This window comes from Perca fluviatilis, chromosome 1, assembly GCF_010015445.1.
Source record: "Perca fluviatilis chromosome 1, GENO_Pfluv_1.0, whole genome shotgun sequence".
Taxonomy (NCBI): domain Eukaryota; kingdom Metazoa; phylum Chordata; class Actinopteri; order Perciformes; family Percidae; genus Perca; species Perca fluviatilis.
This window is the reverse complement of record NC_053112.1, coordinates 29,001,348-29,066,192: the sequence shown is the minus strand read 5'-3', so window position 1 is coordinate 29,066,192 and position 64,845 is coordinate 29,001,348. Positions and strand designations below refer to the sequence as shown.

The following is a 64,845-nucleotide window of genomic DNA, read 5'->3' as shown; positions in this document are numbered from 1 at the left end:
AGAGTGGCCCGTTTTAGAATAATGTATATTCATGTTGTTGGATTATTATTATTATTGATACATTAATGTTGCAGCTGGTTAGGGTGGAGCTAATTTTAATTAGGCCTACTTTAGGCCTATTAGTGCTGGGTGGCATCTAAGGCTACATCATACATTTTGTTGATTTTATTTTGATAATCTGAATCTGGAAAGTATAGCCTACCAAACGTTACCAAATAATGTTAAAAGTAGTTATTAGGTTTCAAAATGTAGTGGAAGTATAAAGTAGCATAAAATGGAAATACTCAAGTAAAGTAGTAGCCTAACTCAAAGTTGTACTTACCTACACAATAATTTTTTATACAGCACTTATCACAGACAGTCACACAGTGCTTCACAGGCAAAATAAATAAATTAAAACCCACCGATACCAATAAAGATCACAATAAATCAAAAGTAAATCAAAAAGGCAAGGAACATAAAACACAGTAAAGTCAACAATGTGGCTATTGTTGAAGTTAAAAAAGTTAAAACCATGCTTTCGTTTTTGAAAACAATGTTTAATGTAGCCTGCAGCTAAATCTAATCAAGTAACTACACTAATTAGTATTTGTCTGGCTCACACCCCCTCTAGCTTCCAAAGAATCATCAGGTCATATCAGTCATTTAGCATACAGGAGAAAGCTCCTTGTTTCCACACATGGAGATCTATTGTTTCTGCTTTTGGGGAGCCACTCCCTGCTAGGCCAGACGTGATTAGAACAAAGAATGTGTATTCCTATAGTTTAGAAACAATTGACATCGCCTCGGTAAGATCCTGTGACCGGGTGTGGTCTCAAGACACATTGATTGGGAACGTACACCTTTTCTTTTGAGAGACATCTGACCAATAAGGGAAGATTTCATTTGAGGAACCACCCAGGTGTAGGGAATATATGTGTGATCCTGAGAATGTTTTAGGGCTGTTTTTATGTGACTCCACAAGGAGAAGCATGGATTCAGTCCGCTGTCAGTAACATTTGTTTTGTCATGTCGTTTTCATCGTGTTAATTTGTTTTATTAAACCTTTTGCTTAATCTTTCAATTCGACCCCAGCCTCTCCTTCCTCCTCAGAAATCAAACGATCACATCTTTTAGATTTTTCTTAACAATTGGTGACCCCGACGTGATTTTTGGAGGACGAAAGGAAAAAGGCAAATTGAAAGACGGATCATGGTGACTTACTAAATTTTCACATGGGCCCAGACAACTGAGAGGTGAGCAGAAAACCAGTTTTTATCAAAACGCTGCAGAGCTTATATAGGAAACGTTTTAGATGTGAAAATTCAGCAGCATCAACTGGTAAGTCTATTAAAATCTGTAAAAGTAATGATAAAGTAATGCAAGTAAAGATGATACGTTCAGGAGTAATTGTAAATCATAAAATGTCACAGAAAAAAAAATACTTGTAACCGTAATACTGCTTTTTTTTGCCATACAGCATCATTTTGTGATTAATTACATCCCACTTTTTATCACAGTAATACAACAGAGACCTTATCTATTTTGTTAATTCAATATCGATACCAGCTTAACGTTACTACAATGTGCTAACGTTGATGCTAATGCTTTGTGGGTAACATTATGAGGTTACAACATCGTTCAACACGCTAATAGTTATTTTTAGTATGACTGTTTCGACCACAGCTAACAGGACTGAGCTAACCCACAAATAACTTCACTAGTAACGTTAACGTTAGCTGTATAGATAGACGATTAATCTAATGCTAATATAGCCAGCTAGCACACCCCGGTCTGTCTGCCTCACTCCCCCGGCGCAGAGAGACTCAGTCGGGATGACAGCTGACAACAGCCCCGAGACATATAGCTAGCTAGTTACCGTTAGCCCCCAGTCAGCTATCAGCCAGCTACTTTCATTACAGCAACCCCCCCCCCCGGACAGAACTTATCTCCAGTGCCTGGTGCTTACGACGCTAACGGCAGTTTAATTAAACGTCAGGAAACAGACTATATCAGACCCAGCACCGAGTCACAACAGCGGCCATCCATAGCGGTAGCTACATGTCCGTAGCGCTACCGGTGTATGTGCCGATAATCTCCTCCCTGCCGAATTTCTCCCACCTTCGCGTTTAGCTGTCTTTACGGTTAGCTAAATTAGCACCAAAACGAAAAGTTAAGATTACTGAAAAGTGAAGGGGAGATAATTCCGGGCAGCTGGGAGATGTTCAGCTGCTGCACAACAGGCATCGAACGTCCTGGCTCGCTGTCGCGGATATTTCGGATATTTAGCATTACAACAAACCACGTCCACCCCGGTGTTGAAACCATCCATAAGGTGACATTGATATGTGAAATATTTTGTGTTTTAGCTGCTGGCTACTGTTAGCTTGCTGGCTCACTAGCTAACTGGTCAGCTACAAATAAAAATCTAATCAAGAAAAACATAATTATGTTGGGGAAACTGCAGCTATTTTATTACAATAACATGAATAAACGTAACGTGATTAAACTTGAATGGGTAAACTCGTCCGTGAACTGATGCATTCTAACCGGCAGCGAAGGTGTTTTAACACCTTGACGCAACTTCACAACGTCATCAAAAGTCCAGTTTTACCGTCCATTGTTTTGGTTGAGAGACCCCTAGCGGCAGAAAGTTACATATTGTATGTTTAAGTTGAAAACGTTTGAGTCGTGTGTACAATTAGAAAGACCATTTGAATTGGCCGGGTGTAGAACCAAAGAATACATTTTAAATAGAAAGACCGGGGGACGAGAGAACGAGAGAATTAGTCTCTGTGGGGCACTGAGGAAAGATTAAGACTTTTAAAAACCAGTTTAACAACTGTGAGATGGAGGGCCTGGTAAAGCTGACATTGAGTGACGACAGGGGTAAAGCGCCATGGGAAGACATCTCAGTTTTTTCTCGTGACCATAGCATGGAAATAGGAAAAATCAATTAAATAGGTATAGTAGAATTGTGTAAAAACACTTAAGAAATTGTACAGAGGCCTACTGTAAATATTTTTGAAATAGAATTGTGTTTGAATTTGAGTCCGCGGCAGCGACTCGCGCGGTGTTTTGTGAAACTGTAAATAACGTGTTGAAATTGAAAGCGCAGTGTGGTTGTGGATTAATTGTGGACAAAGAAGCCTGCTAAAACGTTGAATATTTAAAATGCTTGGTTTTGTTTGATTACATTTTTTGTTCATGTTTAGTGTTGTTCTATAGGTACAGAAATGGAGAATACCTTACAGTTTTAGTGTTGTTTAACTTTAAATCCATTTTTTCTGTCCAAATACATTACGTTTCAATTATTCTTCCAACAAACTTTTACTGTCTCCTGTGTTAATGAAGAACTGTCTAGGAGAAAATGGGGGTTTTCACACCTCATTTTAAAGGGGTGATAGAATGATTATATAAGGTATTTCACACTGTTCCTTATGGTCTCCTAATGGGGTATGTAACATTAGTTGGGCTGAAAATGGCCTGGTTGATATTTTATTGGCCCTTATGCATCCCTGTGTTTTGGCCCTATTTGTAACAAGAGCTTTTCTTTCAAATATGGTATGGTCATGAATATTTAGATGAGCTGCGCGCTGCTTGGTTGAGCGAATTGCCAACACACACACATTAGAAACGCGACAGAATCTCAGACACTGCAATGTTTCCTTACCAAATTCACTTCTGAGACTTTTTTATGCGAGAAATCAACTATATAAAGCTCAAATATGGGCCGTTTTACGAAAATGGATGGCTAATTGCAAATTTGGTAAAACTGTGTGTCGGAGTTCAGCTGCCTGTGTTGCTGCCTCGCCGCCCGGCCTGCCTTCCTCCACAGATCCGGCCTGCTGTGAGCTCGATTGAGCTCTGGCACGGCTGCTGCAGCCCACAGCACCTCATACCCGCGCAAAGTCACCGTTTGGACTAATGGACAAGCTACCAAACACCGCTGCCCTGACAGATCTCCAGGGCCTGCATCTCCTCTCTTCCTGGTAGCTAAATGGCCCGTGTGTGAGAGTGAGAGCGCGGTCAGCGAGCTTGTTACACCAGCAATCTCTTACCACATGTTACACACATGTCATGCCACTTAGCTATACAACATACCTAAAGGTCTTATAAAGCTAACAACGGTGTCCGATTTCAAGTTAATGAATATTTGTGAACTTTAAGGGTTTCGTTAGCTGCGACTGTCCCTTCAATCCTATGTGTACACATTGAGGCTAGTTAGCTTCATTTTGGTCGTAATTCGAGTATATTTACAGTTTGAATTTCGTCACGCCACTTATACAACATCTAACTAAATGTTTTATTAAGCTAACAACGGTGTCCGATTTCAAGTTAATGAATATTTGTGAGCTGTAAGGTTTTCGTTAGCTGCGACTGTCCCTTCAATCCTAGCTGTACGTAGCTACAAATCACGGATAGTTAGCTTCATTTTTGGTCGTAATTCGAGTATATTTACAGTTTGAATTTCGTCATGCCACTTATACAACATCTAACTAAATGTTTTATTAAGCTAACAACGATGTCCGATTTCAAGTTAATGAATATTTGTGAGCTGTAAGGGTTTCGTTAGCTGCGACTGTCCCATCAATCCTATGTGTACAGATTGCGGCTAGTTAGCTTTATTTTTGGTCGTAATTCGAGTATATTTACAGTTTGAATTTCGTCACGCCACTTATACAACATCTAACTAAATGTTTTATTAAGCTAACAACGGTGTCCGATTTCAAGTTAATGAATATTTGTGAAGACAAAGTGTTTCGTTAGCTGTGACTGTCCCTTCAATCCTAGCTACAAATCACGGATAGTTAGCTTCCTTTTCGCCTTAATTCGAGTATATTTACAGTTTGAATTTCATCACGCCAGTTACACAACATCTAACTAAATGTCTTATAAACCTAACAACGGTGTCCGATTTCAAGTTAATATTTGTGAAGACTAGCTAGCTATGTGTTTCGTTAGCTGTGACTCTCACTTCAATCCTAGCTACAAATCACGGATAGTTAGCTTCCTTTTTGCCTTAATTTGAGTATATTTACAGTTTGAATTTCGTCACGCCAGTTACACAACATCTAACTAAATGTCTTATAAAGCTAACAACAGTGACCGATTTCAAGTTGATGAATATTTGTGAATTCCAGAGGAACTCTAAGAGGAGGCTAGCTAGCTAGCTCTCATTGATAGAGCTACATCCAGTCACAGGCTCTATCAATGAGACTCGCGGACAAGCGGCGTTTATTTCCCCAATCGTTTGTTTAAATAACTCAACACATTATAATTACACACATTAAAAGAGTAACTGGAACCTGTGGTAACAGATTGCTGGTGTAACAAGCTCGCTGACCACGCTCTCACTCACACACACTGGGCATTTAGCTAGCAGGAAGAGGGGAGTTGCAGGCCCTGGAGCTCTGTCAGAGCAGCGGCGTTTAGTAGTCCATTAGCGGTGTTACCGGTGACTCTGCGCGGGTATGGAGTGCTGTGGGCTGCCAGTCGTAACGGAGCTCACAGCAGACCAGGATCTGTGAAGGAAGGCAGGCCGGGCGGCGAGGCAGCAACACAGGCAGCACTGGCGTTGAACTGAAAAACTGAAAAACGGCCCGTATTTGACCTCTACATAGTTGATTTCTCGCATAAAAAAGTCTCAGAATTGAATTTAATGCTAAAATAGCATATGAACAATGTATACAATTTCTGAGATCTGCATGACCTAGATTCAGAAGACTAACTGATCTCAGGTCAGTTGTGTAGCCTATGCAAATGTTGGGGCGTGACAAACACAGACTAGAGCCAAATGAGGAGGAGCCGCAATAGTTGACGTCAACTATTGCGGCTCGTTGAGATTCGCCCGTTTTCAGAGGCAGTTTCAAATAGTGAGATTTGCAGAAAAAAGAGGTGTCAATGGGATTTAGAGGTTCTATGCATGTCCTAGTTACCCCCTAAACTGTCATTATTCAACTATGACAAGGTAAAATCAGTTTTGCATTCTATCACCCCTTTAACACAAGCAGACAGATTGCATGTAAATTTACTCAGAGTCTGTGAATTAATTTTTGTTGCTCAATGTTTCAGGTAGTCGAGATAAGTGCATTTATTTTTGAAGATAAGTGCATTTTATTTTGAATCATCTCATCTGTTATTTTTTATTTGATTTTTGATTTTTATTCCCTAGGTTGTAAATATTTTGTTTTAAAAAAAAAAAAAAAAAAAAAGAGGGGGAGAGTTGAGGATTTGTAGAAGTTTCTGTGCTGGCCACACAGAATACTACACAGATCTTCTTCTCAGGGTATTAAATGTGGCACAAAATAATGACACGTGACTGACATTTATTTGCTATTGGACTAAAGCTTTTTGCCCATTGTTTTAAGGACTTTGGAAAACACAGATGACAAAGGAAACATTTCTCCTCCATGAGAAATGAATGGACAAATCAAGGACAAACTATCACATTTTTTCTTCTTCCTTGTTTTCACACCTAGACATTGCCCAACAATGAAAACAATAATATGACTTTTCGCAAGGCAGTGTGTTGGCTTGTCACAGCCATTTTATTCACAGGTGAAAGCAGCCCAGACTCTGATGGAGATTGTCGTCCAGCCTGCTGACTACATCTGATCAAAGAGATCAAGGAATCCAGGACAGATTCAGACAAGGTGCTGCTGGACACCAACACTGCAGTGGAGTGAGAAGGACGCATCACAAAGATCCAGGTTCGCATTCCAACAACAGCCCAGCAGAGTGCCTACAGGAACCCAGTTCGTCTGACCAGACGCTGACGGAGAGCATGGAGTATCACTGCTGCTGAATTCCTGCGGTGGTTTCCTGACAGAGCAGGGACACTGGAGTCCCTGCTGACACACCAAAAAAGCTAAGGATGGCTTTTTCCTACAGGTGCTGGAGCGAGCAGCACACCCAGCTGGTCCATCTTGATGTTTCAGAAAACAGGCGCTTTTTTTTTTTTAAAAGGGGGGGAAAGGGGTGGTGGCATCCACAGGTGTAAAGAGAAAAACGCTTTCGCAACAAGGGGAGCGAGGAGAATTGGGTCAGCGGTAAATCCACAAGGAGACCCTGGGCTCCCCTCTGATCTGTCACTTTCCATTCAACTGTTAAAGAACCAGAATTCTCAGCCAATTCTTCAAACAGAAAGGATTAGGGCATTTTTTTCAGCAGCTGCAGCCGAGCTGGCGCGCATGTGACGTCATGGAAGCACCACAGCCTGCTAGGGTTTTTGGTGACACTGGCGCTGGGTGCATGAGAATGAACCAGCAGCGATCTAAGATTTTGACCCAAATTTTCAGATTGGACAATATTGAACAAGGAACTTTCAAAATCTGGGTTTCAGACTTTTTTCACAAGTCTGCATCTTTCACTACAGAATGGACATTGATGAAGACTGTTTCTTTTTGTTCACTCCATCTGAACTGACATTATATATTGAAGTGTGTGTGTGTATCAGTTTTTAGCTCTTTTGTGATTAAGATCACAAAGATCAAACCTAATGCATTTTTTCCTTGAGCCAGATAAAAGATATTTTCTGCCATTGAATAGATTTCAGCCCACCTGATTGCATTACAGATTTGAGACCAGTTTTTACTTGTGCAGTATTTGAAGAGCAGTGTGGAATGTAGAATTTGGTTTTATCCGTTTTCTTTGATTTCTACGATTTTTAAGATTGTTTTTACCTGGTCAACAACTTTTAACAGCTTCTGATTTAAGTAAGTGTATCTGCTTTTTGTTTCAAATGGAATGATAGTCACTAATCTCTGTGAGTAAAACCAGCTAAACATTTTTTGTTAGAGAAATAACCTTCTTGATACAAGATGAGGAGTCAGATAAGATGAGGTCAGAAGGAAGATAATTTCTTGTATAAATCAACTTCATTTTGCTAATATCTATGTTATATTTTTATGTTTATATAATGACATTGTTTTCAGTAACATTCATAGTGTTTTCACACCAAAGGTGTGAAAAATGGGGGATTGTTGAAGTTAAAAAAGTTAAAACCATGCTTACGTTTTTGAAAACAATGTTTAATGTAGCCTGCAGCTAAATCTAATCAAGTAACTACACTAATTAGTATTTGTCTGGCTCACACCCCCTCTAGCTTCTAAAAAATCATCAGGTCATATCAGTCATTTAGCATACAGGAGAAAGCTCCTTGTCTCCACACATGGAGATCTATTGTTTCTGCTTTTGGGGAGCCACTCCCTGCTAGGCCAGACGTGATTAGAACAAAGAATGTGTATTCCTATAGTTTAGAAACAATTGACATCGCCTCGGTAAGATCCTGTGACCGGGTGTGGTCTCAAGACACATTGATTGGGAACATACACCTTTTCTTTTGAGAGACATCTGACCAATAGGGGAAGATTTCATTTGAGGAACCACCCAGGTGTAGGGAATATATGTGTGATCCTGAGAATGATTAAGGGCTGTTTTTATGTGACTCCACAAGGAGAAGCATGGATTCAGTCCGCTGTCAGCTGCAGTGTAACATTTGTTTTGTCATGTCGTTTTCATCGTGTTGTTTTATTAAACCTTTTGCTTAATCTTTCAATTCGACCCCAGCCTCTCCTTCCTCCTCAGAAATCAAACGATCACATCTTTTAGATTTTTCTTAACACTAGCTAATCAAACACCTGAATTTAAAGAGATGTCTTGTGTACTTTGTGACATTCCACTACTGCATGGTCTAATAAACCATTAGCATACCAGTATTCGGGTCAAAGAAGTAACGTTTACCTAGCCTGATAAGCCAGATAGGCTAGTGACAAATGGTCAAAAAGGGCTTTAGTTTTTGAGATACCCCTACCGGAGGTAGAACTAATGATGCTTGCTATGTAAGCCATCATGATATGCATACCTCCCAGTCTCATTGTGATCTTTCCTTGTAAGGGCGATGGTTTGCTCTACAAGATCTGTTGTGCTGTACTATAAATGGTATGGTCTGCTGTCACAAGAATATATGGTGCTGTCCCAGTTCTGCAGCAAGCTGTACAAGTCGTATCATAGTCGTTATAGTTTGTGCACAGGGTGCACAGGGTTTTGCTCTTGCCCTTTTACAGACTGTCCAAATATTTCAGTGATGACAATGCAGATGAGTGACAGTGGTGTGTTGCAGTTGTAACATCATGGGGGGCTGACCTCCCCAAAGTGGCCACTGGAGATGGCCTAACCCCCAGAATGGCTAACAAAAGGAGTTCATGTTCCAAATGGTTGCTGCTAGAAAAAAAACAGCTTGAGAAGAGCTGGAGATTCAGTGAGGAGTGGGCTCATTCCCCCTCACAGTGTTTGTTTTGTTAGATTGCCATTTGTTTGATCTAAGACAGTCATTTCATTTATATTGTGTTAAGTTATAGTTTTATTAAAAGGCTCATTAAGGTCAAACTGCAATCCTGACTCCTGGTCTCCTGTTTGTGCTATGGTAAGGTGTTATCTTTTGATTTCAATCTTTGTTTCCATGCTATATTTACATATTTGGTATTGCTGCCCGCCCACCGACTCTATAACACGATGTGATTGGCCTGACCAGATTTTGGTTTTTCCAGCTCGCAAGTCCACGGAGAGTGCCTAGACCCCCGTGGCTGCAAATTAAATTTGCTGCCGCTAGGGTGCGTCTAGATTTCTAGGCTAACGTTTACCAGACAATTAATGACGTTTAAAAAAAAAAGCCACAGAAAAAACGCTTACCATTGTTCTGAGGGTATTTTCAGCATCTGCAAAGACTCTTCTCACCATCTGGATAAAATGATGTTCCGTCCGCTGAATGTTGAAAAAGATTTTTAACCTGCTTCTCAAGTTGTGCCTCCAAATCAAACAACGATGGCAGGCCCTTTTCTGTTTATTATTAGAGATGCACAAACTGACGCTAGCTGAGGCTAAGGGTAAAGTAAGAAAGTGGCTGAGGAAGAAATTTGAACTTCTAGCAGCAAAAGACCAAAATGTCTTTTGTCAGGAGTTAGTGAGACAACCCGTCAGGATGAATGAATGTTTTTGTGTGCTGGATGGGTAAGTTAAATAGGGCTAATTGTTTGCAAGTTAGCCAGAACAACAATGGATACAGGCCTTTGTCACTGCAGGCAGTTTGGCGTGTCATACTAGGAAACCCAGGGGCATATCACAAAACTCTGGGCCCTTTAGAAAGGCATTTTCTATGGACCCCTCCCGCATCCACAGCTATTCTAGCATCTTTTGGGGCCCTCCTCACATGAGGGCCCTGGGTACTCAGTCCCCTTTTCCCCCCCAGTCCAACGCTCCTGAGGAAACCCTGGGTGCAAGCCTGCAGCCCATTTAGTAATGTCATTAAATACACTGTGCGTTTTCTACCATGATGAGTGACAAGAATCAGCTGTGAATAAGGCCTTTGTGGTGTTAGCTACACACGAGCGTATTGTCTGTTTTGAGGTATTCTTCGATTCCCCCCCCCCCTAAAGGCTCATAAAGCAATGCTGCAAAATCGTGTAATGTTGCAGAGCGGTAATAAACTACACTGTATTATAAGTTTTCTCTTTTTCAGAAAGGCCCTAGCTGTTCATACTCAGAGAGTTGAAGCAGGTTTTTGTTTGAGGACCTCAGGCTGGTCACAAGTCACTAAATAGAAAATAATTCTGAAATGTAACCAGGAGCCTAGCCAAGAAGAGCTGTAGTACTCAAAACAATCTTAAAAAATAACCCTAAAACAAATGGGTAGTGTAGTTATTGTTCTCAATTCAACCGCAATCTGATCTAATGGCCACAGAGCATCTTGGAGCAGTTAGCGGTTATTGCCTTACTCAAGAGCTTCTAACCTTGTTTTACCCCAAAACCCTATGCTTGGATCGATGCTACGAAGAAACCTTCACAGTTTGTAAAATGTTGGAATCCACAGAGTGCAACATCTTTTACAGCGTTGTTTAAAACAGAGTTTGAGTCACTGCAGTGTGTTATCTCCATTTATAGACCATGTTATTATGTAGCTGATACAACAAGGATAACACTTTGTGGGATATAATTATGTTAAAGATTAGCTTAATCAAGTATGTCTCAAGCTTGCCTGTCAATTTCATCACAGCAGTCATAGTAGAAAGGTCTTTTGTGTGATAAGAGGCAGATTCATTGAGGTGGAAGTGAAGGTCAGGCAAAGATCTCTTGAGCCACTTATAGTAAGATGAGAGGAAACTGAGATAAGAAAGATAATTGACATGTTGTACATGTTTTAAGACTTGGTAGGGATGTTATAAAAGAAAACCTTTTAATTTGCATTTTTGCTGCCTTATCTCTCTGCCCATTTAAGAGAAATACTTTATTGACATTTTTTGACTCTCCAGTTAGTTTGCAGTCAGATTGTGTTCACATCATTCTGTTGTCCCAAATGGAACTTAACTACGATAAACAGAATACTCCCAAACTCAAAACACACACACACACACACACACACACACACACACACACACACACACTACACAGATAATTTTGACATTTGCATAAGCTTTATGTTTACCTAGAAAAATTATAAAATACATCATATTCAATTTAGTGTTACATGCAATGAGTGTGCTAGGTTAATATTAACTTATATCAGAGGTCTCTTTTATCAACAATGGTCAGATTAAGGTCAAAGGTATCATTGAATACGCATTATCAACCATAATGATCACAGCTGTATTTGTACTAGTGATAAGAGCAAAATTACATCAGAGACGGTCAAATTCAAAGTAGTGGAAAAACTGTGTTCACATATGCTTCAACAGGTTTGTTTAGTTATTTTTCTTTTGGTCTTAGCTCAACATACAGTGACCAAAACATAAGACATTAAAAACATATTTGTGTTTAAAGTTACATTTATATTTTAGTTAACAGTTAGTAGCTGCCTGCTTAGTTACTGCAGTTCTGCACTGAATCCATTTTAAAGTTATGACCAACACCCTTTGCAAACAGAGATACAAGTTAAACAGGATGTCAACTATTGTTAACGACTGTTATTCAAAAAGTATACAGTATCATATGGTATGGTTTATTGGGCATGCACGGTTCGGTTCAGGACAATGGCATTGCCCAATCAGTTGCAGCTGTGGATATTGCCTTAAGAACATATGAGCTTTAAACGGCCACATCAGCATTGAGATTAGACAATGAGATAAGAGGGTGCGTGGTTTAAAAGGAGGGGCAGACTTTGAGTAAGACACTCCTCGCTGCACAATCATCCAGCTCACCCTCACAGCCACCATGACCTTCGACGGCAACTGGAAAATTGATCGCAATGATAACTATGAGAAATTCATGGAACAAATGGGTGAGTGATGTCAAACTGAGCTAAATAAAATGCTGAGTAGCATATTGGTAGAAAAATCACAGTGCATTACCATGTCTACTCTCTGTGTAATGAGATGACCACAATATAATCAACTCTGATAACGCAGTTGATAAAGCACTGATACGGTTTTAATTCAACCAAGATAGTTCTTTCTAAGTCAAAATGTCAGTTATGCAGCAAACTGATAATTCATGCGAATGTTTTGTTTTATTTATGAGATTTATAAAAATATGTGCAGTAACAAGTTATTAGTTAATAGTTCTGAAACGCTTACATAGAATACTGAAACAAATACTGGAGTCTCACGTGAAAACACTTGGAGGCACCATGGCCTACTGAACATATTTGTGATTTGACTTTTGTACCTACTTACCCTCTATAAATATCGAAAGTGAAGGAACTGCATGTGCTTAAAAAGTGATTCAATCCTGACAAACTTCCTCTGATTGTTCAGAGCCTATTGAACACATTTCAATGTGTCTGTTAATAGGAATTAACATGGTGAAGAGAAAGCTGGCTGCTCACGACAATCTCAAGATAACCATCCAACAGACTGGAGACAAGTTTCATGTCAAGGAGAGCAGCAGTTTCCGCACTCTGGAAATAGACTTCACCCTGGGGGTCACCTTTGAGTACAGCCTTGCAGATGGGACAGAACTATCAGTAAGCACCTTTTCTATCATTACACTTTTTAATTACTCAGAAACTGACCTTTTCGAGAAAAGACTCAAGTTTGTCTCCAATTATCAGAATTGTAGTCATTTAGTGTAATCATTTGTTTATTTCTAAATACTTAGAGATGTGCTGGGTATTTCAATCACAAGACTTTGAACCTTTGAGCTGCAAAGAAGAAATTTGTTAGTTCACGGCTGGACTTTAGACTTTTATTGTGGTAACCCTTGTGCCCAGTTGATTTTAACTCACTACCACGAACAGTACCAGCCATCAAAAAGCCAAACCTTTCCCACCTAGCATTCATGTTATGAAATAAGTTTCATGTTCAAACCCGCAGGGCTCATGGAACATGGAGGGAGACATGTTGAAGGGGATCTTCAACAGAAAGGACAATGGAAAGCAACTGACAACAACCAGAATAGTCCAAGGAGATGAACTTATACAGGTGGGGTGAATTTATATACATACAAATTAGCCCACCAAAAATCCACATTTTATATCAAACACTTGGGTAGCTGTTATAGAAGGTGGTGGTAGTTGGTATACAGGATATTCTTTATTGTTACAAAATACTGTAATGTGATTTAAATACACATATACTAGTCAAAATATGATGTATATATCTTATACCGATTTCCATAGGTTAGAATTCCATTATTAGTCAGAGTAAACCCTCTTGATAATTCAGCCAGATGCAGAAACTGTGAAGTTATATAATAATTGTATCTGACATAATCTTTCGTCAACAGAGCTACAACTATGAAGGTGTGGACGCAAAGAGGATTTTCAAGAGGGGTTAGAACAAACTCAACACAACTTTAAAGTGAGATGTTAGACTTCAGGATTACATACAGTATTGTGTCTAATTATACCAACATAACCTGTAAAAAGTGCACTATTTGTAACGCCCATAAAGTATATGAAAAAGATTAGAATTGCACAGGATTTTGATACTTGCACTAATAAAGCCATACTCTAACTGCCTGTTTTCTGTGTTTTGCTTTCCTGTATATATTTAAAAATGATAATCTTCAGTGAGAATCTGTGTGGGTTTGAAGTAAAAACAAAAACACACATACTGAAGTGACTTATTTGAGTGATACAATAATTTAAACTTTATTTAACAATGAATAAAAATAAATATATATTATCTACAAAAATATAAAGTGTAGACAGATTTTTTTTTTTTAAATTGATCTGTACTAACACAAGTCATGAATTATTCACTAAAGCACCAAGAACTCAATTCAACAGTAATGTCAGGCCAAATCCTAACCACACAGAGGTATGACAATAGGATTCAGTGAGGCATACAGTTCCAACACATCAGGCTACATCAGCTAGTAACTTTTCAGATAAAACCAGTGACGTAATAGGGAAAGTTCTCCTTTGTTCTTGAGTGTTGATGCAATATAGTCTAAATAGGTTATGTCCCTGTATATTTAGCAAAAGATAAAAGATATGGATTGATGCAATGCCAACTGTGACATTAAGTGACACAGGAGACTATGGATCATGAGTGCATGAGGAAAACCAATTATCAGCTTCTTTTTCCAAGCTTACACACAAGCAGACACACAGGCATGCATGCACATTTGATAACCTAAGTAATTCTTTCAGTTTTTATACATTAAGGCTTTTTCAAACTGGGAAGGTGAGATGCACTTGCCACCTACATCCAACAGATTTTCCTATTTTCTGCCCCTTACATTTGAAGAAGTTAAACCGGTGCCAATTGCAGCTGGATGCAGAGAGAGCAGTGAGTTTTGCCACTGTGGTTGTAGCTTCTAAGTCTGAAAGGGCTTTTACAAATATTGTAGCTGGCACAAATCCCTCCCCCTGTCACTCCACTCCATTACCCCCACCCCCCATAACATGGCCATAAAAGACACACACACACACACACACACACACACACACACACACACACACACACACACACACACACACACACACACACACACACACACACACACACACACACACACACACACACACACACACACACACACACACACGTCATCAAATATGTCACTATTAGCATTGCATATGTAACAAGTTTTGCATGACGTCCTCCATCCCTTTCATTCCACCTTCATTCCCAATTGTGGTTTCCCTCACAAATAACATGTTCAACTGAAAAATGTCAAGGCACTCTTGATATAACTGAAGACACAACAATCAGAATGTAAAATACAACTGTGTGGAAAAACAGGAAAAATACTGTTAATAAATAATCATATAAGAAACCACACAAAAACACTTTGCAGGTGAGACAACATTAAGATAATCTGGTTAATATACTCCAAATGAGCTTCATCTAATCAAATAGTTTAGTGATTTCTATATCCAGTGAATACATTAGATATCTTATAATAACAGTAAAATAAGGGATTTATAATTACTACAGCACAATCTTGTGTGAAGGCATCCTTATGTTATTTGAACGATCAGACTGCTCGATTAAAGAAATTCTTAATAGCTCAGTTACACTGAATGCCTTCTTTTTCTTGAATTTAAAACAGTTTCAATAAAGAAACCATGACATGCTCAAATTACATGTTTAGACACACACACACACACACACACACACACACACACACACACACACACACACACACACACACACACACACACACACACACACACACACACACACACACACACACACACACACACACACACACACACACACACACACACACACACACACAAACACACACAGCTAATTTAGTGACTAAATGTGTGCGGTTAGAATAGTTGAGAAATACCTGAACAAAGGTTATCGTGGATAGACAAAAATGCAAAGTCAAAAAATATGCATGAATGGCAGGACGTTTAGGAAAGGACTTGGCAATCTAGTGAGCACAAAAGAAAATTTACATTTTAAAATTGATCAACACTCAGATTTTTATGTGTTCTCGGGAATGTCGGATATACAGAATACAAAGCTTTAAAAAATGCCAAAATCATGTTAACATCAGTTTTAGTGAATGCATAGCATGTCTTGAAGTTGTTTTCCAGCGTATTGTTTGAATCATAGATTTATATTTACAGTGGATGCCTAACCAAAAGTATGTCATTGCATGAGCAAGAGAAGGGAACAACATTCAAGTGTTTCAAAAGTTTTCAAATCATCAAATAGTTACAATTTGCTATTTAATTAGTTGATTTTATTACAATTGAGTAAGATCCAATAGAATTTGTTTGTTATTATCATGCTCATGCTTATGCTGTACACACAGCTAGTAAGACTTTGTAAAGGCCACATGCAGGTTTCAGAACATTAGTCTTATGGACAAGAATAACTGTTGTGTTTATGGTCAATATCAGATATGCATATTAATTATATTGGCATCATTATGAAAATACCTGCAAATACACACCTGTTTAAATTTGTCTACTTTAAAAGGAAGACTGAAAAAATACAATTTGACATCACTGTGAATTACAAAAAAGGATTACAAGAACCAGCACAATCGAAGGCAGAATACACAAGGTGATATGGTCGTACAGTGTACAGTGACCTACTGATCAACATGAGGGCTGCCCCCTCTATAAAACGTCAGTCAACAAATTGTAGGATTTGTAGACTGCCAGAAACTGAACACAGTCTTGCAAAAACACATTTTAAAAAGATCTTTACATATTAATAAATAATGACAGAAGAATCTATGCCAACAGATATTTTACAGTCAAAGAACATGACTGGTACGGGGCAGCCCTCAGTCATTCATTAACACATACATGTTGTAAAATAACTGATAAATGATAAGTTTAAAGAAATCAGTAACTGTTTCAATGTCTGTTCCCTGGTGACCTAGAGCCCTCAATGTGCATAAAGTCGGTAAGCTGCCCAGATATTATCCTCTGACAGGTGTAAATTAGTGAACTACCTTAAACCTGTGGCTGATGACGCAAACTTTCAACCTGTAGTTTTTATTTTGTTGTGTAAAATGACATCGTATTCTGATAAAAATATCTTTAACATATCTTTTCACGACAACATGGTGTGATCTGTTATCACACTTCCTTCTTTCATCTCTATATGATTACTGTACAGACCACAGTATAATTCTAATTCTCTAATTCTGGCTCACCATAATCTCTCATGTCTTTAAATATATGGTATATCTTTTATTCTGCAGCACTTTTGCAGGACTACTGCACACATAAAAAAATAAACATTTTAAACTTAACAACTTAACAAGGTGATTAAAAAGAACAATAAAGACTCAAGAACCATTTGTGCAAACTGAAAACAGTCCAGATTTTGGTCAAAACTAAATCTTCTTGCAGCAATACAGTGGGACAATGGAAGACGGTACAGTATACGTGATAGTTGATAATCCGTCAAACGACATGCGACAGCATTTAGAAAAAGGTTTTACTTTTCTGACAAGCTTGCATAAATAAATTCCACTTAATTTGGAGTAGTCGCGCTTCAGGACATATTTCCATTCTGTAAACTCTTTGGCATCCAGTTAGTACTCTACTGACCACTCTCCATCCATGTAAACAAACCTTACCAAGTAACACTCATAAAAAACCACGTTCATCCAGTCCTTTGGCTGTCACTGGGTTCCATTTTGCAGTGGGTTTATTGCTATTATGGCCTGTAAAGAAAACAAAAAAGAATAATCTTGTTTAAATTATTTTTTTTGCCAAACAAAGAAAACAACTGAATACTGTCATTTTTGTCTGTCTGTCCTTTGATTTTTTTTTCTCAACCGTTCTACTTCACACTTGGCAGGTGCATTGCTGAGGACCCGAGGAAGGGCAGTGTTGAGTGCAAGCTCTTGAGATCTACGGGACTATTTATTAGTAGTGCGTTATGTACACACTGTGTAGTGTATTGAGAGGGGACCCCTATTAACTGTTACACTGCCAAACGGCATGCTGGGTACAGCTCGCTCTCCATCGCTCGCTACAGTACATTCAAAAACAGATGAAGAAAGAGAATTTGGAGATGTTACATTGTAGCAAACTCAAACATTCCAAGCATCAGATGTAACTTTTGTAATAGACGCTTTTGTTCACGGAAATAGCCTGGTCCCAAATAGCTAGCGGTTAGCAAAATGACGCGTATACTCTAGCATTGGTATATATCATTATATTGTGATTTTGATATATATGGTAAAACAGTAAATTGTCTTGAAGATGAATTGAGAAACTGTTGAATTCAAAATAACCAGACAGGAATCAAATCAAGGTACTTCATAACATTGATGCATAAATCATCAATCATCTAATGTTGCCATACAACAGTCCTGTTGATTGATATTAGAGAGTCTTACTTGTTTCAGGTCTGGCTTTTGGCACATCTTGTGAGGGTGTGTCAGTGACGAGTGTGTGGCTGGTATCTCTGCGCTCAGTCACAACCACTGTCCGCGGCACCGTGGCAGAGAGGACAAGAGGCCTCTGGTTGTGGTACTTGAGACGGTATGTTTCCGTCATACAGTTATCCACAGTGAAGTATGTTGTCAGAGAAACCTCTTGAGCTGGCGCGGCCTGTTCCACTCTGCATCCAGTCGGTCTCTCCTCACTTTCACATGATGATGGGGTACTCCTCTCTGGGTCAGAGCCCGACTTGGAGCTTGCATCGGAGAAAGTTCTGAGGCCTGAAATGTCAGGCTTCCTGTGAGGACTAACATAGGATGTGGAGGAAAGACGAGGACTCGATGGCAAGGGGTCTTGAAGCATCCTCGGACGAAACACTGCGTGGCTCGTTTCACCCTGGTGAGGAGAGGTCCGCTGGGTCGGTCGAAGGTGAGGCGACCCTGTCGTTCCGAGCTGATGCTGATTGTTCAGTTGGAGAGGTTCCGCAGTCACATTGCTGGGAGGGTGGTATGGCAGGGTCATGCGTGAACACTGGGATTCTGAGGAGACAGCCTCGCTGTTGCTGGAGCGGTATGTGTTTTCTCTGTCCTCGGACTCAGAGAGAGCGAGATCGTCGGAGCTGTTCCATTCTGAGCTGCTGGTTTTTGAAATGTGCCTCAGGGCTGTACTTTCTCCAGTGTGCACCCTACAGTTTATCAGCTCCTGCTGCTCACTCTGCCTGTTATCTGAACCGGTGGAGTCCCTCTCTGAGGACACTGCTTTTCTGGAGGAATTAGAGGTGTACTTTGATTTCCGTCTACAAAAGAGAATGACGGAAATTAAAATTTGATTTATTGGAAATCCAATTTATGAGTCCATATATGTACATACTACAACAAGTTATATATAGTTTATAATAAAGGGCACCTCGAACTTGGACTGCACTTTAGATGTGAATGTGAAACTTGGTCATGGTTCTTTCCCTGAGGTTTGGGTTGATGTTTACCTATAAAATATAAAACAAAAAGGGATCAAAACATAGTAACAGAAAAAGAAAAAAAAGAAACTACAAAGCTGTATTGCCATCCTCCTTTGGAAAGGTTTATCTATTGTGGAGAGTAACTAGTTACATGCTGTAATTGCAAAAGTTCAAAAGGTAATGTATTTTTATCTTCTGACACTACTCTTTAGAGTTAAATTTACCACGACAAAAATTAGAACATAGAAATCTTCAAAACTATGTCAGAAGATAAAAATCTCAAGGATATAACAAATGAGAAGACATTCGGCATAAAACAAAATAGGCAGACGATAAGAGCCTTTGGGGGGGAAAAAAACAGGATTTGAGTGTGATTAATGACTTGTTTTCTCAGAATGTAGAGATTGATTTCAGCATCCTGTGAATTGATTCAGAATGATGCTAAATCACAGATTTTAGAATTTATTTATTTTCCTAAGTATTCCGAGATTTCTTTCACTTACTCCTAATCTTCTTTCCAAATTATGAACCAGACATACATGCACACACTTACAATGAGGCAAAATGAATCAAAAGTGGAGACCAAGCAGAGACAAAATCATCTACACATCTGCCTATGAAACCGATGTCCTCTCAGGACACAAGGTGGCAGTATGTATCACACTACACTTTCTTACAGCTGGATGAACCAGCCAGCACGAGCAGCGAGAGGCAGCGTGGTGCTGAATTCCTTCCCTTTAAAAATAGATGTGTCATTTTTTTTTTCTTTGCCGTTGCCCTGGAGAGGCCCATGCAAGGATAAAAGCTTTAGCTGTCTGTTGGAAACACTGGCTCTAGATGCACACGGCCTCGATAAAGTATCAAGTGCAGCACACTCAAAGTACTGCATGAGACAGAAAGATAGTTATGACAATGCCAGCAGCCCTGTCCAGCTGTGCTATCTGAATGAGCTTTGTGGGATTATCATCAGATTAATGCCTGTGCAGGGCTGACTGGGTGAAGAGGTTTAAGAAGCCAGTCCAAGCTCAGAAATCAATCTTCAATTACTCTCACATTATCAACTCACACTTCATCTGTTATACTAACAGAAATACAGAGCAAAAAAAAGAAAGTAATAACCTTTCTTACTCTTTGAAATTAATGTATGCAGGGTGTGCATTAAGGCAAAAAAAGAAAGAAAAAAAAACACATTTGCACAGACAGAAAACTGGTATATCTTATATTTACAAATCTGATCTGATTAAAAAGACTAAATTATTCTTCTTCCTTGTAAGTCTTTTTCTGGTAGTATTGCAGATAACATGTGAGATATAACCAACCCTGACATCTTCTTTTATCCTTAATCGTGTTTTAATTTTCACATCATGCTATTTTGTTTGGTGGTCTCATTCTATACTTTTGTATATTTTTTTTGTCAAGGGTTAATTATTCATTTCCCATTTTTCCATAAATAAACTTATTACAGTACAAAGTACTCAAAAAGGAAGCCCTTACAATCTTGGAACTTACCGTTGTGAGAAGGTGAGGATGTTCTACTTGATTTGGCATCGCCACCTTGTTGGTGCAGCTGACTGAAAATAAAAGACTAAAATTATTATTCATGTTTTTATGAATAGTTAAATAGTATTTAGAAAAACACAGTCAGTAGAGCAATAATCAAACAAACCATTTTTCATGGTATTCTGAGGCACCAAATAAAGCAAAGCACTTTGGTAAAAAAAGAAATACTGGCAGAATGACAGAAACTATATATTCACTGTCTGCTGGGGTCCAAATGGATTAAAAAAAATGCCTTGTGTAGAGTCCTATGTATTGGTTGATACTGATTCAGTTTTTTATTTGGTGACAGTAAGCCTTTAAACACTTCCATTAAATTTGAACTTTAATTTAGATATGTAATTATGTAATTCCTCCTACAGTCACCTTAAGTGCATTTTCTCCAGATAAGTGCAGATGAGGGAAACACATTACCAAGTATAAACAGTTGCAACTAAGTAATCACTTATAAATCCAAACTTGATGAAACCTCTGACATTTAGCATCAATTTATTATTACTACATCCTTCATTTAAAGGAAAATTATACCATGGATACCGTTATAGCTTGCATTAGGGCTGCAACTATCGATTATTTTCATTGTCGATTAATCTGGCGATTTGTTTTCTTCGATTATTCGATTAGTTGTTTGATTTACACAATGTCAGAAAAAAGTAAAAACTGCCGATCAATGTTTTCCAAAGCCCAACATGACGTCCTCAAATGTCTTGTTTGGTCCACAACTCAAAGATATTCGGTTTAGAGTCATAGAGGAGTGAAGAAACTAGAACACATTCACATTAAAGAAGCTTGAATCAGATAATGTTTTACTTTTCTTTCTTAAAAAATGTACTCAATATTAATCGATTATTAAAATAGTTGGCAATTAATTTCATAGTTGACAACTAATCGATCAATAGTTGTGGCTATATAGTGACATTCAGTTCATTTCCGGAACACATTTGTAATAAGATATTGCAATTTACATGCCATGTTTAATAACAATCTGTGTAGATCATATAAACTTGAAGTTTGCTTCAATAGTGCAGTTTTAGCTTTCTTCTTGATGCATTGGGATTATATATAGCACAAGTTATCTGAAAGGTAATGTCTTGGGAACAACTGGCGTGTTCCTTCCAGTTTTAGCCTAGTTTCCAAGGAAATCAAAAGTATTTTCCGAGTGATGATGCATGTACACAGTAGCGTCATCAACCATAAAAAAAACAAAAAAAAAAACTGGTGGAGGAATGTAGTGAAGGAAGTGTACAGAGAAATGGTTGAGAAGCATGAGGTCTGTCTATGTTCATTGTTTATTAGATAAAAACAGTTTCATTATTTTCACGTGGTTGAGCCAATAACTAATTACTTAATGAGAATCAAACGAGAGAATGAGGTAATTTGTGGGACACAATTAAACTCTAAACTATTGCTAATATACATCTTACAAACCAATAAGATTTTCTTCCATGAATTAAAGGGTGTTTTCTCAATTCTCAAGGAAATAGGGTGTTAAAAGGATAGGTTTAGTTTTTCTTAAAACAATAGTCAGGTGCCCATTTGTACACTGAAACAGGTTGAGCTTCCTTAAATCACCAGCCATTAAAAGATCCCTTTCTATTGTTCTTTCTAAGAGAACAAATTCCACAGTCTTTGTTCTGTACAAAAATGTATTGCATATGGATAATGAAGTTCATCTGAAGCTAATATGAGGCTTCAGTCATCCAAATTAGTCAAATCAAGTTGTTATCCTTAAAAGTTACAGTTTTTTTAGTACAAAATTCCCTTTATTTGTTACTATGCCTCCACTGAAATTCGACAGGGAATTTTGTACTAAAACACTTGATTGTTAACAGTTGATAATTAAAACTGTTGATTTGTCCAGCTCAGCCTGCTGAAGCCTTATCTTCAGATGAATTAGAATGCATTCTAACACAAAACATTTTGTTTCTCATCACTTCCACTGAAAGTGCATCAAAAATGTATATTTGAATGGCCAGATTGAATAATTACAGCAAGCAAACCCAGGTTTAATGTTATTTGTTTGCAACCATTTGGATAATCGATTCATCGTTAAAGTAATTGTTCAAGCAAAAATGGCAGAAAATGCTTTTTTTTAGCCTTTTAAATATGGAGATTTCTTGCTTTTCTCAGTTTAAAATCATATGAAACTGGGTTTTGGACTCACAAAACACAACATTTAAAGACATCACCTGACATTTTATAGACTGAACGATTGATTAATCTAGAAAATAATCTGTAGATAAACAGATAATGAAAATAATCGTTTGTTGCAGCTCCATTACCGATCATATTTCATGGCTCACCTGATCTCTTTCATTTGCTTTTCGTTGAAACAGCTATCAAAACTGAACTTGTTTAAACACTCGGAGCAATAAAAAACAACACATCTTTGTAGCATCCATGTTGCTTCCACATTATGACTTAAAGCTCATGAACACACCAAAGTTGGAAGAACGACTTCCCAACTTGGGAAATGGGACCATCCGAGGAGCACGTGAATTCGCCTTTGCAGAGTTCTGCGCTCTCCAAATGCCATTCTAGTTGTTTATTGTTTAAAAGGCAAACTTGAAAAATCGTGAATCAATTATACTTACCACACTTGTAGTTCATTAAGGCCCTCCAGTACTCATTTAGTTACAGCCGTACTAACTTGGTGATTTATTTAACGTGTAATGTTCCCACTTCTTGAATCTAAAACCTCAATTTGTCCTTAATAAAAAATGCTCACACAATGAACAACACACAGTTGTTTCTTACCTTTGCAACTGTGCCTCCGGTGTTAAGCTCTGGTCTTTAACAACAAAGCCATCAACGCCAGGCGAGTCGGGATTGGTGGAGCCACTGCTGAGTCTATCGCTGCTCTCGTAGCCAGACTCTGTCCTTTGGATGGTCCAGGTATCACTACGCAGCAGTGTCTTGGGACCACCCTTAAGTCTGCTGCCCCTCTGTTGGCTGGCCCTGCTCTCTGACTCCACAGAGCTGTGGCTCTCAGTCTCATGCCGCTGCTCATCCTCATAAATTGTCATTAAACACTTCTGCTTCCGATCTTCTCTGGTTCGTACGTATTCCCGGTCTCGGCTTTGTTCAGTGTGCACTCTTTCCTGGGATGAAGGCTTACTGTGCCGCGGGCTGTCGTGTTGCTGTTGACGGCGCTGCTCCAGTTCATTCAGCACAGTGTCCACATTTAACACCTCCCGAATGGGTCTCCAAGTGGACTTAGATTTATTGCGGCTGCCTTCACTTCCACCTTTTTCCCACTGCTCCTGGCAGCTATCCTGATCATAGCCACTTGGGGAAGTGTTGTTCCTCCGGCTGTGCCCACCACCCTGCATACCGAAGGATTGTCCACGTGGCTCCTGAGATCCTCTGCTTGAATGGTTTGATGACTTCTCAGTGCGTGGAAAGCTTTTTAATTTTTGGTCCACAGGAGGCCTCGGTGCATTCTTTGGAGGCGATGACGATCTTGCATGTGCCATCTCTAGAGAAAGTGGACACGGATTATTGATCAACATGCTCTGATGTACAGCAGTTATTTAAACTAGCTTGCCCCTGTATTATATTAGATTCAACTTTATTGTCAACTTTAAAGTACAAAGACAACAAAATGCAGTTCGCGTCTAACCAGAAGTGGAAAAAAAAGCAGAAAAGTGCAACGTGATATACAAAGTATAGACAGGTGGTGCATAGGCAGGACAAGAAATATATTGCAATGTTATAAGAGCAGAATAAATATGGCTATGTAATATGAACAATGTATAAACAATATAACAACAAAATAATAGTAGTAAGAATAATATAGATATATGCAGTGTATTAGCAGAATATATATATATATGTGTGTGTGTGTGTCTTTGTCTTTGCCTCTCTATTATTAGTGTATCCTATAATGCAGACACAACGCTCTACCTTTGTGTTGTGATGGGTCCGTTTTCCGATGACCTCGATCCTTTTTTGAGGTTTCACTTGGCCTCTGCAAATTCTCCATGACAGGTTCCTGGATTTTTTTAGGACTGCCAAGGTGATGTTTCACTAAAAAAAAAAAAAAAAAGAAAAGAATATTGAAATGACAGATGAGTGGCTGCTGGATGTTTTTTAACTTGTGATTTATTTTTTTTGGCTCTTACTGTAAGTAACCATTTCTGAATGTTGATGTCAATGAAGCAAATAGTAAACAACTGTTATTTGGCCCTGAATTCCTTTTGCCTTCATAAATCATCATGGGGTATGAACGACCAATTAGGGTATGACATGACAGCTTGCTATACTTTCACACATTTACCAGAGGTGTTAGAGCATATCTAATATCAGACACAATCACACTGTGTTGTGCCCTGAAGGTATTAGCTTAAGCTAACAGGGTGGGCTACCCAGCCAGGTCATTTTTGATCATGTTTTGATCATTCATTACAAATTTGAATGCTTTTGCAATGTGGCTTTTTCACCTTGTACATTTGCTGCAAACAGGGCAAGAGCCAAAACAAAAAAATATCTTACCAAAGAACAGATGCTAGTGCATAATTAACAATGTTAAAATACACAACTGCTGCCACATTTGCCAACATGTGGTGTTCTTTCTTTGCCTCTGTAGCATGCAGGTCACTGTGAGAAACAAGATGTGAATTGCGAACATCTGCCTTCAAATCAGCACATTCACCCAACAGCTGCACTGTTTCACATTTATCTCTAAACCCCTCCTTTCTGCATGATAGCAACTGTTTCCTCCTTTATCTTTGGGTTTCTATTTAATCAATCCTGCACTTGAAGAAGATGCTTCATATTTTTGTGAAGACCTAGAGTAAAACACAATATAACATACAGTAACAGTCTAATAAATAGCCTCTCTGAAACATGGATATTACAATAGCAGTGAGTTGCAGCAGTGAGTAAGCTGCTGTAGTATTATGGACGTCCAGATTTGTTAATGTAGCCTAATGCTGACATTTAAGTAGTTCCTCTGAAAATGGATACTAGATTTAAATGCACTACACCTTCCACAACTGCCAAGTAATTTACCAGTACACACTTCATCGTGTAGATTGAAGTTATACATGAAGTTATAAAGAGACTCTCAGGCTTAGTAATGCAAGTACACACTGCAGGGCAGTTGTCTTTGTTAATTGAAGTTGTAAGAGTGGATAAGACAAACTACCACCATATTGTACTGCAGGGCAAAACACAATACTTCAATAACCTCAATATAAACTAATTTAATAAAAGAGATAACAGTAAATAACGCATACAATACGTATAATAATAAAACACTGAGCCATATCTCACTCTAACAAACAAAAACAAAAAAATCAATCACTTACTCTTATTTTCATAAAAACAATAATCAGGTCCCATGCCAGTGTGAAAGTGTCTGGGCACCACACTAAAGAACAACAATCCATCTAAATGGGCAAGGCGCCATTGCCAAAAAAACAAGCAGATAAATTAATGGAGGCAAACCTCGGAAATGTCTAGGGGAGGAGTGAGGACCGTAGAGTAGGAGTGTGCTTGGCAACAAAAGCAGGGATTAGGGAGGGAGGCGTGGGTGGTAATCTGCGTGCAACAGAGGCATCATCCTCATGTCAAGTTCAAGCCAGCACACAGGGCAGGACAATCTTTCTGCCTGCGGTTTAACAGCACTCTCTCAACCCCAATGCAAACCATAACTGTAATTTGCGGAGGGATATTAATATTCTCATAGGTGCTGACATTTGATGTTTAATTTTACTTAGTGATACCTTCATACAAATTGTTCAGATGCTCTAATAAATTGGGATTTATGGAAATGAAAGTATTAGAGAAATTGTAATTAATCATATATATATATATATATATATATATATATATATATATATATATATATATATATATATATATATATATATATATATATCATACATACATACACATACATACATACATACATACAACATACATACATACATATATATACACACATACATACACACATACATACATATACACATACATATATATACACACATATATATACACATATACATACATATATATATACATACACATACATACTATACATAATATATATATATATATATATATATATACACATACATACACACATATATACACACATACATATATATATATATATATATACACACATACATATATATATATACATATATATACATACACATATATATACAACATATACATATACATACATATACACACATATGTGTGTGTATATATATATATATATATATATATATATATATGTGTATATTATGTATATATATATATATATATATATATATGTGTATATATATACTATATATATATATATATATATATATACATATACATATATATATATATATACATATACATATATATATACACACACACACACACACACACACACACACACACATATATATATACACATTATATACATACATACATACATACATACATACATACATACATACATACACAAAATAGATTCTCACTGAAGGCATCAAAACTATGAATGAACACATGTGGAATTATGTACTTAAAAAAAAAAGTGTGAAATAACTGAAAACATGTTTTATATTCTAGTTTCTTCAAAGTAGCCACCCTTTGCTCTGATTACTGCTTTACACACTCTTGGCATTCTATTGATGAGCTTCAAAAAGGTAGTCACCTGAAATGGTTTTCCAACAGTCTTGAAAGAGTTCCCAGAGATGCTTAGCACTTGTTGGCCCTTTTGCCTTCACTCTGCGGTCCAGCTCACCCCCAAACCATCTCGATTGGGTTCAGGTCTGGTGACTGTGGAGACCAGGTCATCTGGCGCAGCACTCCATCACTCTCCTTCTTGGTCAAATAGCCCTTACACAGCCTGGAGGTGTGTTTGGGGTAATTGTCCTGTTGAAAAATAAATGATGGTCCAACTAAACGCAAACCGGATGGGATGGCATGTCGCTGCAGGATGCGGTTGTACCCATGCTGGTTCAGTATAAGCCTTCAATTTTGAATAAATCCCCAACAGTGTCACCAGCAAAGCACCCCCACACCATCACACCTCCTCCCCCATGCTTCATGGTGGGAACCAGGCATGTAGAATCCATCCGTTCACCTTTTCTACGTTGCATAAAGACATGGCGGTTGGAACCAAAGATCTCAAATTTGGACTCATCAGACCAAAGCACAGATTTCCACTGGTCTAATGTCCATTTCTTGTGTTTCTTGGCCCAAACAAATCTCTTCTGCTTGTTGCCTCTCCTTAGCAGTGGTTTCCTAGCAGCTATTTGACCATGAAGGCCTGATTCACGCAGTCTCCTCTTAACAGTTGTTGTAGAGATGTGTCTGCTGCTAGAACTCTGTGTGGCATTCATCTGGTCTCTAATCTGAGCTGCTGTTAACTTGCGATTTCTGAGGCTGGTGACTCAGATGAACTTATCCTCAGCAGCACAGGTGACCCTTGGTCTTCCTTTCCTGGGGCGGTCATCATGTGAGCCAGTTTCGTTGTAGCGCTTGATGGTTTTTGCGACTGCACTTGGGGACACATTCAAAGTTTTCGCAATTTTCCGGACTGACTGACCTTCATTTGTTAAAGTAATGATGGCCACTCGTTTCTCTTTACTAGCGGATTGGTTGCCATAATATGAATTCTAACAGTTGTCCAATAGGGCTGTCGGCTGTGTATCAACCTGTCTTCTGCACTAGAGTCCGGATCGGGCCGAATTTTTCTGTCCGAGGCCGGCCCGCGTCCGACAGAGCCGTGACCGAACCCGGCCCAAGCCCGACAGGTATTAAGAAATTTGTGTCTGAGCCCGACCCGAGCCCGACACAGTGAAAATCTCATTTTTTTCCTCATACTAATGACACATGTAGGCTACGTTTGTTTGTGTGGAAAGCCCGCTTTTGTTAAGCAACTGTAGGAAGGCATTCGGAAATGTCAACAGATGAGCGCATCAGCGCACACGGGGCAACAAGCGCACGTTAATAAGCTGTTGCCTTATCGCGCTGATGTGACCGAGCCTGACCCGACCGAGCCTGACCCGACCCCGACCATCATTTCTAAATATCTGTCCGAACCCGGCCCAGCCCGTCGGGTACCGTCGGGATCCGTCGGCCTCGGGTCGGGTATCCATGCCTTATTCTGCACAACACAACTGATGGTCCCAACCCCATTAATAAGGGAAACAATTCCACTAATTAACCCTGACAAGGCACACCTGTGAGGTGAAAACCATTTCAGGTGACTACCTCATGAAGCTCATTGAGAGAACACCAAGGGTTTGCAGCGCTATCAAAAAAGCAAAGGGTGGCTACTTTGAGGAATCTAAAATATAAGACATGTTTTCAGTTGTTTCACACTTTTTTGTTAAGTACATAATTCCATATGTGTTCATTCATAGTTTTGATGCCTTCAGTGAGAATCTACAATGTAAATAGTCATGAAAATAAAGAACGCATTGAATGAGAAGGTGTGTCCAAACTTTTGGCCTGTACTCTCTGTGTGTGTGTATGTATATATATATATATATATATATATATATATATATATAGTAAAGGCCTAACAGCTCTAATTGAATATGCACAGCTGAATAGCTACTGCTTTTAATTGTTTCTAAACTACAGGTTTACTACTTGTTGAAGTAGTGAAGTAATATTTATACCAAGGATGTTAAAAAGACTTCTCACCTGACACAAAGTTTAAATTAACAAGGGCATTACCTCCAAAACAAACAAACACACTTTACAGAGATTAACGTGTAGTCCAAAGCGTTCAACAAACAGTAGTGAGAGATTAATTAACTTTTTTTGGCAACTGACTTTGGCCTAAGTAGGATAATCCATGACAAGGTTTGTTTAGTAAGCAGTAATGCATGACAAGTTGTCCTGATATAAGAAAATAAACTAAAAGAAAACAGCTGCGTTTATCTGTCACATTGCTTGATGGGGTTTGAAGGGTTGTGAAGCCTCTATATCTGAATAATGATACACCGGTAATACTGTACTTATTTTTCAAAAATGTCTATATACACACATTTTGTATAGTCTGTCAGAAGTGCAAGGATTAGATGTGCTAATAACTGGAGGATTATCCTACCTGCCGCGTCACCATTTATTTGAGCTTTGTACCGCGGACACATAGTGGTTTGTCTCGGTGCATCCTCATTAGACACTGGAGATCCCTCAGGATTGGTGTAAAATAAAAGAAGTGGCTGGAAATGTCCCCTGATACATTTAGATGCAACATCTTTCCATTTTGATCCAATCTGGGGAAAAAGCAAAGTGTTATATAAAAGAGCATGTAACACACTGTAACACTTTTGAACAGGGATAAAGCAGATTGATAGCATAGAGTTGCTAACCTCCTTTACAGTAGCATCATCGAAAAACATCCATTTTGAAGATTTGGTGTGATAGGCAAAGGCTGAGTAATGTTTACTTGAAAAACAGATCATCCCCACCAGATGAAGCTCACTCCGTTTGGCATTTTCATCCGTGACACGGTTGAAAAGCTAAAATAGAGCAAATTGAGATCAAAGTTTGATCTCCACATATTGTTTTTGCAGCAGATTGCAGCACACTGACCTTCATCATTACTAGTTTATGAACACAAATCATACAATAGCTGACAGCTGTGATCATTGTAATTTTGTACATGAGTAAATGTCATTTTTAGCACAAAACTGACAAAAATGTCTCTATAATATATTTAAATGTCTATAGAATAGTGACGCAGATAAAAACATTTCTATTTGTCATCTGGTAAAGTTTGCTCCAGCTCTTACCCCACACAGGTTCAAACTTGGGCCAAGTGAGCGAATGACATCGTCCGTGAGATCAGACTGCTCAGCATCCCATACAAATCCAATAGTGACAATCTCTGGACAGTTCATGAGCACACGGCGGATCTTGATACTTTGACCACAGTTGCTCTGCAAAATAATAGTAATATCAGCATACATGCAAGCAAAACATTAAGTACTAATTATACTTTGAAATGTAATAGTATACAAGAACTTTCTCCGAGCAGTTTCTCTAAAGGGTCTGTATATACATTTTGGGAAACAAAATGAGCATTTCAATGTGTGTTTTTGAGACAGAGGTAGGTTGCTGTTTTTAGCCTACGTGAAGCTTAGCAAAAAGACTGGAAGCAGGGGGAAACAGCTAGCCAATGTTACAACAATTCAATATCTGTTTTTTTGACAAACTGTAAGTCTGAATTTAAGATGTGTAGTAATACAAAGTGAGACATCTCAAGGAGCAGTTAGTTCAAGCATTTCTATTTCTGTTTCATTACAAACAACAGCTTGGCCCAGTTAAGTCTAAATTGGCAGCTTTTATAACTCTGAACAAAACCCTGCATATTGTTGGATGTTTTGGGGATAGGTTTGATAGCTAACTATAAGATACAGTAATATTAATAAAGTTTACACACACAAAAACAAAGATACAGGAATAAAATCAAAAAGGCAGAAACCAGTAAGAACCAAAGTTACAAGGTGCTACACAAAATGAATAATAAATCAAAAGATACAGGAATAAAATGAACAAGACAGAAACCAGTCAACCGGAGACAAGACAAAAATCTAAAATGTGCAGCGAGTAAAAGTGAAATTGATCTTTGTTTTAAATGTCAGCACTAAATAAATGAGCAAATTTCCCCAAATGTCAAAGTAGTAGGTTGTAGATTTGTCTCTGCCTCTCTCTTTCTCTCTGATGCCCACTGAAGAGGAAGACAGTGGTAGCAAATACAGATGGGAGAAAAACAGTGGTTATACCCCCTTACTGCTATTTATATCCTAACACTAGTCTGGCACTGTCTCCTTCAGGCCGCTTCAAGTGCAGAGTCACAGCATAAAGCACAGAGTGTACTCTGCCGGGCTGCAATAACCATATTTTTGTCAATGTTACAGTAGCATGCTAACTGTTCAGCTGAACGGCTAAATTGTTCATTAATAGCTGCCTGTAACAAATTAGCATTTACTTTAATTATGGTTGAATTCAGACGGATGTTTTGACAAAACAGCAGAACAGGGAAAGATATTGAGCCACTAGTTCAAGATGTCTGATTTGTTAAGAAAAACATCACATTAAAATGAACAATGATGGTAAGTCACATACCGGGCAGCTTCGGAGGTCACCTGTGTTGTTTGCTGCCTGCAGCAGTTCTCCAAACATGTCTGACCTGAGTCGTTCATTCTTCCCCAACATGCGATCAACCTGTTGGCTGTGCATAAAAACAGAGACGGTATCGATATAGTTGGTCCCAAATGTTATACTTTATCATCACAACCTTTCTGTATTGGGTGTAGGCATGGGCCGGTATACGATTCTGACGGTATGATAACCTTCAGCAAAAATATCACGGTTTCACGGTATTGTGGTATTGCAATTCTAGCTTTAAAATGTAATATTCTTTTTAAATGTCTGAGTTAAAAAAAAAAAAAATTTCATTGAACACAATGTATTTTATTTTTAAACACACTGTACACTGGCAGGGAGAGGGATTACTAAACTGCAGTTTCTCTCCCTGACCACTCATAAGAAAACAGCTCATACCTTAGGAACGCCATGACGGAAAATGTTTGACTTTGACTTTTTCAAACCGCGGTATACCTTGAAAACAGTAAACGGCCCATGCCTAATTGGGTTTACGACATGCAGTTACAGACTGAAACTGTTTAGTAATCAATAAGAAATGTTTTAAATTGGGACATACTGTGCACTCCCTGACCACTTTATTATGGACACCTATACAATCAAATGCAATCCAATACAACATATCTGCCACAAATTCTACCTCTAGGAAGATTATAATGTTCAGTTTTTGTTGATGCTGTCACAGAGGTGTAAATTACCGATGTCATAGTTAGTGGCACTGTTGAACTGGACAGCATTATATTGAAATGTGTTTCTAGTATTCCTCCCCCTTTTTTGTAAACGAGGCAAAACATTAGAAAACCTAACCCCAATATAATGCAGTCAATTAGACACCACTGCAAACTATAATCTTAATAATAACATACATGTATATACTATACTCTTTGCTTGCAGAAAGTAGTTTGAAGAAGAATTGTGCACTTGTTGCAGAAAAGAGAAAAGAAGCTTCGTATTTAAACTTAAAATTATGAGGGGAAAAAAACAATAATTTGGCAAGGTCAGCCCTTGGGGAAATTAAAGGGTAGATCCGGTGATATTAATCAACACTGGGTGTTTAGGTGTGACTGCTCAAGGACAGGAAGAAAATTGATTTAAGATGCTTAAAATTGCAATCAAATAATTTTCTAGTAACATTATTTAATACTTTGACACTTAAAACGGGATTAGCACTCTGGCCTGATTTTTGTATCCCATTTTTTAAGTCATGGCAGTAAATCAAGCACTCACCATAAATTAGTTGTTGAGACATAATGTACAAATTCTGTGAATGGGTGTGGGTCTGAAGATGCACCACAGCAGCGACACACAAACTGCAAAAGAAAAACTGTACGTTATTTTACAGATTACATTTTATGTTTACAGTTCACAATTAGAACAGCTGTGGAAGTCTTTATTTATTTCATATTTTTATTATTAATATTCTACTTACAGTGATTGTCCACATGTACTTCAAATCAATCAACATATTATTATTTTTTTTTTTAGCAGATAAAATGACAAACACTATACAAAGTTAGTTACCTGCTCATAAAGCATCATTGCAAACTTCTGATGGGTGATGCAGGATTTGGATGAACATGCATCAGTCGCAGTGTCTGAAACTATGTGTAAATGAATTCGCTCCAGGATGTTCTCCTAATATATAAGAAATAAGAGCAGACACAGTCCAAATATTGAATCCATGCAAACACACATGCTACACAGCAGTACTATTTCACAGTGTCAGTGAAGTCAGACTGAACTATTTTTTTTACCCATGAGTTGAATATACACAACATGAACAACTATACGAATAAGTGGATTTCAGATCTAGGCACTACACAAAGATCAAACAAACAAAACTCAGTCAAAGGGCGGATGTAATCAACTAAATCTAATATACAATCCTAACGGGGTAAAATTAAATATGCCGGGGTCTGTCCGAGGTTTCTCCCTAAAAGGAAGTTTTCCTCACCACCTAAGGTTTCTCACTAAAAGGGAGTTTTTCCTCGCCACTGTCGCACTAAATGCTTGCTCTTGGGGGAATTACTGGAATTGTTGGGTCTTTGTAAATTATAGAGTGTGGTCTAGAGCTACTCTATCTGTAAAGTTTCTTGAGATAACTCTTGTTATGATTTGATACTATAAATAATATTGAATTGAAAATATGCTAAAAAGTAAGAGGCCAAAATGCATCATTTACATACGGTAGATATAACCGGTGATTACACAGGGCCAAGGCATTTTGTCAGTGGCCTCTGCTTCTTTTTACCTTCAGTGTCACAGAGAAGGAAGTACCATAACATTATTTAGTATGCAGTTACTGGAAATGTCTTCCACTGGATGTTACTTTGATTAAAAGCCAAAAGGCACAGTGTCAACGTACAAAGCACTCAGCAGCATCATCCATCAAGCCAAGTTGGAAGCGTTGCTCATCCTTAAAAGTTTCAGCGAGGGCGTTACGCAGGCTGTCGGAGGGGAGCACACGCTCTCTGCTCTGCTGAAACTGGCTGAAGATGCTCTGAAAAAGAAAAACAATGATTAGTTACTTTCCTGAAAATGAACAGCATTTGGAGAACTACATTTTACTACAAGTTTTTTTTTCTTGTAAATTTACAACTTTTTTCACGGAATATTACCCCCCTCCTCCGGCGCATTCATTTAAACAAAATAATTCTAAACCTACATGACCTGCGTCATAGAAATGATGACTAATGAAATAGAAATATTTAACAATACTACAAAAAATGCCAGGTTTAGCTCAAAGTGCAGAAACATAGAAACCTTTAAAGCACAGAAGATGCAGGCATCGCCGAGACAGAAGTGACCTGAGAGCTGTCTCAAACTTCTCCTGAAGATGTCCAGCTGCCAAAGCACCTGTAAAGTTTAACAGCAAAAAACATCAAAATACTGACATGCACAGAAACCAATTTCAAAGATTTCAGAAGCTCAAATTGAAGAAAAAGAGAATTTTTGATGTTACCATTGAATTAAATGCCTTGGTGTAATATAAAAGAGTTGCTCGTACTGCCAAACCCACTGAAAGTTTACACTCAACTCATCAGCTTTTCTCAGCTTTTAGTCATTTTCAGCACATTATTTTGGTTGGTGGTCCTTCACACACGTCATTGAGACAGTGCCAGTAAAATAGCGAAAAAAGGAAATCCAGCTAAAGAAGCTAGAGGCAGATATTTTATTCATTAGTTGACAGACCAAACTATTAAAAAAAAAAAAACACAAGTGAATGTTGGCCGGTGGCAAAAAAGGATTCTACCCATATTGCTGTTTGTTCTGACTAAGTAAAGTGAGGATAATGTTTCCTAAAATGTTTGCCAAAAGAATGAGATTGCAGAAGCTTGCAGAGTTTGTTTTAGGGTCTAATTCTGCTCTCTAGTGGTCACACATCGCTTTATTCGGCTATACATTGTAGTGTTTTAAAACTTAGTTTGCAAGAAGAGAGTGCAGAAATGTTTGAATTTGTTGTTTTCTTTGAGCACTGCGACCGTTTTGTCATTATTTCAGTGGAACAAAGTAATTTAATTGAAGTATTTTTTTCAGCAATTTGGAGCTGGTAGAAAATGGCTCGTCACCTGAACAGCACTGTTTAGGAAGCAGCTATTTTGCCCGGGCTCATTCAGCAGGCCTTTGGTGAGCGCGAGAGACATCATGCTCCCAGGCTGGTAGGATTTCTTCAGGCCTCCTCCAGGTTTTTTAAACATCTTCACCCATGCCATGGAGTTAGAGCCTGCAACTCATTAAAAAAAAAATCTAACATGTACTGTATCTTATGTGTGGTGTTTCACTAAGAGGGTGCTTGTCTGTGTCTTTGCAAACTCATATCATATATCACAATATGTTATTGGTTGTGGATGTTACCCACTCAAAACATTCTGGACTGGAGCCATGTCCCATGTCCCATGTATCCAATACTGGCCCTGCTGTCTAAACATGTTAAATCCTTCAGTGCATTTCCCCATTAATGTCTACAATAGTAATGATTTAAAATGTGATTATCATTGGATGGCACTATGGAGGCATAATAAGCAACCCTGGATACAAATTTGGTTTATCTTTGACACAGTTTTCATTACATCACTAATCCAAATGACTGATTTGGTCGGTTGCCAGATGAATCATGTCATCTACCTTCTCCAGAGTTGGGGGGAGACTTGCTGGACATGCTGGGAGGTGGGAGCTGGTGCGCTGGTCTGGCCACGGGCTCCATCCATTTCATCCCCACGCACCTCCGGAGCGGTTAGTTGAAAGCATCGTCAGGATCAGCCACAGGGCAGCCTCATACTGGACATTGAACAGCAATTGGGCAATATCTGAGAACAGGTGGGAAGGAAGAGGTAAACCAGAAACATGCTTACACGGTTGAGTCCACAGTGCAGCAAGCGAGGCAGAAGAGCAGAATTGCCACTGTTGAAAGTAGTGCAGTAATTGTTTCCTGCAGCCTAACATAAACAGGCAAGTCCAGTGGAAGGCCTGCTGAATATAGCAAATAAACATTAAGTTTATTCCAACAAAACCGTGGAATGTAAATACTATTGTATCTCTTTACTTATTTAAAAATATATTAAGAACTGAACTTTGAGTTGTGTACCACCTCTATGACAGGCAGCCTTCACAATCTGCCTTGTGACCACCACACCGGCTGATGCAACAACATGGCAACATTTTAACTATTATTCATACTTTTACACGTGCTTATAAGACAACCCGATTAACCTTTGGTCCATGACTGCATTCTAATTAAACTAATAAGACTTACAGATGTTCAGATGCATTTAGGTCTGTTTTTACTATACAGTATTTGTACTTGACCGTCCCATTGCTTCATCATTGATACACAGCATTTAAAAATAGAGAAGTAGAATAATAATGCAAGGGACAAAATTACTTTATTTTATGCAATCATGCATTTTATCTTATACAATTATATCATATAGCCTTAATATTCAAATATAATCTAAAATGGTGCTGTATTGCTTAAATTCTAATTTCCTAGGATAGTGAACAGTTTGGCTTTGCTCTGTAACACTTATGGATATGATAATGTGCCATCACAATAAATAGCTGCATTAGGGAGCTAATATTCAACATAAACAACACATTGTCTTACTTGAAATTTGATTACATGAAACTTTAAGCTAAAATATTGTGAAACCTGTTAGAACTGTGAGCACCAAGGTCCCACACCTCTGGTTTGTTTACATTTGTAATGTTTACGGGGGAGTAAATCTGTATTTCCAATGACGATTAGACGAGTAAGACACACTGTGATTTTTCAACCGGATGTCAAACTTTTACAGGCGTATCTTATGTTTTATTTTGTTATAGGCTCATTTGTAACCTATAAAGTATATTTAAAAAAAAAAAAAAAAAAAAAAGACTGATTACAGTACATGCATTTAAGTCATTTTGGGGTCATAAAATGACCTCATAATTATAATTATTTTTACATCACGTAAATTAATCTTTAAAGCCGACATTTGGGGCCAGTGCCCACGTGTTTGTGCACCAGCCTCTCTGACAACATGTGATGCCCGTATAGGCCTGTACGGTCTGACATACGCGCCCATCTTTGCAGTACGGTTCATAAAGATGACATAAACCCTTTACTTAACCGGGTTCCGATGACCATCCTGAGCTTTCCTTTTATAACAACAAAAACAAACCCTAAAGCTTCGATGAGCGCGCTCTTACAGCAGCGGACACGCTGCCAGCGTTGCACCAGCCTTTACGGTGAACTGTATATGAGAACGGTCAGCGACAGTAGCACAAATATGCCGCAACTTGCATTCAGGCATTGCCAAAACAAGTGCTCTGCCGACTCACCTTAAAAGGGAAGCGGATACTTGATTGCCTCCAGTGAAGGCGCAGGGCGGTCCAGCTGTCAACGCGCAAATCCCAACACTTCTCCCCGAATCCTCCAAACAACACCGGCTAGAAAACACTGCAGATATGTCCAGACGCATGTAGCGCACTATCTGTCATAGTGCAGCATTGCCAATCCCTCCGACACACACGCACACAGGCGGCATCCAGAGCCACACAAACCCGGGCAGGACAGTGCTATTTCGGTGAAAAATCGTCCCTGTTTTTCTGTACAAACGGGGCCAGTGATTGCCTGTGCCAGAATGTCCGACGCGGATTAGTGATGTTTTGAGACTTGAGAGGTCAAACTCCGCCCCTAGTGTGGCCTCCAGTGCACTGCTGCTGTATTGCAATCTCCAATCCCTGCATGGCAAACTGTGTACTGGCGGAAGGTCAGACTTCCAACTTGTCGTGATGATGATGAGAGAAGACATCACATGACTGCACTGGTTTCATAACCATGCAGCACTGTGGGGACTAAACCCTGACTGTGTGTGTTTTTTGAAATGCTCTTATACTTAAATGTCAAACAACAGAACGGAATATGGCTTTACATCTTGATTTGAAGTGAAATACTGAAATGCGTAAATATGCCAGAATTGCCATAACAAGCAGAAGTTATCCTGCTTTCATCCTCTTTCTTATCATTGTAACACTGGTGCAAATAACGCATAATGACAAGCCTTATTTTTTTTATTATAAAAATATAAATATTCTAATTCTACCCTTTCTGTCTCTGTGACTCTGGAGTAAACATGGAAATCAAAAACTCGGAATGTAGACAGTAGACGACTGATGGTGCATTCAAGCCACAGTCAGCAAAAAATGACATGCAGTGACTGGAGTATCTGTTTTTTACACTTAAATTGAAGTGTTTGGGCACTTAGATTTATTATACAGCACACCAAAAAATAAGTCCAAAAGATTAGTGATCTGATGACGTAGTGACCCTAACACAGTGTTGCCACATGCCAAGTGTTCATCACTTGCTGCTTTTCTTACTTCCTTTAAATACAGTTTGCATAGTGTGTATATATATGTGTGTGTGTGTGTGTGTGTGTGTGTGTGAGAGAGAGAGAAAAAAAAAAAAAAAAAAAAAAAAAAAAAAAAAAACCCCCACCAGAGTGAGAGAGAGAGAGAGAGAGAGAGAGAGAGAGAGTCTACAGCATGTGGGCCAGTCTGTGAAAAATAGCGTAAATCACTATTTCATGAGTTGTTACACTGAGAAGTTCTCACGGATGTTGAGTCCAAGAATGAAATCTGTTTGTGATTATTAAACAGGCACATCTTCTATTTCAGCGATACACTGTGACTGTAGGAAGTTCTAATAAGGCTTTACTATTATTTTAATACAGGTCCTGATATATTCAGTGCTATATACTGAAGAGATACGAGGAAAGTGTGGACCATGTGCAGGCTATGGGATGGTACAGTCTAACTGTATATAGCTTTTCTCTGATCATATCTTGGCTCCAGCAATAGCACTGAAGCCTCCCTTGAGACAGATGTAGTGTTTTTGGTATTATTTATTTTAAGCTTCATATTTCACCCTCTGAATGTTTCACAGCTGAGCTCTGTTCAGATGAGCTGTCAAACTCTACTGTTCTTTAGTTTATTTTTGGAGTCAGTTTTTTTTGTATGTGTTTTGTTCTTTTTTTACAGTTTCCAGAATATAGTAGTTCAGCCAAAAGTGACTTTAATAGAGTCCCAGCAACTATAAATCAGTGGCTACAAGGACAGATAGACTTTATCAAGTAGTTTTAGTTCAGTTAGTTCTATTATTATCAGGTATTTAGACTTTTATCACAGAAAAACTGCCTCCAATTGACAGTACACCTTCTGTATAAAACAGGATTTACATGTTGAGGTCTTTGTTAGATATACTGGTCGCTATACACATACTCTACCATGAAAATAAGCCTGCTACATGTATTGCTGTGATACAAGTTATGGTAAAACCTTGTCAACCTCCTAGACTTTCTCACAGTTCTCAAACAATTTAGTAGCTCATTCTTTTTGGGAGTGAGTGAGAAACATTCAAAAAATGCACAGCTACTGTATTAATTCATTTAAAATGATACAAATGGACATTTCTTATCATGACAGAAATGAAACAGCTGAAATAGTCAAATCCCTTTTGCACATCTGACTCACAAACCATTCAGTGTGAATGGAAATTTAAATTCTTTGGATTGCTGAGGTTTTGGAGAAATGATAGTCATGCAGTTAAGTTTGCTCATGAGTTCCCACTGATCTTGAATTCAATTCTGCCAGAGTTTTCTCTCCTACATCTCCCCCATTAAGTTAGTTATTAAACATACGATATGCACACAAATACACTTAAAATGTATAAGTAAAAACATGCAGCAGAATGTTCAGTTCTTCAGAATCACAGTGAGCTTAACACCAAAATGTCACTCACAGACGTTCAGTGTATTTTGCACTCATACACAGTATTTTGCACTCACACATTCAGTGTATTTTGCAGGTTGTGTTGCTGTAAAGTTACACGTTTTAGTGCATCTGTGAAAAGAAACAATACAGAACAATCATTTACATTTTTCTTTAGTGTTATTCCACTCACTGTCTATATCGATTTTGTATTGATCTGTGGGGGGGGGTGTTTATTGTTTGTACAGTTATGAAATGCTAAATTTCCGAGTCCATGATTATACTGTGTTTTTCATTAATCAGCTCCATGCCATCTCAGGTCAAAGTCCAGGTTTCTCAGTCTTCCTCCCAGATTGATGTGACCTCTGATAGTCCCTCAAGATAAAATGTTTCCTAGTTGCAATGCGAAATAATTTCTTCTTCTTCAGCAGTCAACAATAAATCAGAGTTATAAAAGAGAGCTCTCTCTGTTGTTTTATTTCTACAAATCCATATATATCGATTTACATTTGTACTGCATATTCAACATTTGCTTGCTTTTTTGTTTAGAGTTATTTAGATTGGATCTTTATATATGATGATAAATCAATAGCAGTGCACATCATATGTTTATTTGTTCCAGTTGTGTTCCATTAATAAATAAGTTTTAAGCATTCTTTATTTACATTACATATTCATCAATTCATATTCATCAACATTTACAGTTTTGCTTTGAGTATCAGTGGAAACTGACTTCTTGAGTTATGTATAGCACATTCATTTTGCTATTTACATGGTTTTCTTTGAATACAGTTTATGTTTTAACCAAACAAACTAGTCGACATTTTCTGTCAATTAAATGGGGGATCAATCAAAAGATTGGTAAGGAATTGTGACTGTGCTACTAAACGACTGTTTTGCTGTCATCACAGGCGGGGCCAAAATACTACAGCCAACCTTATGTTGCCACATAATATACAGTAAGACCATCTACAGGTCATCAGACTCTGGAATTTTGTTGGGCTCCAGGATAACAGTGGGTAGGATAAGATGGGTGCCCTCAGATATCCACCCCTGGGCCGTCCTGTTGAAAGTGGGTCGCTTTACCCCCGGCTCCTGCAGATCTGGGTACATGGGCGGGTTCAGGTCCACCTCGGGGAGCTTGAATGTGATTCCTCTGGGAGCTTTGTCAAAGCCACCAAAAGGAGTGGCAACCCTGAAATTGACATCAAGTGTTAATGGTTCCTTGTTATAGTGTTCGGTAATAATTCACTAAAATGTGCTCGTAGTTTTCTCACCGGTTAAAGCTTTTGTACTCAGGAAGATCTGGTTGTCGGTCTGGTGCTGACATTGTCAGTTTGAGAGTTTCTGCGAGGTCGGGGTCACTGAGGATTGCCTGATCCCATGGGGAGTGGTAGGACTTGGGCATAGCTGTGGCGTTCTCTGCAGTCGTGTCTATCGAGGAGCAAACAAAAACAGAGAACCCCAATGAGATCATATTGTGAAGGATTGTCCCAACATTGCAACAGAATGATCTGACAGTTTGGTTTGCAGTTTACAGGTTAATGCTGAGCTTCTTTTTGTGTGTGTGTGTGTGTGTGGGGGCTAACGTTTTAGAGTGGATAGGATTATGAATAGAGACTTTGCTTTTGCACTCACACAGGCAGACTGAGTTGTCTGTCATTGAGATCTGAGGCCCTAAAATAGCACATAGCTGAAGTGTGCACTCATCATATAATGTGTCGACATGGGATGACACCCTACTGGAGCATTTAAGAATAAGTACAGGACTCTGTTGGCTTATTAAAATATAATATAATCAAATGATATTAAAAAAAAAAAAGCTGTTCAGGTTGTATAATGAATCAAAGTAACATACATGGTGTCAAACTACTCAAGTTAGTTGCCATTAAACAAGACCAGCTGTTATGACTGCATGATACCAGTTGCCATTATTATGACAGCATTACATAATCAGTCAGTTATTTGACTGTGCAGCACAACAGTTTAACAGTTTGTCAGTGGAACATATACAGTAGGAATGATTTTCAATAACCAAATCTTCATAGTGCTAATTTATTTGTAGGCATGATTATGACTGATTTTTTTAATCATACATTTATGCTCCATATAGGATTCAACGTAAACAGCCTCACTAGCTGAACAGCATAATTACCTGAAACAGTGATTTCTGGATTAGCAGTATTTCCATCAGCTGGTGCATCCACTTTAATTTCCACCGTGTGTATATTCTTAGATAAAATATCATTCTGCAATACAGAATAGAGTACAGTACATGTATTGAGTATTGGTTATCAATTGAGTAACAAAGCATAAAGCTGGCACATGTGTAGCTGCTCTTGTCTTCCATGCACTCAGATACAGACTGCTTCCTCCTCTTCTTCTTTAGTTTAGCAATGATTCGCCAAACCTGCTTTTTTCCAGTGTAACAAAATGTAGTAGAGTAAAAGTTTACATTTTATTTAGGAAATGTAGTGGAGTTAAAGTAAGTGACTGAATAACACATACAAGTCGACTTACATTCAGCTGTGCATTTGCCTCATTTTGGATACTTTCAAATGTATATTTTTCAGATCTCCTCTGGCGCATTTTGAAAAGCCGGGAACCTCTGTTGGAAAGCAACGATAACTCCTCCAACATAATGTCTTTAGGAGTGCTGAGCTTCTTTCCGAGATCCATTACGTCCCCTGTTGAGAAAAAAAACATATACAGATGAAGATAAAGAGAAAGAAAACAATCTGTATGACATGCAGCTTTAGTAGACAATCATTAATCAATCAATCAATCAATCAATCAGTGTATTAATTGTTGCATGTTACATAATGGTAAGCTAACTATATTTTCAAAAACTGAAACATGTACTGTACTTATGCTCACATGTATCAATCAGTCAAGGTATTTTTTCTAAAAAAAGGATAACCATGTTATTGGGTTGCCAACAACGGGCAAAAGTGGGCAACTGTCTCGGAAGTCCCAAAGTTTATAGTGTGTGTGATTCATGATAATTTCATTAATTGCACATTTGTTTGGCAACACACACTACAAAAGCCCGATATAGACCGTAAAGGTCAGCGCCTTAACATGGCCTTTTAACCTCATTTATAGGCTGTCTAATAAAAAAGTTGACAGTTGGACAGTGGTTAATCGGGCTGGAAAGTGCTGGATTCACAATATAAATACACACTGTATAAGTATACTCTGATGAATAAGTTTAAAGGGGGTCCATAAATGACATCAAAGGTGTCACAGATTCTAATGTTCCATTATTAAAAGCCCTGTCATGGAAAATGAGTTATCATTGTACTTGAGAATTAGTTTTGGATAGACATGATGCTTCCTCATCCACCACTACAGACGGTATGTACCCCAGCTGTCATAAACCTTCACGTTATCCAACAGCTACACACAGTTGGCCCTCACAACTTCCCTCCCCTCTCCAGAAATAGACTTTTGAAAAGGACGACAAAGGATTAGTCTCCATAGGTAGTAAATCAGCCCATTAGCTTATTTATGGCAAGTAGCCCCTGACATTCTGAACCCAGATCGCAGTGGATATTCTCTTGCAGCAGTGCTTGTCTGCTCTAACATCATACCATTGGTACCATGGACCTCTCGGCAAATAGCTGCGGCACGCTTCTTCCTCTCTCCAGTAGGCATTGTACAGAATTGTGACATTGTGGCTTTGGCAAGGTTGGAAACACACTCTTCTGTAAACACATACAGGAGACGTGATGTAGCCTAGTTGTTCTGTCAAAGTCATAAAAAAGTAGTTTTAATCTGAATACTATGACCCAATAGAACATCAATGCAGTGCTAGCCCATACATTGACAGGTTACAGCTAAACACAAAGTTGGCTGTCTGGTGTGTTAGTGTAAAGTCATCAAGTTGTCAGGGGACAAAAACTTAAATCAGTGACGTATTATCGTCAATATTAAACAGACAATATTGAGAAGGTGAGAGGGACGGAATACAATTTAGTATACTCTTAAAATTGCCCTATTCTTTTCTGTAACATAATATACTAGCACAATGTACATAGTTGTTTGAGTCTATAAAGTATGTCTTGCTGTCAGCATCTATTGGAATTTGAAGATGATTTGGAAGGCAACCCATTGAATAAATCTGCGATATTTGTCATGTTATAATAATCTCTTCGTAGAGGTTACATTTAATAGATTATAATGTGTTGCATAACCCTAAAGCCCCATTGTACTTGCATCGGTACCACATGTAATTCTTAAATCTGGCCTTGTCACCGGATCAACATTTGAGTATGTGAGCAAATATTAGTGGTATCTCCCTTTAATGCTGTCACAAGATAACTCACCTGTGTAAAGGTCAAGGGTGAATATTGTGTCCTAAGTGTGTACGTGTTACGTAGCTGGACATAACACATGTCAAACATAATATCCAAAATAACTTTCCTGTTTTTGCAGTGGCCGGTGCAATCGCATATTTTTTTTACTTTGCTTTGTTGTCAAATGCAGGAGGATACATGGTACAACACTTCAATAACTCAATTGTGAGCATTTGCTGTTATATTTGTGACACTTTTTTAAAATATTTCCATGCAAACTAAAGAGAAAGCAAAGCAATATCATTCTAAAGATAGAAAATGTATCTGATTAACTCATTATCTGTCAAATGTTGCGTTTCCATAAAGTATTAAGAAAGTGACTCCTATAATTCATAGGAAATCCAAGCCAAATTTATGTTATCACAATACAGTGACTTTCTCGAATGTTCTAACGTAACTTCAACATAATTTAAATAAACCACAAATTCACAAAGTACACCCTGACGACGCTTTGTCCGTACCTGTGATGGTGTCCCTAGTGTGCGACCTGTATCCTTGAAGGGGAGACGCGGAGGCTCAGGGGTCAACCTACAGTAGGTAGTTTGATCTTCCCTGATCTTCACACTCCTGGACACTAAAGCCAAACTGTGAGTGTGTCTCTGTGTCTGTTGTGAATGGAATGCAGCTTACATCAATAGGCTAAATTTAACCTGCCAAACACTCAAAACCAATCTCAAACACCATGGGGCAAGGATAGCCACAAGAGAGAGTGAGAGAGCGAGAGAGAAGAGAGGATGGACACACACACACATGCCCACTTATGTTCTTTGAGGCAAGGACTCCCCTCCAGAGACATATTTATTTCCTTGTGTTGAATCTTCAAAGTCAGCATGTCTCCGTGGGTGGATGTAACCTCCGAGGCACTGTTACCTTCAAGTTAGGGAGGTCGTTATTGCTTCATATTGAGTTTTATTACTATCATTTTGTCATCCCTAGATAGTGGTCAGCCAAAAAGATTTTTATAAAGCAGCATCAAAGTCATTACTCAGTAAGCTAAACCTGTTGTCATACTTCAAACATACTGAAGATTTACTGTAAAATATACTGTTGGTACATGATTGAAGAGATTCCTGACACAATCTTTGTTATGGAAGTTGCTGTCAATTCTTTTGAACCAGTATTAACTGCATGTGTTAATTTATAACATTAATATACATTTTATTTGAATGAAAGGAGAAATGTAAAACATTCAGAGAATGAATAAACCATGCTTACTTTTTGAATTATAGCATGATGTCGTTGAATTATTATTATTATATTATTTTTTTTCATTTGTATTGATGTTAAAGTGAGAAAAAAACACTTTAAAGACTGAAAGCATTTTTATGTCTTTTAATTTTTTAGTGTGTATTTAAAAGGTGCAAAAACATAATATTTTATTCAAGAAAATCATCAAACACAGGGTAAAAGCCCACCACAAATTAGGCAAGAAACCTTACTCCATCAGTCATATTGAATGGTAGAATCTGTGGTTCTGTTTACACTTTAACACCACACAGTGTATGATCAAAGGTGGGGTACGTCATGAATGTATGCATGCAACATTTATTCCTCTTAAATCTATTTTGAAATATCACGTGTAGGTTATCAGTTCAAATAAGGTCAACATTCAGATGCAACACTTTCCTAAAAATGCACTGTAGCTTCCTTAGATCAGATAGAATATAGTCTGTATGTAACTAAGCAGTCACTAGAAAGTGCTGCAGATTACTAGAAATGTTTACTCTTTTAATATACGTATCATCGCCACTGCAATAGTTGTGAGAGAAAAGACAGATTAAAACAATATGAGTAACATCTGTAATGGTAACTTATCGCTGTATGAAATATGCAGATGTGCAGAAGTGATCACAAAGTCACAGTGAGTTTAAAGATAAAGTAAACATACATGACTGAATATCCACACATACGATTCTTAAATTGCCACTAAATATTTATAACCAACAATGTCAAAATGAGCAAAACCACTCTACATTTATAAAAAAGCAATGTACCAAACATTTCTTTCATCTACTGCACGTTCACTTTAGCTCTCATAACACGTTGCTAAAACCTTTCTTGATTGTAGTGGTCCACTTCTGTTCTGTCCTAAATCAGCCTGTTAAAGAAACAAATAAAACAATGATTTTGAATCTTAGACACAATTGCAAACTCTCCCATCAATGCTTAGCAAGGTTATATCTTATCATCAACACAATAGTGAGTCGTGCTTTTCAAACCAAGTGACCACTTGTACCATGAAGTTAGTGACTTTTATCACTCCCATCAACAATTTAAAACAAACATACTAAATTGTCTAAAGTATGCCTCTCATGAGTCTCAGACCTATTGGAAAAGTTTGAACCAACCCATGTCCCAACAACCTCATTGTTCATTATAGTAGAGCGAACATATTCCATCTCTTTGGGCCAAATTAACATTTGTATTCCATGTTCAATATGCTTTACACCATATGTCATGTATGTTAATATAAAAGTAGATTTATCCTTGTCTGATGTATGTCTGACCTCATCTTAGTGGTATTAACTTCTCTGGACTGCACTATGCAAGGGAGAGTACTTTGTTGGACTGGAGCCATGTCCCATGTATCCAATACTGGCCCTGCTGTCAGGCCCCAGAGGCTGGGCAGGTCTGAAGGGAGGCCCATAGAAGGCTGGTTTCTCAGGTGAAACTGTCCTGCTCATGAAAGGTGCCTGAAAAGCTGGGGCCGCATGATAACGACCCATACTGACAGCTGCAGGATCAAGAGACACCCTGCGCTTCCATTCATCTGGAGGCTCTGGCAGAGATCTGCGGTGAGCTGTGGCTTTGACATTAGAGGCAATAGATGAAGGGAGGCTCTGAAACACAAAGGCATCATCCACTGAACCAATGGGGCTTCTGGATGCTGCATCCCACGGTGACAGCGGCTTGTAGACCTTTTCTTGAAAGGATGTTTGCCTCTGTGCGGGTAAAAATGAAGACTGGATTCCAAGTGTGCTCGCAGGTGACCCAACTCTGGGAGAAGGCATCGAATTCAGTCTCTTGGGCAGGCTCAGGGAGCGGCTTCTACCAAATCCCTGAAAGGAAAGCACATATTACTTCACTGGTGTGACAGCAGTGTTGCAGACTTTGCTGCCACCCTCTGGCTACATGAAAGCCTGGTCTCTATTAATGGTGATTTAAATCTTATTCACGTTTTATTTGAAATGAAATAAGTAAAAGACTAAAAGACTAAAAGTTGTTAAAAGTGTTCTAACGTAACGTCTAACGTTAGGGATGCAAACAACTGAATGATAATGTTGCTAAAAATAGTTGTGAATAATATAGTTGTGACCAGGATTGGTCATTTTTGCATCTTAAGAACCTTTTATATTTCTTTCAATTCTGAATAATTGAAATGTTGAAACTGTTGATTTTGGCTACATCAACCTGCCACTAATTGTGAAAAGCCTGGATCCAACAGTGCAAACATCTTCACCAGTCATTGTCTAGTTACTAGACTAACTAGGATTTGAGTTCTCCTTTAAATCCCATAAAATGGTTTGAGTGATATAAATGTATGAGTAACATCCGTGTAAAGGTCTTAAAACAACATTTGAGACACTAACAAATGTTGAAAATAAATGATGATGAGAATTTGAGAACTTACCTGGTGTTGGTTTAATACACTTAAAGATAAGTACAGTGGCAAAGTTACTACATCAAAGATTTTAAAGATTATCAAACTTAGCTTGGAACTATATCTGAGCCCAGTTGTTTTTGTTTCATCTGCTTGTAGGGGAAATCCACTCTAAAATACAATTCACATGTCCGTTTCATTTAGCTTCTGGCCACAACCTATTCTTTCTATTCAATCTATTCAAAAGCTTTCTTTTGTGCAGTTCGGATGCGTTAGTTTGACCTCCTCATTGCTCATCTACCTACAGTAGCAGCCTTTAATAGCTAAGGTATGATCACATTTATTAACCATATCGCCATAGAAAATAGCTGCAGTCCTGTTGGTGTTGATTGTTAGTTTTGGTTTAAATCAGCTGAGCAACTAACTGCCCATGTGACATGTCTCAAAGCATAAACCCATCTCAACAGAACACAAGGACAGTTAACCACTGAGTTGCTGTAATCTAAGGTTATGTTTCTTTTGGGCCCTTCTAGTCTGAACATGAGTAGCATAACATTAGCAAATATTAATAGCTAGTTGTAAAATGGGTGTGTTTGACAGATCCTTCTCCACTAAGAAATCAGTTTTAATTGTTGTATATGACAACATGGCTGTTGTGCTGTATGACATCTTGGTGTGTGGGGGGAGTGTTTTCTATGTGTAAATACTCAAACTTAAGCAGAATCAGGACTTTAAATGTACTTTAAAAAAAAATACTTCTATGAATATTTAACAACATACAAAATTTTATAAAAAATTATTAGAATAGCAAAATGCAAATCCTGCTTTAGGGTGGAGTTCTCTTCAATAGACTGTCAGCAATGTCCTACAAAAGTGTGCAGAAAATGTTTTTGAGGGCTGAGATCATAGTTCCAAAGCTTTCACATTCAGAGTTAAAATTAAAATGATGGAAATGCTATAAAGAAAACAAGTATATGTCAGTGACGTGTTAAGCATCAGCAATTTCCAATTTTATATTAATATAAGCAATAAGTTGAAAAATTAGCCAACAAAGTAGTGAATCTTAGAAAACTGATATTGCTGAAGGTGCAGTCAATATGAATAAATTCTGTGCAAAAGTGTGAGGCAGTGATAGAGACAAAGGAGAAAATATGGGGGACTTAGAAAAGGTAATGACACAGTAGTCCAGGAAAAGAGAATAGAAGCTCATGACACACACACAGGAAGTACACAAGTAGAGGGAAAGAGAAATTTAATAGCATGATTGTGCTGAGAACAAGAAGTGCAATAAACAGTGATATGTTTGAAAGACAGAGACATACACCCAAAGAAGACATTTGTTTCTTTTTTCATTTTGAGTTGCTGGCATTGTACATAAATAGTCAAATCTCTGTGATAACTCATGTTTTACATCAAGGATAAGGATACAGAATGCCTGATGACTTTACTGACAGTTAAATAACTGGCCATAACTGACAACTGCAGAAAATATATCCACTTAAAAAAAAACATTTAAAGTCATCAGGGTTAATAATTACAACTAAAATTAGTGTGTTAAGCAGTTGTGCTGCCATTAAAGTTTGGAATGAGACTGAAGGAATTGCAAATGTATGCATCCAAATAAAGTGTATAGACAGTTTCTCCCCAGACTGGCTAAATGATTGAAGCTATTCAATAATCATAATTGTAAAATTGAGTTACTGTTATCTCAGATGGCAGAATTATGAAAATAACTTAATTTAATGAATAAAGGTATTATTTATGTTGTATTTAGTTTTTGGGGTCAGTGATGACTACTACTAGATAAAAATGCATTGTCAGGCATATAATATTATTTCTTACATATGAAAAACAACTAAAGAAAGAAAAACAATTCAAACTAGAGACCTCAGGTGAACAAGGCTCTCTGCACACATTATTGCACGTGTAATAGCACTTCCTGACAATCACTCAACATTATCTAGTCTCACATTTCACACATGCACCTCCTACGTTTGAGGAAGATGATAGTTTGAGGAAGAACATATAATGTGCTAAATTATTTATTTTTGTTTTTATTTTTGTTTATGTTCTATCGATTTACAATTTTAGGCTAACTTTGCTGTACATTCAACATGTTTTCCTTTCATTGCCAGCTAAATATAGTCTAATAGCTGCATACTGTAAAATATTTTGGATGTGACCTACATTTTCTTTACCACCTGTTTCATAAGACATTTTAGATGCTACCAAGTTGCAGACGTAATTGTGTTCTATCGTCTCAGTGGTGAGTACACCAAAGCATGACCATATACAGTACAAGAGCTAATGAAGCGTAGCAACAGGCTTCCACTGTTTGCCTGTCACCATTGGCTTCTTAGCAGAAAACTTTGGGCGAGGTGCCATTTGACGTGCGCCTCTAGCAATAAGAGATGCAGGAGAAAAAGCTGAAGCTATGCTGTCACCAATAGATGAATGCTGCGAGGATGTGCTTGCAGGTCGGGCACTTGGTGCTTGGTTCTTGGTTATTTGATGGGCTGCAGGTGTGACAGCGTGCTTTGCATCCAAGTGCTTATCAGTTGCAAGAGGCTTAGCTGATCTTGTGTTTTGGCGCACAGAAGAATTTTGGGAACTTACCGATACAGGAGACTTAGTGGGGACTTCTGCCTTGCTTTGAACAACAAGCTCAGAGGCATTATTAGGAGAATGAGAAGGGTCAGATCTATGTTTAAGGTTTTTGATAACCTCAAACTTCGATGCTGGAGTTGTTTTGGGGCTGGGGCTTTCGGCCTCAGGGACTGCATTATACTTGAATAGTGACGCGTCCAACTGATAAGGCTGATGTTTCATAATATCTAAGGGGTTGAGGTGCTTTGGGACTGCTTTAGGTTTCGCTTTGGTCTTAGGCTTGATTTTGGGGCTTGTGGAAGGGGTTTGCTTGGCTGCTGATGGAGGGTAGAAAGGAGCAAGAAGGGGATTATATGATAAAGGAGGTGGGGCACGAACAATGGAAGAATACCTATAGGAGTTAGGGAGTGACAGGGTTGGGGAGGGAGATCTTGTTTTGTTAGCTTGCACCGTTTCAGCATCAACAACAAACTTCTCCATACGGGACTGTCTTTTGGCAAATAATTCTGCACCTTTTCCCGCCATGGTTGGACCATCACCAGCCCGATTAATACCTCTGCCTGAGACTTGACCCTCTGGAGAAGCCTGTGATGCTTTTGTCGCGTAGGTGTATGACTTCTCTGCTTGTCGTGGGTAAGAGGCAACCGAGTTTGGAGTACTGTCTAACTTATTCCTTGAGGGTGAAGGTGGGTGATGTGGGCTGTAAGTAGGACTGCGGGCCTGCATACTCACAGGGGATTGTGACGGCTGTTGACTCCAGCTATTTGTGGTTGGCTGAAGATGAAGCTGAGAAGAGGAGTTGACAGGAACCCAGGCATTGGCAGGTGTTTGAAGTGTTGCCTGAGTTTGATTTGGTGCCCAATGGTTGCCCATCTGTTGAGACTGCGCCCAATCTTGCTGCTGTAAGTAATGCTGACTATGAGTCCCAACAGAACTGTGAGAAGGTTGTGAAACCGGACTTTTTGGTGGAATACAGTGCTCGCCAGAGGGGCTCCTTCCCATCCAAGGTGGGCAGGATGGGTTAATTGTAGGTTTAGGGGCAACTGGAGGGGGATTCTTGAGTTTTGTTGTTTTGGGTTGCATAAAGTTACAAGCTTCAGCACCTAGACTAAAACAGTCTTCCTCTGTCTCAATATAAGACCTCCTTTCCCCTTTGTTTTGAAGGTGAAGTTCTGATCCTTGTGCCAGCATTGATCGCTGTTTATTAGCGGCTTTTCTTTTAGACTCTGGTAGGATGCCCGTCTTTATCGCTGGCACAGATATTCGCTCATCTCTTGAGGCTATAATGTCTCCAGTTGGGGACCAAACTTGCGGGTAAGTGTTAATAGGCACAGGTACTCTAAATCTCGGTTCGTGCTTCTTTGTCACTGGAACAACGCCACCAGGCAAGGCAGGAGTAGTTGTGCTGACGTGAAATCCAAGGAAAGGCTTCGCAGTTCTGTTTGGCACCAAGGGTCTTGGCACATTGGACAGGTGGTTCATCTGTTGAAGACTTTCTTGGTGTTCTACATGCTGCTTGAGATTTGCATCCATGTAGTTGGCCTGATCAGAATGCACGTACATTTCCTCAGTGTCATAAATATTCTGTGCTTCTGTACGTTCGGGTTCTGTTAATGTCTCCACAGGTAATCCTTTATTCCTCAGTTCTTCATGCTCTGACACAATGTCATCCATCCGTTTGCGTCGTTGGGCAAACATCATGACACCCTTTCCTTTTGTTTCTGGTAGTGCTTCCATTTCTCCAACACTTTCCCAATTCAGACTTAAATTTCGCTGCTGGTGATAACCAGAATACTCCTCTTCTAACTCAGATTCACTTGTTGCAATAAAGTTATAACCAGCTGATCGGACTTCAGTTTCCTCCTCTATTTGGTCTTTGCTGTCAAGCTTGTTCTCACCAGTCCCGTAACTCACAAGTGTATTCTCACCAGTCCCGTAACTCACAAGTGTATACTTCTTGACCCTCTGGCGGCGTTTTTCAAACAGCAAGGCTCCCTTATTTTGAGGGTTGGGTGCATCTGTTAGAAGCCGAGCAATTCGCTTACATTTGGACTTGGTTTCCTTGACGTTTCTTTCTGATTGGCTCTCGTTGTGACTGAGCCCTGAGAAAAAGGAAGAGAGAGGGACAGTGAGAAGAAAAGGGAGGGGAGGAAGATGAAAATGTATACACAGTATTTAATTTGGATATTTTGTTAAACAGTGGACATTTAAGAAGCTACAGTATTTAACTGATCAATGCTCAGTAAAGTCAAATAATGGACAGATTTGTCTTAATATTTGGGTTTTTTGTTTGATATAGTACTTATTTGATCTAGTTTGAACGTGAAACCAACCATTATTATTAGTATTATTATTTGAAGCAAGCGTAAGAATAACTAAGAGAAATATTAAAGTTGCCCCCTGCTGAAGCAAGCACACTAATAAAAGCATGATATTTACTTACAGCTAACTTAGGGGGGTCCATGAGGCAAGAAAAGTGAGGAGCTCACTTTCCATTGCCTTCAAGTCTAACGATTGGAAAAGGGATCGGGTGACAGGCCCGGGGTGACACATGCTGGTGTCTGTCAATTTTTTTTCTGCCAGCCTCATCATATGGTCATAATTTATTCTTATCCTGCTCTGACTATTAAAGCCATGGGAATTCTCCCTGTAAGTCCACCTCAAATAGACCCCACGTTACAGCATGAAAATAACTAGCACCCATAGTGCTTTGCACATGTTATTTATCGATTAAATTAAGTCTTTTTATAACACCAATAATAATTACAGGCAGAAAATGCAATCTAAGATTATTATCAAAAGTAAATTCATGCCTCGATCAAGCAAACACAAAATTATATCATATGTATTATTAAGTCATAAATCATTCAAATTAACAAAAACATATAGTATATGCTGTACAGTTTGCAGTACTAGCTGCATGTGTCCACTGGAATTAAACAAGTGAGGGTAGAAAATAGATACTTACGTGTGGACCTTGCCCTGTGTCTGTCCGGTCTGCACAGATCTGTGTCAGACTCCGAGTTCCACTTCTCTGCCTGCTCAGCAGCTTCGTCTGAAATTCCAAAGAAGACAGAAGCAGGAGGTGCTTCACTACTCCCTCCTTCCTCTGATGATTCAACCCTCCTGTTCCTAGTCCCTGGGCCCTGCCTATTACTGGCTCCCAGAGGCTGCTCTGTGGTCAGGGTCAAGGCCAGGGTCATATCAGCTGCACAGCCAAGAGAGGAGGAAGATGACTGGGAATGCAGCCGTGATATCTGGCCAGCGTGATGCTCGGACTCAGGGTGCTGTCTGTGTGGGGACTGTGATGTTGGTGAGGGTTGGATGTGAGGAGACTCTGTAATGGACTCTCTTGATTCACTAAGGTAGTCATCCTCTTCTTGGTATGAAATAGCCTCTTCACTTCCGCTAAGTTCGGGCAGGGAATGTTGCTCACCTGCAGACTCCCAGTCTTGTGAATGAAGGCGTTCTGTGGACTCGGACATCGGGATGTGAGCAGGTAGAGGGTCTGAAGGGTACTCTGCATCACTGGCATCATCTTCATTGTAAGACTCACAAAGTTCCTGGGAACCATCTGAACCTGACCAAGGGACCAAGTTATCATTGTTGTCTGGGTCTTCAGCTTCTGGTTCCATCTCTGATGCTGTTTCACAATGTCCTGAGTATTACCAATAATACCTTCATTAATACAAAAAAAAACAGTTTTAGGCCAAGGAGACATTTAAAATAGTTAAGACATTTTAGAACACTTTCAATATTTCATGTTATCTATGTAAAACACCCCTGAAAATAATCTCCACCTGGACTAACACTATGAGTGTAAACACTAGATTTCTGTCAAAGTAAACACTTTGATTGTCTTGCAGAAATGTTCAAATTATAACAGTTGTGATTATAAACTCTTTTTCATTACGTGTTTACTATTCAGATCAAGATATGTCAGCATTATTACACTTTGTCATACTACCATGTAATTGTCTAAATTATTCCTATCCCCAATAGGAAGTGCAGCTTTTCTTTGGCACTTGCATCGTGGCTGCCATCGCTCTAAATGGAATGGTATGTAATGTCAAGGGGGAAACAGCATTCACATCCAAGAGGATAAGCAAAACAAGTGGGTGGCTGTTTTCCGAACTCCTGTTTATACAGTAAGATTTCTTTCCCTCCGTTGTTCTCATCTATCACTACAACAAATATCAGCACTACAATCAGCATCTCCATTTAAGAACTAAATCTGAGAGACTATTTGTTTTATACATAGCAGAAATACTAAAGATCTCCTACTCCCTCACTTAAGTTAGTGTTTGTTTTGTTACTGAAGTTGAATTATAGCAACATAATCTATCAAATACACTACCGGTCAAAAGTTTGGGGTCACTTAGAAATTTCCATCCCACTCCATTATAGACAGAATACCAGCTGAGATCAGTTGCATTGTTTGTTTTTTTAACCACGGCAGCAGTTTTCAGATTACATTATGTGCTTACATAATTGTAAAAGGGTTCTCCAATGTTTTCTCAGTTAGCCTTTTAAAATGATATCAGATTAATAAACAGAATGTGCCTTTGGAACATTGGATGAATGGTTGCTGATAATGGGCAATGTAGATATTGTATTAAAGATCAGCCACTTCTTTCTACAACAGTCGAGAACCCTTTTGCAATTATGTAAGCACATAATGTAATCTGAAAACTGCTGCCCTGGTTAAAAAAACAATGCAACTGATCTCAGCTGGTATTCTGTCTGTAATGGAAATTTCTAAGTGACCCCAAACTTTTGACCGGTAGTGTATACAACCAATGTATTTCCTCAAATTATTCTGGTAATCAGTTACTGTATCAAAATCAATGATAAAAAAAATAATTGTATCAATGAAATTATCGGGTGCAAAAACAGCTTTCAACATTTTTCCATCCAATCAGTTATTTTAGCCAAAAGTGACATCAAATTTAGCAGCTTTGCTGCTTACCTTTCAGATTAGTATATGGATATGAACAGAAAATGGTGCATTCATAACCTAATGTGATACCGTAAAAGTCAATATCGACATCCTGTTGAAATTGTTCATGTTAGTGCGTACACAATGTTGATCTAGACCAGGGTTCAGAACAAAGGACAGTCTGCTTCTGTTTGGAAAACTGCAGGGATTTCAACAGTGGTCCAACAGGGCACACACACTTCTATTTTCAAACACATTCCTGACATCCACCAGAAGGTGGCGCCATAACACTGTAGAACATGACAAACACCAATTCACCTCCTGATCACCAAAAAAAAATAGTTTTACACTCTATCTTATTATTATATATCTATCTTTTCATAGTATTAACATACCTAATTCAGCTGTGCAGGATCATTTGAGTACGAAAACAAACACATTTGGTAGATGTGGAGTCATTATTTACATGAAGATAGTCCTGATGTCCACTATAATTGACATTCATAAAATGGCAAATCTTTCAAAAGATACATAATGTAGTTGCTATCAGAACTCAATATATGATTCCTAACACCTTAATGAACAAGAAAATATATGATTATCATAGTAACAAAACCATAGACAAACAATATTTGACTCATCTCTTATCTTTCCATAAAATGTGCTTGTTCCTATGCGGTCCATTTTGGATTGAAAGATAGAGGCGGTTCCCGGCCTCACAGCCAATCAAATAACATATCACTGAAAAACCCAGGATGTCCTCTGTACCAGTACAGCAGGAATTAAGAGACTTGCACAAAAGATTATAAGGAGATGAATGAAACTCAAATGTCCACTACAGTGGACATAAGTCAATGGGCTGGGTCTCAATCAAACCTGGTCTAAGCATCTATATTTTATAAATTTAGACCAGTTCAAATGAATCCTGTCTAACCAATGTTTTTAGAGGAACATTCTGATAGAAAATCAAAAAAATATTTGTAGTAGCTTGCATGTCTTTTTTAATTTGTACAAAAGTTTGATTGATATTTTTAAACAAACGATTATATTCATTTATTGACTGGTCTTGTGTAAGAATAAACACTGTAACTTTACAGAATAAGAGGACAAAGCAAGGTTATTGTTTTCATGAGGCCAGTCATTGCAATTTGCAAATTAACAAACTTGTGTTTACAATTACATGGATTACTTTACGCATACTTATTGTATATCTCCCAGATTAAATATTGGATGACCATGTTTTTGTAATGGTAAAGGCCCTCCTGTCATGCACTTATGAGCGTTTGCACTACAAACTGATTTATCCATTTAAACAGGACAGTAGGTTACTGTAGCTGTTGCTCAACTCCAGAACATCAATGACAACAAAAAGCAATATTAAACAATAAAATGCATTGCACAATGACAGTGCCATGCATCATTGCACACATACAGTTCATGTAAACACATTTGTTATTTGTAGCATATGGCATGGCTTTGTGTGGTACAACATTTCTGGATTGAAGGTTGTTGAAGCCTCAGATAAATTGCCTTAAACTACATTACTTTTCTTGCATACTTACTATACTAAAAGCCTAGAGAGGCCTATGGCATAAGCAGCTCCAGGATTACTTAAAAGGTACAGACTCTTGGACTCTCTGTCCCATGCCCACGCTTCTCTTCACACTTGGTTCCACTTCATTTTAACACTCAACCATCATCAAGCCTTACTTTGGTGCGACAGGAGTTTCTGTTTCCTAGTATGGCATTAACTTCAGTATGTTGACTCTTTGCCATGGAAACAGGGAGTCAGCATCCTTAACAAATGAGTTAACTCTTGATCTGGGGGATGACCCCTGCAAGGATTGAGCTCTAGCGGATTAGATGTTTCCATACACAATTACAGCCTTATTTCAACCACTAATTAGAAACATGCCACATGCCATGTCTTAAACAGCCTCCACAGATAAAATATTACTCACATCAGGACCCTTAGCAAACAAAATTCAACTGAATATACAGCTTAGACCAATATTGACCCACATAGATGTTGCAATCAGTAAGTACAAAAACGTTTTTGACAAAATTATATTTAAACTATTAATAAATTGGCGCAGCAGCAATTACAGATATGCATCTGACTGTTTAATAGTTTCTGACACAGAAGAGAACCATAGAATCTCAATGAAAGGAATAAAACACTCAAAGACTTTCTGGTATCAAATTTAGCCTGTTCCTCGATTACATATGGGTGTCAATCAAAGCCAAAATCAGGCAGACTTTGAGAAGATCAAAAAGCAGAAGGGTGAGTGTAACAAAGAGATGTGGCTTGGTTTATAAGAAAGCTGCTATTAAAAGATTGAAGGAGGATCAATGAAGTAAGGAATTACTTGCCAAACATCGTCCATTACTTACAGCAATCATTCCTGAAGCAACTGTAAAAGATGAAAAAGTTTGTCGACGAAAAAACCTCGTCAGTCAATATCCAGCATTGTAGACTTCACATCCTGCTGGTTTCCCTGCATGCACTTGTTGTGGACTGCAGATGTTCAGGTCCTACCACTTTGCTCATCATCCATGTATGTATGCTACGGTATTTAAACAGACAGAAGAAAGGGTATTCCTGCCCCCAACCCCCTTCAGACACAGCTCAGATAGCATCATGCAGCTTCAGCACGTGGACATAATGAACGTGTCCTTAGAAAACACTGAAGATGTTTTAGAGTTATTTGAAATGTGCCTTCAGCTTGGTATAAGTGTAGCTGTTATACTTTTAACAATAACTTACTGAAAGAAATTAACAAACTGCCTTATACAAAGTCAACGCAGATATACTAAACATTGATTTTCAACCACTACAGTTACAAGTTACATTGATAAGCATTTGATCATCACTGTCAAATTGGGTTATGAAATAGGGTTAATAGAATTCAGGGTAACATGACACATTATAAAGCTGCTGTACAGTAAATAAATGAGGAAAGACAGCTGTTCTTTGACAGAATGCCTGTACATGCAACTTAATTTGAGTTTGAAACTGCGGTTTGCAAAATTAATGTGGGAATGGAGAAACTACCCTACTACAGCTGCAGTACAGACACTGATAATCACATTCAGTCATCATTTTGTTAGATTAAAATTCATAGTCCCCTTATGTATTCATTTAGAAGTTGTTTTGGAGGGAAACAGTGAAACAATTTATGACACAAAGTCAGATGAAAACAGCCTAGGTTCCAAATTTTAACAGAATAGAATGTAACAGATTCACGACTGTAACTGTATCACTCGTTTGCGGAAAATAATGTTTAACGTGGTGCTAGTAAATGTGTCTTGTTACGTGTTTTGTTAAGTGTCTCCCACCTAAATTCAGTTCACTGTCGGAATGTTTAGCTTATTGTGGACTCTGAAAGCACAGGAGCAAAATGAAATTTGACAGCATACTTTCAGAAATTAATGGATTTGGAAAATTCCAAATCAAGCTTGTCTTGATTCAGATGTTATCTCGAATTACTCTGCCATGTCACTTCCTGCTGAATAACTTCATGGCAGCTGTTCCCCCTCACCACTGTAACATCAGTGCTCTGGACGATGGAGGCTTCTTCCGGAATTTGACTCGGGAACAGAAACTGGCTGTTGGTGTTCCGGCAGAGCAGGATGGGACTCCGAGCTCCTGTCAAATGTTTTCAAAGCCTCAATATCAACATCTGTCAGGTTCGAATAATAGTGAGGATGCATTTACTGTTCAGTGTCAGAATGGATGGGTGTATGACAACAGCACATTCAAATCTACTTTGGCAACTGAGGTAAGTGTCTTCAATAAATTGGACAGTAGTATTTCATGTAATGTAGGCCTATGTTTTAATCAAATGTTGACTACTTCTAAGAGTTCAACTTCCATGATGGACAACTGCAAAATTACATATTTTAATGCTTTCAATGTTTCTTTTTGCAGTGGGATCTCGTGTGCAGCAGAAAAGGGATGAACAAGGCAACAGCCACCATTTTGTTCATTGGTGTTATGTTTGGAGCCCCTTTATTTGGGTTTCTCAGTGACAGGTAATGAAAAGATACAGTATGTCCTCCATACGTCAAATAAGATTAATGGGGCACTCCAAGAGAAATCTAGGAAAATGTAGGTTCCAGTAAAGTATGACCTAGACTTGAGATTAAACTCAGGATATCTTGGCCTCTGCTACAGCCTGACCTAAAACGTTAGGCTTTGATTCAAGAGAGACACAAATGTTCATTGTTTTGAACACAATCATTGCTTTTAACATTTTCTTTTCGTGACCAGGTTTGGCCGACGGCCGCTGCTGTTGGTGTCTTATTTGTCGTCCCTGACGTTTGCAGTCCTGAGTGCATTCTCTACATCATATGTTATGTTTGTCATCTTGAGGTTTTTTACGGGGATGTCACTCGCAGGAATTAGTATCATCTCTATTGTTCTAAGTAAGTAGGCTAATGCTAAAACAATGAGATGAGGAAGTACAATATGTTTAGTGTTTTTTCAGAGTTGGTTTCAGTTTCAATAAATTAAATGTGGAAAAAAATTAATCTGACTATTCATCTGTGCTGACATTTCTCCAGATGTTGAATGGTTTGGTATTGAACACAGGACCTTCTCAGGTATAATCATAAGCCTGGATTGGACACTTGGTAACTGGATTCTGGTTGGAATTGCATACAGTGTTAATCAGTGGAGGCTGCTCATTGTGGCAGTGACCTTACCCTTGATACTGTCCATCATGACTTGGAGGTATTATAGTTTCTTATTTTACACTTTGCAGCATGAAAAGCTGAATCCTATCAGAAGTCAATGAGACACTGAACTCACATTTTTCGCTTCAGGTGGCTTCCAGAGTCTGCAAGGTGGCTCCTGGCAAATGGGAAGGCAGACGCTGCGCATCATTACATAATGCAATGTGCCAAAATGAACAACAGAACCAATTGTATGGCCACCGTCACACCAACGGTACATTTTAACATTGGTTAACTGACAATCTCACAGTGCTGTAAAGAAAAAGGCTATGGGAAAGTGCAGAAGTGTTGTGAATGAACAGTTTGATTGTGTTTGTTTACTCTCTCCTAGGAATTACTGTTGTCTGCACAGAGTGAAACTAAAGACAAGAAGTACACTTTTGTGGATCTTTTCAAGACCCCAAATATTAGGAAACGTTCTATATGCTTGGGAATAGTATGGTAAGTGTCAATTTCATGAGATGGGTTAAAGGAGGCGTTTAGTATTTTGGGAAATATGCTTGTTTGTTTTCTTTCTGAGAGTTAGATGAGAGATTGATACCACTCTCCTGTGTAAGCATTAAATACGGAGCTGGAGCCAGGAGGCAATTAGCTTAGCGTAGTATAAAGACTGGAAGGGGATAACTGCAAATATACACCTACCAGAACCCTCTCACCTCCTTCTACAACCACAAATTGTTGCTTATAAATTTCTGTTTGTGTATGAATTACACAAGCCAGATAAAACATGTTAATTAGTGAGCCTTAGAGGTGCTGGTAGGTGGTTTGTGAACTTGAGGGAGAGCCAGACTAGCTGTTTCCTCTTTTTTTTCCAGTGTTTGTGCTAAGCTAAGCTAATTACAGCCTGCAGTTGAGAGGTATCAAAGAAAGTGTATACACATATTTTCCAAAATTTGGATCTATTCGTTTAACATAGGCCTACATAGTGTGAGTGGCATAAATCAAATGCCAGTAAATGTAAAATATTGATAGATAATTATCTTTCCAATATGGCCTACAATAATATCAACAAGTATATGTTAATATATAATATATCTAATATAATATACAATATAATGGATGATACCAAATACAATGCATTTTAATTGCGAGGCTAAGCGGACTGCTGTCTGTTATACTGAAAATATCAGCCATGTTTTTTCAGTCAAAGCCTTGCAGTTATCACCCTAAGGTTAAAATTAGCCCGTCAATACAGAGATTCATTGCTTTATTCCATTTTCTAGGTATGGAGTTGCATTTACATATTATGGGATAAGTCTAAATATCACTGGGTTTGGACTAAACATATACCTCACACAATTCATATTTGCATCCATCGAAATGCCAATGAAGATTGGTGTGTATTTCTTCCTGGAGAAAGTTGGCAGAAGGTCTGGCCAGACAGGAGCCCTGCTGTTAACTGGTCTCTGTCTCTTCACCAACATGTTTGTTGCAAAAGGTTATTTTATTTTTATTAAACCTAATCATTTTTTTCAACATGTGAGAATTATCTTGATCAAATATCTAAACATTTCCCATCAGATAAGTGGGTCATTCGCACTGTTGTGGCTGTCCTTGGAAAATCCATGTCAGAAGCCACATTCACAATCATATTCCTCTTCACAACTGAACTATATCCTACAGTCGTACGGTTAGTCAACAACAAACTCATGTAGCTAGTTGGACAACAGACAATGATGTTCTATTCTGTTGTGACCACATGTACTACAGGTTTGCATTGACCTTAGCGCTCTTGTTATTTCAGACAGAATGGTTTAGGCTACACCTCTTTTGTGGCACGACTTGGCGTATCCATATCTCCACTCATCGTGCTATTGGAGGACGTGTGGCATCTCCTCCCTACAGTCACTTATTGTGCGGTGGCAGTCGGATCCGGTCTAGTGGCTTTGCTCCTGCCTGAAACATTAAAAACCCGCCTGCCACAGTACATTGAGGATATTGAGAAACCAAGGTAAAGAAGAAAGGAAGATCAAATGTAATTCAATATTAAAGCTACAGTAAATGATTAGTTACCTCTCTGAATGTCACTGCTAAAAAATAATCCGGTCAAGTCTACAAGGGCAAGTGGGTTATGGGTAATTTTAGCAATAACATCTTCTTAAATAATTGACATGTTTTAATCATTTGCAGGTGTCGAAAATAAAAATTGTTGTTCATGTCCTTTCCTGAACTCAAAATCTTTCATGATAAAATGACTAACTTAAAATTGTATCTACATTGCAGGGCACAATCAACAAGGAACAAGGAGATTCAATAAATATCACATGTATTGATAATGACAGTATATTTGTTATGCAATTGATTACGTTTTAATAATTGAAGAGGAGTTGATTTTAAAATTGTTTTGAAACAATAGCATTGTTAAAATACCTATCAATACTTGAACCAACAGTCTGTCAGGATTGTGTACTGTCTAAAATCCAGAAGAAGAAAAAGAGAAGTGTAACTGTAAATTGACTTGCAGTTGGCAATAAAATTTTACTAAATGAGAACACAACTATTGGTTTTATTGGAATTGTGTGTTGAACATATACAATACAATATCTACCTCCTTGCTTGAGGACAAGTACTGAAATCTTTACTGTATGTTTAGATCTAAATTGTAATCAAAAACATGAACAAGCCTACGAGTACGTAGCCAGACTAGTGGCTCTGTTGAACTGATCTTTCATATTTATGGTTTATGTATTATAAAGTATTTTAATTTACATGACGTTTTTCTTTGTAAAGATTATTTTTGGGGGGTTTTCGCTTTATTATAGTGATATGAAAGGGGGCGAGAGAAGGGGGATGACACGCAGCAAAGGGCTGCAAGTCGGATTTGAACCCGGGCCGCTGCAGGACTCAGCCTACATGGGGCGAACGCTCTTACTGGGTGAGATAGAGGCCGCCTCGTGATAGTTTTATTTATAAGCTGTCTTGAAGGTTATCCTGCCTATCCCGCACTATAAGCTCACCAAGACAAGTTCTTAACATTTATTGTATTGGCAATAAAGTTAATTCACTCAAACAACTTTTTTTTCCACAAGCATGCTTTTTTAACCTTAAGGCAGTGATGTCACTTTGCGGTATTAAATCTTAAAGCTGGGGTAGGCAACTTTGGAGAAACCAAGAGAAAGATATATTTGAAAGCATCAAACCAAAAAAATCTCAGCCCCTCCTTTCAGGCCTCCCTCCAAAGCCACTCCTCTAAAACACATGAAGGCACACTGCCTGACTACTGCAAGAGGACAAGTCCATAAGAGCACATTTGGGACCACATAATTGTCATCGCTAAGGCCCAGGCCACACCGCCTACCTCTATTGATGAGTACCTTTGAGTACACTCCCAAGCCAAGCACATCTGGTCAAAGAGGACAGTCCCTGGGTCAAGGGCGACCAGGGAGAGGGAGATTTTATATATAGCACAACATTTAAGAGCCAGGTGCTTTTGACAAAGTATCTATCCTGATGGGCAAAAACAATCCATCGCATCAACGTGTGGTTTGGGCTATGCAAAGAGTTCAAAAACGTTTTTGGGTCTTGGTCCAGAGGAACACCACCCAAGCCAACAGACTTCAAAATGTTGCCAACATTTGCTCTTCACAAGACCTCATTTAACTTTAATAACCTTCCCAGTCCAACCTTTAACCCAGTCTCCCCTCAGCAAACTTGGATCCTACGAGCAAATTAAGAGGGAGATTAAAACAGGAAGATAAGCCAAAGAAAGCAACATGGTAACAGTGAGATCTTTTACCGTATTAGAGATATGTTTTTGGTCAGTATGTACACCCAGCATTACACCTCCTGACCCAAAACACAATTAGTACCAGTGTCCAACAAGTGATATCCAGCTAGACAAGAACATTAACCTTCAAAATGCCATGTCTTTTCAGAATTACAACTACCCAATGTCACACATATTACAGAAATACTATAACTTATATAAGATGTATACAGGAAGAAAGAAAAGGTGTGTCCAAAAGTTTCTTGACTGTTGATTATAAACACAGGTCAGAGTTGACTTACAGGTCAGGCTGTGCTGTGGCAATCTTCTACTTTCTTGGCAGGGATTGTCCTTTAGAAAGAACATCACACATCATTTCATATCTTACACTAATTACTTAATTTGAAAGACATTACTGTCAAAGAATGATGACACTACAACATTCAACAAACATTCATATCAGTTTCAATGTCACCCATATTGTAGTGCAATGGCCAACGTATTATTTGGCTATATTTTATATTGGGCAGAAAAAGGCGTAGGTGTCTGTTATATATTGAAATTTGGACATTCATTATGCCATTTACAGTCATTTGATAGTTAGTAATTCTAGTTATTTTAAAGTTGGCAACTTTTCACTTTCAGAGTCATTTACATAGTTACCTGTCCAACAGAAATAAAGCAACCATGGCGCCACATTTATTAGG

General features: G+C 38.5%; 5 protein-coding genes across 8 annotated transcripts; 2 read left to right on the top strand and 3 right to left on the bottom strand.

Annotated features, from left to right (window-relative positions):
- The first annotated feature begins 12,106 nt into the window (after positions 1-12,106).
- fabp2 (fatty acid binding protein 2, intestinal) lies at positions 12,107-13,933 on the top strand. The gene is made up of 4 exons (XM_039806486.1): positions 12,107-12,253; positions 12,765-12,937; positions 13,287-13,394; positions 13,699-13,933. The coding sequence occupies exons 1-4, from the start codon at positions 12,187-12,189 to the stop codon at positions 13,747-13,749; spliced, it is 399 nt and encodes a 132-aa protein (XP_039662420.1). The 5' UTR covers positions 12,107-12,186; the 3' UTR covers positions 13,750-13,933.
- A 1,900-nt stretch (positions 13,934-15,833) lies between these two features.
- usp53b (ubiquitin specific peptidase 53b) lies at positions 15,834-38,183 on the bottom strand. Its single transcript, XM_039806474.1, has 17 exons — positions 37,761-38,183; positions 36,066-36,247; positions 35,510-35,664; positions 34,704-34,796; positions 34,306-34,440; positions 33,462-33,575; positions 33,168-33,250; positions 31,902-32,007; positions 30,566-30,712; positions 30,143-30,292; positions 29,878-30,046; positions 24,711-24,833; positions 23,562-24,282; positions 20,757-20,818; positions 19,196-19,274; positions 18,247-19,085; positions 15,834-17,565 (listed from the first exon to the last, which is right to left on the bottom strand). Exons 2-17 carry the CDS (start codon positions 36,151-36,153, stop codon positions 17,489-17,491), a joined length of 3,141 nt encoding a protein of 1,046 aa, XP_039662408.1. The 5' UTR covers positions 36,154-36,247; positions 37,761-38,183; the 3' UTR covers positions 15,834-17,488.
- A 2,839-nt stretch (positions 38,184-41,022) lies between these two features.
- On the bottom strand, positions 41,023-45,161 carry myoz2b (myozenin 2b). Of its 3 annotated transcripts, none has more exons than XM_039806445.1 (6): positions 45,010-45,160; positions 43,784-43,897; positions 42,711-42,877; positions 42,346-42,439; positions 41,468-41,624; positions 41,023-41,385 (listed from the first exon to the last, which is right to left on the bottom strand). In XM_039806445.1, exons 2-6 carry the CDS (start codon positions 43,863-43,865, stop codon positions 41,160-41,162), a joined length of 726 nt encoding a protein of 241 aa, XP_039662379.1. In that variant the 5' UTR covers positions 43,866-43,897; positions 45,010-45,160; the 3' UTR covers positions 41,023-41,159. The 3 variants fall into 3 exon arrangements, with proteins under 3 accessions (XP_039662379.1, XP_039662387.1, XP_039662397.1); XM_039806453.1 differs by having other exon boundaries at positions 43,784-43,937; positions 45,010-45,143; XM_039806463.1 differs by lacking the exon at positions 43,784-43,897 and having other exon boundaries at positions 45,010-45,161.
- A 704-nt stretch (positions 45,162-45,865) lies between these two features.
- synpo2b (synaptopodin 2b) lies at positions 45,866-58,256 on the bottom strand. Of its 2 annotated transcripts, none has more exons than XM_039806427.1 (4): positions 58,090-58,256; positions 53,725-54,434; positions 50,766-52,858; positions 45,866-47,607 (listed from the first exon to the last, which is right to left on the bottom strand). In XM_039806427.1, the coding sequence occupies exons 2-4, from the start codon at positions 54,389-54,391 to the stop codon at positions 47,071-47,073; spliced, it is 3,297 nt and encodes a 1,098-aa protein (XP_039662361.1). In that variant the 5' UTR covers positions 54,392-54,434; positions 58,090-58,256; the 3' UTR covers positions 45,866-47,070. The 2 variants fall into 2 exon arrangements, with proteins under 2 accessions (XP_039662361.1, XP_039662369.1); XM_039806435.1 differs by having other exon boundaries at positions 51,489-52,858.
- A 780-nt stretch (positions 58,257-59,036) lies between these two features.
- LOC120562611 (solute carrier family 22 member 7-like) lies at positions 59,037-62,924 on the top strand. The gene is made up of 10 exons (XM_039806416.1): positions 59,037-59,477; positions 59,627-59,730; positions 59,969-60,123; positions 60,262-60,430; positions 60,523-60,646; positions 60,764-60,873; positions 61,656-61,870; positions 61,954-62,062; positions 62,177-62,383; positions 62,656-62,924. Exons 1-10 carry the CDS (start codon positions 59,097-59,099, stop codon positions 62,687-62,689), a joined length of 1,608 nt encoding a protein of 535 aa, XP_039662350.1. The 5' UTR covers positions 59,037-59,096; the 3' UTR covers positions 62,690-62,924.
- Positions 62,925-64,845: the final 1,921 nt, after the last annotated feature.

What these genes read in the sequence shown, in the direction of transcription:
- synpo2b (XM_039806427.1), bottom strand. Translation starts at nt 54,391, where the DNA reads ATGGAACCAGAAGCTGAAGACCCAGACAACAATGATAACTTGGTCCCT. An exon ending in ACACAGGGCAAGGTCCACAC is followed by an intron (nt 52,859 to 53,724) that starts GTAAGTATCTAT and finishes CCTTTTTCTCAG; the next exon opens with GGCTCAGTCACAACGAGAGC. An exon ending in CCACTAAGTCTCCTGTATCG is followed by an intron (nt 47,608 to 50,765) that starts GTAAGTTCCCAA and finishes CTTTCCTTTCAG; the next exon opens with GGATTTGGTAGAAGCCGCTC.
- usp53b (XM_039806474.1), bottom strand. Translation starts at nt 36,153, where the DNA reads ATGAAATGGATGGAGCCCGTGGCCAGACCAGCGCACCAGCTCCCACCT. An exon ending in TCCCCCCAACTCTGGAGAAG is followed by an intron (nt 35,665 to 36,065) that starts GTAGATGACATG and finishes AATGAGTTGCAG; the next exon opens with GCTCTAACTCCATGGCATGG. An exon ending in GTCTCAACAACTAATTTATG is followed by an intron (nt 32,008 to 33,167) that starts GTGAGTGCTTGA and finishes TTTTATGCACAG; the next exon opens with CCAACAGGTTGATCGCATGT.
- LOC120562611 (XM_039806416.1), top strand. Translation starts at nt 59,097, where the DNA reads ATGAAATTTGACAGCATACTTTCAGAAATTAATGGATTTGGAAAATTC. An exon ending in TGGCCACCGTCACACCAACG is followed by an intron (nt 60,647 to 60,763) that starts GTACATTTTAAC and finishes ACTCTCTCCTAG; the next exon opens with GAATTACTGTTGTCTGCACA. An exon ending in ATATGCTTGGGAATAGTATG is followed by an intron (nt 60,874 to 61,655) that starts GTAAGTGTCAAT and finishes TCCATTTTCTAG; the next exon opens with GTATGGAGTTGCATTTACAT.
- fabp2 (XM_039806486.1), top strand. Translation starts at nt 12,187, where the DNA reads ATGACCTTCGACGGCAACTGGAAAATTGATCGCAATGATAACTATGAG. An exon ending in GAAATTCATGGAACAAATGG is followed by an intron (nt 12,254 to 12,764) that starts GTGAGTGATGTC and finishes GTCTGTTAATAG; the next exon opens with GAATTAACATGGTGAAGAGA. An exon ending in CAGATGGGACAGAACTATCA is followed by an intron (nt 12,938 to 13,286) that starts GTAAGCACCTTT and finishes TCAAACCCGCAG; the next exon opens with GGCTCATGGAACATGGAGGG.
- myoz2b (XM_039806445.1), bottom strand. Translation starts at nt 43,865, where the DNA reads ATGTCACAATTCTGTACAATGCCTACTGGAGAGAGGAAGAAGCGTGCC. An exon ending in AGGCAAATGCACAGCTGAAT is followed by an intron (nt 42,440 to 42,710) that starts GTAAGTCGACTT and finishes TCTGTATTGCAG; the next exon opens with AATGATATTTTATCTAAGAA. An exon ending in TCCAGAAATCACTGTTTCAG is followed by an intron (nt 41,625 to 42,345) that starts GTAATTATGCTG and finishes GCTCCTCGATAG; the next exon opens with ACACGACTGCAGAGAACGCC.